This window comes from Pinus tabuliformis, chromosome 5_2, assembly GCF_031772625.1.
Source record: "Pinus tabuliformis cultivar Carrire ecotype Pingquan chromosome 5_2, CPIR1, whole genome shotgun sequence".
NCBI classification, from domain to species: Eukaryota; Viridiplantae; Streptophyta; class Pinopsida; order Pinales; family Pinaceae; genus Pinus; species Pinus tabuliformis.
In genome coordinates this window covers 651,323,216-651,389,697 of record NC_142306.1, presented here as the reverse complement: position 1 = coordinate 651,389,697, position 66,482 = coordinate 651,323,216, and the positions used below count along the sequence as shown (strand labels likewise).

General features: G+C 38.2%; 1 protein-coding gene across 5 annotated transcripts; it reads left to right on the top strand.

The window, feature by feature from the left end:
* The first annotated feature begins 11,433 nt into the window (after nucleotides 1-11,433).
* On the top strand, nucleotides 11,434-34,963 carry LOC149160739 (uncharacterized). Of its 5 annotated transcripts, none has more exons than XM_089436789.1 (5): nucleotides 11,434-11,654; nucleotides 33,098-33,215; nucleotides 34,039-34,374; nucleotides 34,486-34,555; nucleotides 34,656-34,963. In XM_089436789.1, exons 3-5 carry the CDS (start codon nucleotides 34,063-34,065, stop codon nucleotides 34,718-34,720), a joined length of 447 nt encoding a protein of 148 aa, XP_089292915.1. In that variant the 5' UTR covers nucleotides 11,434-11,654; nucleotides 33,098-33,215; nucleotides 34,039-34,062; the 3' UTR covers nucleotides 34,721-34,963. The 5 variants fall into 5 exon arrangements, with proteins under 5 accessions (XP_089292915.1, XP_089292913.1, XP_089292912.1 ...); XM_089436787.1 differs by having other exon boundaries at nucleotides 33,040-33,215; XM_089436786.1 differs by lacking the exon at nucleotides 33,098-33,215 and having other exon boundaries at nucleotides 34,058-34,374.
* Nucleotides 34,964-66,482: the final 31,519 nt, after the last annotated feature.

Here is a 66,482-nt window from a genome sequence, read left to right as displayed (position 1 = left end):
CTAAGAATAATGCGAAAAGCTATGCTGACGTACCTTCCAACAACCCAAAAGAAGAAAGATTATTTCATCAAAGGCTCATCCCAGATCTGTTGGGTTGTGTTATATTCTTTCCACGTAGTTAACAAGGGGTTTGAAGGGCACCCGTAACCCCACTTTATGGGGTCCGAGGCAATGTCCCAGAAAATTTTGGTTTTGGACCCTATGTTAGGCTGGGCGGACCCACCTATGGTTTTGTACATGATTTTCGCACATGTTTTTTTGGACGCGATGGTTTTTTGGTCCATGGTATTGGACACGATGGTTTTCGGTCCATGGTATTGGATGCTTCGGTATGTATAAATATGTATTGTAACATCGAAAGGAACATAATGAAAAATCAAGCTGGTAGTCCCGGTTTTGGGATCCAGGGGAAATCTCTGTGTATTAGTGTTTTATGTGTTATGATCTCGCATTGTTTATTTTTTGTGTTTTAGAATTCGTATGCAGGTCATTTCTGTACAGGTTTAAAACCTACAAGATCCAAAGAATGAAGAGAGAGTAACTCCAAGGAAGAATGTTGATTCAAATCATGGCTATTACAACAGGTACAAAACTGTCTTTTTTGGGCATTGTTTCCATTGTAAAAAATTTGGTCATCAAGCTAGACATTGCATGGCTCGTAAGAATGACACACCAAAACTGAAGGATCAAATAAACAAACCGTATGGCCCCAAAGGGCAAGGACAAATCAAGACCTTCCAGAAAAAGAAATAGAAGAACATGAAGTTGATCCTCTCATTGAAGAAGAAGAACCTGAAAAAGAAGAAAAATACCAAGGAAAAACCAAGGAAAAAGAACCATCTCAAACCCCTTCAAAGATGAAATTTCTCCAAAAATATCTCCCAGAAGAGCAGATTATTGGCAATATGGATGAAGGGATGCAAACCCAAAGGAGGATGACTAGTACACCAAAGAAGAATGATGTTGCTCTTCTATCCATGATAAAACCAGAAACATTTACTCAAGCAAGTAAGGATCCTCATTGGGTAAAAGCCATGGAAGAAGAAATGTCTGAAATTGAGAAGAATGAGACATGGGAGCTGGTACCTCGTCCAAAGGACAAAAACATAATAGGAACCAAGTGGGTATTCAAAAACAAAATGAATGAAGATGGAAAAATCATCATAAACAAGGCAAGGCTTGTTTGTAAAGGCTATTCACAAATTGAAGGAATTGACTTTGAAGAAAAATTTGCACCAGTAGCTCGTGTGGAAGCTATTAGGATGTTCTTGGCATTTGCTTGCTCAAAAGGATTCAAAATCTATCAAATGGATGTAAAATCAACATTTCTGAATGGGGAACTCAAGGAAGAAGTCTACATGGAGCAACCAAAAGGGTTTAATCTAACAGAAGGAAAAGACCTTGTTTGTAAGTTGAAAAATGCATTAGATGGGTTGAAACAAGCTCCTAGAGCTTGGTACGCAAGATTGGATCATTATCTACAACAACAAGGCTTCAAGAAGGGGGTGGCATGAAGTAATTTCTACATAAAGTCGGATGAGGATAAGTTACTAGTCACACTTGTTTATGTTGATGATCTGGTTTTTGCTAGTAATAATGATGAGATGAGCCATGAGTTTTCTCAAAATATGTCAAAAGAGTTCGAGATGGCAATGGTAGGAGAGTTATCTCACTTCCTTGGACTACACGTATCTCAAACCACGACAGGAATGTTTATATCTCAAGCCAAATATCTTAAAGACATGCTTAAAAGATATGGAATGGAAGACTGTGCACCCATGAGCACACCCATGACCACAAGTTGCAAATTGAGGAAAAATGATGACTCTCCTCTGGTGGATGCAACTCATTACAGGTCAATAATTGGAGCCCTTCTGTACTTAACTGCTACGAGACCTGACATTATGCAAGCAGTAGGAATGGTGGGAAGATTTCAATCAGGCCCTAAACAATCCCATTTGTTGGCTGTAAAAAGAACTCTCAAATACCTGAAAGGAACTCTTAATTTTGGTCTCTGGTACCCTAAGAGCTCAACTCTTGCTTTGACTGCATACACCGATGTTGATTGGGCCGGAAGTGTCGATGATCGGAAAAGTACTAGTGGAAATGCATTCTTCCTGGGAGACTGTTTAGTATCTTGGCTCAGCAAAAAATAGACATCCATATCACTATCTATAGCTGAAGCCAAGTATATAGCTGTTGCAGATTGTTGTACTCAAATACTATGGATGAAGGAAGCTCTAAAAGATGTCAACATAGGTACAAATCAACCAATTACCATCTATTGTGATAACACAAGTGCAATTAGCCTCAACAAAAATCCAGTGATGCACTCAAAGACCAAACATATACCAATCAAGTATCATTTCCTTCGTGAACAAGTAGTTGAACAAAACATCATCTTGGAATATATCAATACTAAGGAGCAGATAGCTGATATTTTCACAAAACCTCTTCCTTGAGAAGCATTTGAACATCTTTGTCAAAAGATGGGGGTTATCTCTTTAGCATCACTTAAGTTGATTCATAAAGATGTTGCAGGACAGGGGGAGCAGTTCGACAGGGGGAGTCCTTGTGCACTCCTTTGCCACTGATGTCAAAGGGGGAGAGAAGAAGAATATTGCCATCAATGACAAAGGGGGAGATTGTTGATCTAGATTGTCATTAATGTCAATATGAAGCCAAGGAGAAGCAGAGCAGACTTGTGAAGAACAGGAGCAAAGCCACTGGAAAGAGGATCGCATCAGCGAAGGTACATAAATAGAGTCATCGGAAGTCACAGAGAGATATGTCCAAGGGAAACCGATATCGGAAGTCATAGGAGCTATCAGAGCATAGCTATCAAAGCAGGGAAGAAGTTCATTAGGAGGAACAAAGGGGAACACGCATTAGGAGGAGAAGCCAGCGGAAGAGCAATTAACAAAGGAGCATCGCATGTAATATATGCCAAAGAAGAACTATTAGAATCCAAAGGAAAGACTGATCAGAGGAGCAAGAGAAGCATAGAGGAAGAGTCATTTGAAACCACGAGAAGCAAAGAGCGGAGAGTGTAACCGCGTTCAACAGTTAACCGACAGGTTTGTAATAGTGGCAGTGGTTATCGGGCAGACGCTAGGCGGTAAGTGGTATTTAGAGGAGAGAGCACGATTCCATTAATCGAGAGACATGTAGCACTCGGGTGGAGAGAGAAAACCACTTTTTCGGGTGGTTATTTCTCTTGCAAGTGGCTCACCCGAAATGCATGAAGGTCGTTGGATCTAGCATGGGTTGATCGACGACGAAGGTTCAACGGACGGTTTTGGGTTGATCGGGTTAAGTTGGGACCATTAGATCTGGAGAGAAGATCAACGATGGAGGATCGCTAAGGAATACCGCAAGAGTGTAAAGCCGTGTCATGATAAAATATGTGATTGCGATATATATATATATATATATATATATATATATATATATATATATATATATATCTATATGTATATGGACCCACGAGACCATTTCAATATGATGTAATATAATATCGCAAGCCTCTTTAAAAGCCTTGCCACATTAAAATGCCAATTACAATACATATGCGGACCCGCTGCAACGTTATAACATGCCCTATTGTAATATCACGTCTGTTGCAATATCACAAGCCTTGTTAAAGTTTTGCCACATTGAAATCCCGATTGTGATATAATTGTGGACCCGACTACACCATTATAGCATGGCTTCATCAAATGTCGCATCTGCGGTAATCGCAATGTACAAAGAATGTCAAACCGGTGATTGCGATAAGGGTGTGGACCCGATGGAGTTATTAACAACAATTTATAATCATATCGCATCTAGTAGGGGCAATCGGCAATTCACCATTGGCGATGTTATAGACATGACTTATAAAATACCTCCTGAAAGCTGCGATTGCGATTGAGATTGTGACGTGGCATGTGGGACCACCCATTATATATTTATAACTATGTTAATATATGATATTGTTACAGGAGGACAGAGGATGTTAAGGGGCATCGACAATGTTATATTGTGAATACAAAGAGTTGCGACTACGGAAGTTGCGATTGCGATTAAAGGAGTGATGTGATTGCCGTAAAGAATGTTGGGTCCATTATATGAATATTGAAAAATAAAAGGGGGGCCTCTCTGATATAGTTATTTCTTTAATATGCAATATTATTATAATATGGCCTCTCTTCCGCATTAATGTGTCCTATAAGAATTTGATGAATCCGAAGAGATAGAGGAAGCCGAAGAGTGAGCGCAGAGGAAGCCGAAAGATCAAGCGAGCGAAGAGGAAACGAGCGGAAGCCAAAGGTCAGGAGTATTAGGCATATAAAATAGAGAACAAGGGAAAGTTTGAGGTGCTGGCGAACTGTAAGAAAAAAAGGGAGCTGAAGTTCTGGCAGAAGTGGAAGGAACAGGAGGACAAAAGTAAGTCATAGGTCTAGCAAGGTTGGGAGAAGAGAATTACAACCAAATAGATCTAGAAAGTTACAGTAGAGGGTTGGAGCCCTTGAGGTTGGTGCCTCAGAACTGAAAGGATTGGTGTCCTGGGAGTTGGTTGATCCGGATTTAAGGAGGAACGCAATAGATTACAGAGATAACCATAAAAACATAGATGCAGCGGAAATAATACTTCATTTCATTAATGGAGAATACTGAAATATGCTTACAAATAGAAATAACCCAGCTAGGGCGATGGTAGCTTATCTCTGAGAAGAGATGTGTCGGCTACATGCCTCTGAACTGTTTCGAACTGTGTTTACAATGAGGCTCGAAGGCCTATTTATTATTGAGAAACAATGGAAAACCCTTCACATTCCTAACCCTAGAAGATGAAACGCCAAACTGTAGGCCCCGTTTTGGGGTGAGTTGGACAGCCAACTTCTCGGGGTCGCGAATTGGTCGTATTATCTCCGTTTGACGCGCATGATAGCCTGTTGGAAAGATCTCTCCGAGGACTACGACGGAAAAGGTGATTTTTATCAAAAAAATCACTGGCTGTGGATTTCCCAAAAAACGTCGTTTAGGGCCTCAAAACGGCTCCGGAAGTTTAGGACCCGAAAAACTGCTAAAAATAGTAAACTGCGCTATAATTAAGGAAAGTGAAAAACTGAAAGGGACAGTTGTGGGGGTCTAAATGGGATAGGTGGGTGGCCACCAACATCCACCTGGATCATTCCTCCCCCCTTAGGAAGCAATGGTCCCCATTGCGTTGAGTTCCTCCCTGAGATGAGGAAGCTTCTGTTGAGCTGGGTCTCTGGTGAGCTGTTCTGCAATCTCTAATGTGTCCAGAAATGGTGGGAAGCATGGTCGGCGACGGTCCACATTGAACACTCGGTGAAAGTGAAGGAATGGAGGAATGTTGTGCTTCAAAGCATTGTTGCCCGTAGCCTTGGTACTGGTGTAAGGACCATGTTAGAGTGGCCTGAGCTTCTGATGGGTTCTGGTAAGGCGTTCTTTCTGTCAATGCAACCAAACTTTGTTCCCCACCTGAAACTTGTGTGGTACCCCTGTGGGTGAGAAGAAGTTGTTCCTGTGTTCTGTTCTGACTGTATCCCTCTGTTGCTGCTGCTGCGTGGAGGAACCCTTCGTGGGGGTCATGGATGTAGCAACGATCTTCCCCTTACTTTGGGAGCGAACCAGACAGAAAATAAATTTCCTAGTCTGTGAGATGAGCTTGCTGCCTTTCTTAGCAGTGATCAAATAGGTAGCAGTAGGTGGGGTTACCTCCGATATCATGTATAATGAATTATCCAAAGAAATAATGATAGCGCGAGGCCTTGACTCATACACAACATGTCGCCTCCACAAGTATGGTTGTCCTAATAGTACATCACAAACATCCAGAGGTGTAACATCACATAATACCTCGTCTGTGAAGGGATTGATGCTGTAGGGAAGGCGACACTGCTGGTGAACTTTGAGATCTCGTCCTTCGTGAAGCCACCCGATACTGTACGGCTGCGGATGTGGTGTAATCGGTAGGCCCAACCGCTTCACGACCTCTGCTGAAATGAGGTTCTTTTGGCTGCCACTATCGACAATGAATTGCAGCGGCAAACCCTTCACCCACATCTGTGAGTGGAAAAGACGTTCCCCCTCCTCTGGCTCTTCGGGCTCATTCTTCTGGATCTTGGCAGTGGCAACAGTGGCACTAGGATCCGCATCAATGATCTGCTTCCCTTTGCCATTCCCCTTGTCGGGTTCTGGCTCAGAGTCGGAACATGCATCTGATTCGGAAGCCTTCAACTCGGCCACCAGCGACTGCTTGGTCCGACACTCACTTGTGTTATGAGTGGGACTCTTGTGGAACTCACACCACTTTCCTATGTCCTTCTTCGGCTTCGTGGTGGTGTTCTTTTCTTGCGGCTTCGAGGGGTTGTCTTGGGTCACCCCGCCTTGGCTTTGTCCTTTAGGCTTTGGATTTGCAGATCCAAAGTCTCGCTTCTTCTGTTTGAACTTTTTCTCGATTTTGACAGCATATCAGTATGCTGTGCCGAGTGAGGAGATGTTCAAGAACTCCATCTCTTCCTGGATGTATCTGTGTAGGCAGCCGCAGTATTTGAGTACCGAATGCAGCTCAAAATCTTTGATACCCAATTGTGTACGAAGGGTATGAAAAATGTTTGTGAACTCCGACACATCTTGGTCTCGTCCCTGCCGCAGTGTGGTCCATTTGATGTATTTGTCCTCATAGCTTTTGACAAGGTAGTACTGCTCCTTGATAGCATCCCGGAAGTCATTCCAAGTGGGGGCGGCTGAAAACAGTGAGCCTGTACTTTCATCCTTCTGCTTGCAGTATGTTTCCCACCAGTCCTTGACGTGGGGGGCTGCTTTGAGAAGAGCGAAAACAATCTCTTCCCGACTTGAAAATTCATGAACAGAAAAATACCCATCTAGCAGATTTAACCATTTATCTACGACATCTGTGTCTATTTGACCTCGAAGATGGGGATTTCAAAATTAACTTGTACCTTAAACGGTGTGGCGTTTACAGAGTAGCTGTTGGAAGCCGATGCGTCGCCTCTGGGTAGCCGCTGAAGGATCTGCGCAAAGCTATCCATCATCGCGTTCCTTTGCCACTCGAGGGCTTCTTCGAGCAAGATTTTGATAGGATCTCCTGCCCCCTCGTCTTTCTTCTCATCCGCCATGGAAGGCCATCGGGATTTGCGAGGCTGGTCTTGCAAAGGTTCGACCAGTTCAAGCCCTAACTCCTTATATCCCAACCTCGTTGGGGACATGCAAAGAAAAACAGAGAAAAAGCAGACCGCTTTGATACCACTGATCCGGATTTAAGGAGGAACGCAATAGATTACAGAGATAACCATAAAAACAGAGATGCAGCGGAAATAATACTTCATTTCATTAATGGAGAATACTGAAATATGCTTACAAATAGAAATAACCCAGCTAGGGCGATGGTAGCTTATCTCTGAGAAGAGATGTGTCGGCTACATGCCTCTGAACTGTTTCGAACTGTGTTTACAATGAGGCTCGAAGGCCTATTTATTATTGAGAAACAATGGAAAACCCTTCACATTCCTAACCCTAGAAGATGAAACGCCAAACTGTGGGCCCCGTTTTGGGGTGAGTTGGACAGCCAACTTCTCGGGGTCGCGAATTGGTCGTATTATCTCCGTTTGACGCGCATGATAGCCCGTTGGAAAGATCTCTCCGAGGACTACGACGGAAAAGACGATTTTTATCAAAAAATTCGTTGGCTGTGGATTTCCCAAAAAACGTCGTTTAGGGCCTCAAAACGGCTCCGGAAGTTTAGGACCCGAAAAAACTGCTAAAAATAGTAAACTGCGCTATAATTAAGGAAAGTGAAAAACTGAAAGAGACAGTTGTGGGGGTCTAAATGGGATAGGTGGGTGGCCACCAACATCCACCTAGATCATTGGTGCTCCTAAATTCAAGGTTGGTGCCTTGACAAGACAGAGTTGGTGCTCTAGAGGTTGGAGCCTCACAAAGAGTCCAAGTTGGTGCTTGGCAACAGATTGAAGCCATATATATATATATATATATATATATATATATATATATATATATATATATATATATATATTGCAAAGATTACATTAATAAAAGCATCTACTTTTGTGTTCCAATTATAAATGTTTTGAATGGTAAGAATAACAATTAAAAAGAAATACTGATTCACCCCCCCCAGTATTTCCAAGAAGAAGAAGAAGAAGAAGGACCAAGTGAGCCTATTTAACCTATAATCATTCCCGAAACGAAGAAGAAGCCAAATTGATTAAAAGCTACACTTGAAGATGTCGAAGGACATGGAGAGACTAAAGGATCTTTTAGAGAAAGCAAAAGACCGAAGAGATATTCAGGATATGCAACACACATGGCGAAATTAATAGAAGAAAAACCAAATACCTTTGAAGAAGCCTCTCATCAAGAAGAATGGAAGAAGGTGACGCAGGAAGAATATCAATCCATTATGAAGAATGGGGTTTGGGAAATTGTTCCTAGACCAAGTGAAAAATCGATTGTCACCTCCAAATAGATTTACAAAATCAAACATGTTGTTGATGGAAGCATAGATAAATATAAAGCTAGATTCGTCACAAGGGGTTTCTCATAAAAGGAAGGAATAAAATATGAAGAAACCTTTGCTCCTACTGCCATGTATACTACTATAAGATCTTAGGTTTCACTAGCTTCTACTATGGGATGGAATATCCATCAAATGGATGTAAAAACAACATTTTTAAATGGAACTTTTGATGAAGAAGTATACATTGAAAAACTAAAAGGCTTTGAAATAAATAACAGGGATACACATGTTTGCAAACTCAAGAAAGCTCTATATGGTTTGAAGCAAGCTCTAAGGGCTTGGTATGCTAGAATGGATGTATATCTCTTAAGGATTGGGTTCGTCAAAAGTTTTGTCAATGCAAACCTCTACATCAAGATAGTGAAGGATGAACCTATAATTATACTACTATATGTGGATGATTTGTTTATTACAGGTGTGGAGTGCAGAATTCTAGAATGCAAGAAAATGCTGGCAGCAGAATTTGAAATGAAATATTTGGGACTCATGCATTATTACTTGGGCTTGAAAGTCTAGTAGAAACTCGGCGAGATATATCTTGGTCAAGGGAAGTACATAATCAAGAAGTTGAGAAGCTTCAACTCTAGTCTCGTCGATCCTAATAGCTATCATAAGTTGGTGGGTTCTCTTATGTACTTGGTAAATACAAGTCCTGATATATGTTTTACTGTAAATGTTCTTAATCAATATCAATTGGAGCCTCGTCATGACCATTGGATAACTGCCAAGCATATCTTTAGATACCTACCTGACACAATTCATCATTGCCTAAAGTATGATGGAAAGGAAGTCAAGTTAACAAGTTTTACCGATTCTGATTGGGGTGGCAATGAGATTGATGGAAGAAGCACTGCCAGTGGCTGTTTTAGTTTGGGATACAATGATTTCATGGATGAGTAGAAAACAAGATCATGTTGCATTAAGCAGTGCTAAAGCGGAATACATTGTTGCATGTGAAGTAGGAAAAGAAGTTGTTTGGTTAAGAAAACTATTGTCAGATTTGTTTGGAAAGCTTCTAGATCCTACCGTGATAAATTGTGACAATCAAAGCAACATCAAGATGTTTGAAGACCTCATATTTCTTGCAAGTATGAAGCATATCAACAACAAGTGCCACTACATTAGGATTTTGGTACAATATGGGGTCGTGAAGCTATAATATATTTCAACAGATGAACATGTAGCTGACATGTTGATGAAATTTCTTTCGAATAAGAAGTTTGAATATATTATAAGCATGATTGAATTAGTTGATGTTACAAATTTAGGTAATAGGGAGAGATGAAGCATCTTATGGCAAGAAGCTTTGGAATACATTTGACCGACCTATGTGTTGATGTATAGACCATGAAGTAGGGAGGGCGGCATTAGTCATGGAGCTCTGACCTTGGATACACACCTAGATCCCTGGGTTGGTGATAGAGCTTAAAAGCATGATGGTACCTAGAGTGGCTAAATCTTGAGTTCACCTTAGTCCCACCCGATTAGAGTACCCTGGTCAGGTATCTAATCTGTAGCACTATGTGTGTTAGAACTCTTCGTAGTTCATATCATTTTGAGATCTTCCATGTACCTTTATATGTATGTAATTATGAATACCTCCCTAGTTAAGAGGGAGTGTTGAAGAATGTAACTAGTATCGGTCTTCATAATTGTACTTGTCAAAATAAATTTTATTATTAAAGAAAATGACTTATTAAAGCATGGGTTTCATGCTTGGGTCAATGTTTTCTAGGTTAAAGCCTCCATTGAAGGCTTCTAGGTTTTGTCTTGAGTCAATAAAGTCATTGTCATTTTTATTAGACCCTTCTTGGGCTTTTGTATCATGTAAAAAGAATTGTTTTTGAGTAAAAAAGGTTATTTGTCACCTCCACACTAAGTCAGCTTTGTCCCCATGATGTCGACCTACATTAGGGCAATTCGACTCAACAGAAAAGCTATATATAGAGAGGCAGTTCGACTTATTTGGAGCACTCACTCAACAAGTTCAATCAATAAGGAAGAGAAGCAGAAAAGAGAGCGAAGTGGCTGGAGAAGGACAAAAGAAGTTGGGAAGACCTAAAACGAGTTCTTGGACTATTTATCTTTCACAAGTGCAAAGTTTCTGGAAAGTTGATGGGGTCAAAATTCTGAATCTACTGCTGGTTTGAAATTCTATAGTTGGGGGGCTGAAAATCTGTTGTTGGGGGTTGAAATTCTGGATTCTAGCTGCTATTGGGAAGTTGTCACTTGGAGACTTTAACATGGATCATCTGTTGGAAGGAAGGGTTGACTTTAACTTGGTTGAGTGCCTACAACTTGTGTCTCTTGTTCTTGTGGTCTTCATATACATATAACTCGGTAATTGCTTGATGAAAGATAAACTAATAAAGAAGTAAAAGAAGCCAACATAATTGCCTTGCTCCTCCATTAATAACTCTTGAGTCAAATTGACCCCTAAATTAACTTGAATTTCTGTTAAGTGATTATTTTCTCGTTTAATATGATAGAAGTCAAAATCTTCAAATTTATCCACAAAAAATTATATATAATAGAAATCAAAATCTTTTAATTAATCTAAACAACTTTATCAAAATCAATATAATCACAAAAATCTAAAATCAAACATAAAAAAACTCGCCAATTTAATTTTCTTAAAAATAATCCACAATGTCTCAAAGCCAAAATCGTATAAATAAATTTGCCAATTTAATTTTCTTAAAAATGATCTACAATGTCTCACGTTTCAAAGTCAAAAGCGTATGCTACGCTGGCATAAGAATGCACCGTTTCTAATTAAAATAAAAAAAAAACAAAACCATAAGAGAATCTAACACCAACTTTACCAATCAACCAAGCACCGTTGAGACCTGATAACGAGGTGTCATATTCAAACCATATCTGCCTGTCAATATACAATCATATTTATTGTTTAGGGTGGGAAGCTATTTTGTTGTTAGCACGGGAGGATATGGAGCCTCAGAACTGAAATTATATATCGAACGAGCACCCATTTATACTGTCCGCTAAATTATTGATCTCAGCAATGGTCGTCTGCAAATCGCGGGCAAATCCTTAGCATAGCCCCATGATAAAACCTCGGGTAAGCCCTAATTCTTTCTACGTCAGTAATTTGTTTATTTTTTGGTTACTGTCTTTCCTTTGCTGCGAATCTATTGGCGGATGCGTTGAGGATGAATAATTCCCGCAAAGAAAATTGGTGGTATGGATAATGGCAAGTTTTTGCTTTCTTTTGGGTGAAATTTCATGTCAAACAGTTTGTTTAGGGCCGATAAAATGTTCCATTGATTTGCCTGATTAAGTTAAAAATCTAAAATGTTCCATTGATTTGCTGGATTAAGTTAAACATCCATTTGGGTATGCACTTTAACACATGGTATGTGTTTTGTTTGTTTGTTTAATGTCCTCTCAAACTTTTCGTTCATCGGATCATAAAATGGTCTACCAAATCTTGGAACCCGTGTACAGATAATTTCTGCGATGGGCTTCAATACCTGACAGGCTTTCAGTTGTGAAGAGTTCATGGATTGTTTCATATTGGGTTAAGGTTTTGTTTTTGAATTGGTAAAACTTAGTGTCCAATTGCATGCTTTACGCGTATTAGGTACCCTTAGAGGTTTTTGATTTTGTGCCAGAAAAGATCAGGGCTTAAACAGAAATATATGCCTAGTAGACAAATGCGTTAGCGACTTGGCCACACAGGTGCGCATCAGGCTCTAACCATTTACAATTTTGATCCATTGCAGTCCCAGTGACCCGGGGTAATCTCCAAATCGCCCTCTCCCAAAATAGCAATAATGCCACTTGAAAGAGTGGGGAATCCTATTAGTTCTTCTTTTTCTGTCCGAAAGAGAGGGTGGGTCCTAACTTACGTGAATACTTTCTAGTGTGCTGTGGAGGATAAACAGTAACTGTCTATACCCCTCTTATTCTGCTCTAGCAGTACTGGCAACCAAGTCAGTTTTCGAAGTGACATACAGACATTTCAAGACTCACCTCCAGCCGCATCCACTGAGAGAATGCAAGCCTAATTTACATGTATGTCGACTAAGGGTGCTTTTACCTTGTCTATCTATATGTGTATTTGCAATTTTGCATACAGAAGAATGGTGTTTCAAAGGCGTTTTGCCGAACTGCAAAGTTTTCTATCTTGCAATTGTTCAGGGATCCATCCTCCCAGGCTGAATGGAGGGACACCAGCCTACCGTTAGGTGTCTAGCTGTTGTTAAATGAACATAAAAATATTTAAAAAAAGCAAAACAGAATGCTGTCACAAAAACTAAACTTGAAAACAGTGTACAGACTATGAATGCTAGCGAACAACAACAAGAAAACTTGCATTCATGGGTCTCCCGCATATAAATAAAATTGATGCAAGCACAGAAATGCAATATACCCACAGTATATGAGAATCGTTTTTGGTATAAAATCCCCACCGCCAAACAAATGCTTTGTTTGTTTGTTAACAAAGGAGAACACCAGTGTTCTGTGTGCCCTGTTTATAGTACATCCTACTACTCTTATTCCGATTGGCAGTTTCAAAGCAGTTCAATATTTGTCTGGTTGGTTGGAGTGTCAAAACTGTTCTGGACCACTGTATGGTATAATATAATTATTTATGAATTTCGCCTCTCTTTTTGGATGCTCTCCTTGGCTGTTATTATTGTTGCTTGAAAGGCAGGTGCCCCACGAGCTTGTCATGTTTGCGTGGAGACTGTTATGTCTGTTGCTGTTGTATCTTCTTTTCCTACTGGTGTGTTTCTGCTTGTGTGGGTTCTAATCTGTATGATCCAGTGGCAAAAGATATGTGCTATCAGCAGTATCCTAGGTTCAATATATGCTCACTAGTTAGCTGTTATTATAAAGTACCATAGACCATTTTGCTGTTCTCTGCTCAACTCTAAATCACACATAATCACCACCTACACCTTGTGATGATTGGAGTTCTTGTTTATTTCTCTTTGGCTTGACATGTTTATTTGAGAAAGTCATATTTACCTTTCAAGCTATTTTCTTTACCTGAAAGCATGGTTAGCTGTAACTTTTAATATTCTTATTCTTCATATTGTTCCTTGGAAGAGTGTTCAGCTTTATAATTTAAAGGTTGATTTATAATTAGTTTTAACATTTTTCTGTAAAATCTCTTATCATGGCTTTTCTTTTCCAAGGATGTTGATTGGTTGAAAAATGGTTGTCTAATCCTGCAAAACAGTCAGGTTCAGTCTTGTATTTCTTGGTAATTTTGCTAGCCCACATATTTAATGTCTATCATGACAAAGCCAAATTATTCTGAATGGAACAGCAAACAATTTCCATTCTGATGGGCATTTGTGTTCAAATTATGGATCAAAATAAGTATAAAACTGGAAGGCATGATTTCTCATCAAAAATTCAAAATTGTATGGTTTTATTTCATTAAATTTCCTTGAACCCAACAACCACACAATTTACTGCTTAGCAGGTTATTACAGATCTGTTGCATAAAATGCACGATTGGGATCTGATTAAAACTTAAACAATGGCAGCAAAATAAACAACCAATCTCAATCACAAAAACACACAATTTTATTGTCCAATCAAACCAATTCTTCATTCAAATAACTTCAGAACCTATTTGGGTTCCCTTACTGGGAAAATGGCCCTTTGAGGAAATTACATATTCAATAATACTGTAGATCTGATCCCATTGATCAAACCCTAGATCTGTCCTTCGATCTATCTCCTTGCTGATTTGGATCTCCAATGCTTCTTGCATCCTCAGGCTTGACACATTTGAATGGAAGTTCTTCTCCACCCAATCAGTAAGATGTCCTCTCAATGTCTTGTGCTTACTCAATGTGTCTTCTCCCATAGTCCAGCCAATCTTTTATAACCTTGAGTTGTTGACTGATTCCACGAGTCTAATCTTGTTAATTTTAGGTATGTTCTATGCTAGAGCAATTTATTTCAATTTTCACAGTTATCTCAATATCTTTTCCAGCTTAGCAGTCACATCAGCATTAAAGTAAACTGCAGATAGAACATAAATATAAATTGCAGAAGACAAGCCAAGACAAGAGGACACAAGATGTGGTGCTAGCCAGGGACAAACCCCAATGTGGGGAAATCCTTGATCAATTCTTCTTATATGTTCGTCAATAGTTCAGCAGAGAGAGAGAGAGATAGTATGTTTACAACAGAAGTCAACACTTTGACTTATCTAGATAAGAGCATAGATCATCTCTAAGAAGATGATACATGAGATCAGTTGAAGACATGCTGCTTCAACTAATTCTCCAAGGTGACTCACCTATCGTTGTGCTGCATTTTGTCATAATGCTGCACCTCACCGCATTGCACCATGCTGCACCCATCATCACTATGCTGCATCTCATCATGCTTCATTAATCATGACTGTACCCATCATTGTAATGCATTACATGCAATTGCTGCACCATGTTGCCATCCTAGCCTATGTGTTGGCTGCACCTTGCTTGCTTGTTGTCCCTAGCATGCTCGCTGTAACATTGCATGCTCGCTGTAACATTGCATGCTTGGTGTATTTGCTGCTAAGTACCATACAATTGTCCCAATGTTAGTTAGATGTCCCTTGCGTGCTGCTATCCTTCAGAGATAGATGCTCTGGCTGTTTCGGCAGTTCTTGGTATTCCCGGCACTTTCGGCTATTCCCGACAGTTCCGACAGGTCCGGTTGATCCTGGCAGTCTTGGCAGTTTCGGCTTTTCCGGCAGTTTTAGCATTTTCGGCTTTTCTGTCTTTTCTGACAGTTTCGGCTTTTTCGTCTTTTCCGACAGTTCCGACATTTCCGGCAGTTTTGGCTTTTTCTGGCTTTTCTGGCAGTTCCGACTTTTTCGACTTTTCAGCTAGTTTCGGTTTTTCCAGCTTTTCTGGCAGTTTCGGCTTTTTCGGCAATTCTGGCTTTTCCAGCTTTTCCGGCAGTTCTGGCTTTCCAGCTTTTCGGGTAGTTTCGGCAATTCCGACTTTTCCGGCAATTTCGGCTTTTCCGGCTTTTTGAGCAACGTAGAGCTTATTCTCCCATGATTGCATTTAGATCTAAGGCATGTTATCTAGGGCAGCGTATACCCTAAGGCACTCCCTCTAGCTCTCATCTTCATCAAACCCAAAATAGGATGAAGTGAGATCACAAGAGTGAGTGTGTGTGTGTCAAATGACTTCAAGTCCTCTTCTATTTATACTAAAACGTAAAGGTTGAATAGACATGACTGTTGGGCTTCTGAGCCTACATAAGTTGCTCGCCGACTTGACAATTTGTCCATAATCAAAATAAATTCATATCTTCATAAATACTTATCAGAATCGGATGATCTTTAGATCAATCCTACACCTCTCGATGAGAGGGATCCAAGAAAAATATCAGCTGCCATAAATAAGATGACCCACATGGAGTTTGGCCCTAGTTGCCAATTTTAACACTCCCTCTCAACTAGGGAGAACTCCATCCGCTGATCCATATGTCCGACTGTACTATCTCTGCCATTAGTGCCCTGCACTGCTCTGCTCTGCTCTGATCTGCTGAGCTCTGCTTTGTTTTGCTGAACCATGAAGAAGAAGAATTGATTGAGAATGTCTCATACCATTCTCTACTGACCCGAAGTCAGTTTCATCTGAAGAGAGTGTGTCACATCACTCTTACTGACCCGAAGTTAGTTTTATTGATCCCAGATCAATATCACAAGAGAGTGTCTCAAACCACTCATACTGATCCCAGATCAGTTTCATTGATCCCAGATCAATGGAGGTCATCCTAGCATAGGGAGTATGGTAGATACAACGATGCGTCCATCGATAGAACTACTATGGTCCTTATCCTCATTTCCCTGCTCATTGATCAGATGAGAGGTACTTCCCATGAGTCTCAGACTGCATGGATAGGATGCCTCGGCAGGAGAGCAAATCATCCTGTCCACAGGAGAACGAATCATCCTGTCAGTGGATGCCACGGAGAACGAATTATCATGGCCCACAGGAGAATGAATCATCCAGTTCCACCGTCGCCGCGGAGAATGAATCATCCTGGCCCATGGGAGAACGAATCATCTTGTTCCACAGTTGCCACGGAGAAGAATCATCCTAGCCCACAGGAGAACGAATCATCCTGTTCCACAGTCACCACGGAGAACGAATCATCTTGGCCCACAGGAGAACGAATAATCTTGTTCCACAGTCGCCATAGAGAATGAATCATCCCGGCCCACAGGAGAACGAATCATCCTGTTCCGCAGTGCACCACTAGGGGAGGGTGAGTCGCCTTATGGTCGTATGTTGCTCCAGTAAGTACCCATAGTTTTTAAAACTGGAACCGGTGACCAGACCGATCCACCTAATGAACCGGTTTACCTACTGGAACCGGTCTAACTGGGACTGGTTTGGTCTAAACGAACCGGTTTTAGAAAAATACATTAAATAATTAATTTTTAATGAAACAAAACTATTTTTATGATTTAAAACCATGATTCCAAGACAATAGAGACAAAATATGCAAAGTTTGCTCATTTATATACCATGTAAAGGTGAATATATCAAAATGGCACCGAGTGCAATACATATCATCGACAAAATAGCAAAATACATAAGCAATGAGGCTCTAAATGGCCTATAAAGTCCAAAAACAATGTTGCAAGCTATGAGGCCATTGGCCTAGTATAAGTCTACAGTGTACACATGATCAATCATCAAGTTCATCACCACTACTAGCCACAAGATCATCATCAAGAGCTACATGGACATCATCTGGTTCAAAGTTTGAGGATGCCTCAGCCTGATCTGCAACCTCAGTATCAATGCCACCAATAACAATAGAAGTGGACCTAATGGAAGCACGAGTTTGTTGACCTACATGACTAGTGCCTTCCATTGGTTCTTTGGCTTTCCTTGATGCCGCTATTGATGCTGGTTCTAATGCCACCACATAATCTGCTTCATCCCTTGCTAAAGCCATGTCGATATCAAAATCAGCCTCAAACACAGGTTCTTCAATCTCCTCCACCCATTTTGATGTTGGATCAATATCGTCCAACACAATGGGATCTAGATCAGGAGTTTTGCTCATCATTTGGAGCTCCGATTGCATTTATTGTTTACCCCCAAACCATGAAATTCTGAAAACCATTAAGTCTGCTGAATTTTGAGTGAAATCCAAAATTCTAGTTTCTCCATATGAAATCCAATGAGGTCGAAACCAGTCTCAAACATCCTGAGTCATTTCATGGTAATGTTAAAAATTTAAGTAAAAGGATGAAAATGAAAATGAAAATTAAAGGAAATGTCACTTTTACATTAGGGTTGAAATGTGTCAGGAAAATGAGAGGGTAGGCATGTTTTTCTTGGAGGGACTATTTTTGGAGGAAAGCAACCCCAAATTTCCCTCAAAACAGCTTCAAAACACACAAAAATGCATTTTGTGGGGGTTATACTTGCCCTAGCAATAAATCGGTCGGTTTAGGACAAAACCGGTGGGTTTGACCACAAACCGGCCGGTTCCGTCCTAAACCGGCTGGTTAGCACCGGTTTAGGGCAAAAATTGGCGAAATGGGCTAATGAATTAGGTTTTTTGGCCGATTTCGACCGGTGGGCTTGCTAACCGGCCGGTTAGACCGGTAACTGGTTAGCAAGACCGGTTTTTAAAACTATGTAAGTACCCCAAGCCCCCTAGAGCTCCCAGAGCTCAATGCATGCAACATGCAGGACCCTTATAAGAAGGTCTCTCAACGACTCCAAGTTGTTCGAGAAAGTTACAGATTTGACCTTTCCCCGGGGCTTTGACAAAAAATGTTTGCAACTTGTACATCAGTCTCAATGTGATGGAGCCTCCTCGCTCATCAACTTACCATATCCCAGATAAGGCAGTATCTGATGTCTATCTGCTGGAGCAATCATCGAATACAGGATTCCTCAATAATCAAATCCCTCCTCTGGTTGTCACAGAGAATCACAGTGGTATTCATCATGTGTACAAACAGCTCACTTAATAGCTTCTTCAACCATGCAGCTTCACATGAGATCATACTTGTAGCTGTGTATGTAGTCTCGGCGGTGCTTATAGGAACCGATTTCTGCTTCCTGCTCATCCATGATATAGAAGAAGAATCCAAAGAGAACCAGCACTGAGAAGTGTTCTAGTGATCCTCCACACTTCCTGCCCACTCAGCATTCGAATAATCATGCAGTTTCATATTTCGGGCAATGTATCTCAATCCATGAGAGATTGTGCGCCGAAGATATCTCAGAAGATTCTTGGCGCCAATCCAATGAGGCTCAACTAAATATGAGCTCACCATGCTAATTGCAAAACATATGTTCGGACGGAAGTTCACTAAGAACATCAACGCGGATGAGTTTATGAAACTCAGAAGCAATTCCCAAATCTGGTCTGACATCACTACCATATAACTTTTGAAAGTTAATATCCTCGAGGTAGTCACAGGCTTGCAGTTTATCATTCCACATTCGGAATCCAACTCCCTCTTACTTCTGCAAATGAGAGGGTCTGCACCTGTCAGAAATAGGTCGCCCTCACAAGGTGCCGATGTGAGAGGTCTATCATCCACAACCTTTGGGTAATGGTTTGGATTGGTTTCATTCCTAGTGAATCTTAGCTTCATCTGACAGCTATCAATCCTCTCATACTATGCATGGGGAGTTTGCTTCAAGCCATAGAGGGCTTTCTTCCACCTGTATACATGAGATTCCCGATCATGAATCTCAAACTCCTCGGGTTGTTCCAAACCTGTGGACCTGCTACATGAGGGGAATGGTCTCCTTGTAAGATTGTTCTTTGGTACATCTTAGACATGTACTTTCATGCTCTTTTTGAATTCAGGCATCCCTGTCACCATCTGACTCACAGACCTTCAGTGCTATGTGTCAATGGACATGGTCCCCAGTGGACTTCCTGCAACTTGATACAACCTTGAACTCAAAAACATCTTTGAAAATTCTATTTTCAAACACGTACCTTTCCATCGATGAGTGCCACCCTGAAACCTTTGACTTCCATTGTTGAAATGGACACCAGGTTCTTCTTGCGATCAGGTACATAAAAGAGATTCTGTAAATGAATTGAGTTACCCTCATTCAATTGAGGGATAACATTCCCTACACCCCTTCCGGGATAGGTGGCATCGGCTCCAAGTATAATCCCACGATTGTTTCCATCTCTACCAAATTAGAGAGTGCACCCATCTATCCGATGAAGTGCCTTGAAGCACTACAATCAATAAGCCAGATTCCCAAAGAATCTGAAGGAGAGGGCCAATACAAGATAACGCTTCCTTATCTTATCAGAAACAACAATTGATTCTTCATACTTGGGGTTCCTTGCTTTCTTTGAAGAGTCGACCATTTCCTTGATGACTTGCCTCACTTGTCATTCCTTTGATCATTGAAGATGTCCCTGAAATGATTGTTATCTTCATCAAGAGATGTGTCTCTGCCATTCGGATACTCCTTTGCATAATGGTCGAACTTATTGCAACCAAGGCATCCGCCTTTCCTTCCACCCTTAGATCCGATCTTCCCAATGAAGTGATCTTTAGGTAGGCCATTAAAAACTTCCGCTGCGCCATTCTGATAATATTCTCTGCTTCGACTTCACCATCGGTGAATTTGAAGAGGGATGAGGAATCCACTGATCCTTTTGTCCTTTCCCAACTGTCTTCGGTGATTGCTCTTTCACTCTTGCTTGGGCATTGTCTTCACCTCAGCTCTGATACCATGTTAATTTTAGGTATGTTCTATGCTAGAGCAATTTATTTCAATTTTCACAGTTAGCTCAATATCTTTTCCAGATTAGCAATCACATCAGCATTAAAGTAAACTGCAGATAGAACATAAATATAAATTGCAGAAGACAAGCCAAGACAACAAGACACAAGATGTGGCGCTAGCTAGGGACAAACCCCAATGTGGGGAAATCCTTGATCAATTCTTCTTATATGTTCTTCAATAGTTCAGCAGAGAGAGAGAGATAGTACATTTACAACAGAAGTCAACACTTTGACTTATCTAGATAAGAGCATAGATCATCTCTAAGAAGATGATACATGAGATCAGTTGAAGACATGCTGCTTCAACTAATTCTCCAAGGTGACTCCTTCACCTATCGTTGTGCTCCATTTTGTCATCATGCTGCACCTCACCGCGCTGCACCATGCTGCACCCATCATCACTATGCTGCATCTCATCACGCTTCATTAATCATGACTGTACCCATCATTGTACTGCATTATATGCAATTGTTGCACCATGTTGCCATCCTGACCCATGTGTTGGCTGCACCTTGCTTGCTTGTTGTCCCTTGCTTGCTTGTTGTCCCAAGCATGCTTGTTGTCCTTAGCATGCTTGGTGTATTTGCTGCTAAGTACCATACATTTGTCCTAATGTTAGTTAGCTGTCCCTTGCATGCTGCTCTCCTTCAGAGACAGATGCTCCGGCTGTTTCGGCAGTTCCCGGCAGTTCTGGCAGTTCCGGCTATTCCCGGCAGTTCCGGCAGTTCTGGTTGTTCATGGCAGTTCCAATAGTCCCGGCAGTTCCAGTAGTTTCGACTTTTCTGACAGTTCCGACAGTTCTGGCATTTCCTGCTTTTCGGCTTTTCCGGCAGTTCCAGCTTTTCCGACATTTCTAGCTTTTCTGACAGTTTCGGCTTTTCTGGCTTTTCCGGCAGTTCTGGCTTTTTTGGCAGTTCCGGTTTTTTCGACTTTTCCGACTTTTTCGACTTTTTTGGCTGTTCCGACAATTCCGACTTTTCTGGCAATTCCGGCTTTTCCGGCCTTTTCAGCAACGTAGAGCTTATTCTCCCATGACTGCATTTAGATGTAGGGCATGTTATCTAGGGCAGCGTATACCCTAGGGCACTCCCTCTAGCTCTCATCTTCATCAAACCAAAAACATGATGAAGTGAGATCACAAGAGTGAGTGTGTGTGTGTCAAATGACTTCAAGTCCTCTTCTATTTATACTAAAATGTATAGGTTGAATAGACATGACTGTTGGGCTTCTGAGCCTACATAAGTTGCTGGCCGACTTGATAATTTGTCCATAATCAAAATAAATTCATATCTTCATAAATACTTATCGGAATTGGATGATCTTTAGATCAATTCTACACCTTTCGATGAGAGGGATCCAAGAAAAATATCAACTGCCATAAATAAGATGACCCACACGGAGTTTGGCCCTAGTTGCTAATTTTAACAAATCTCCAAAGTGATTGATGGTTGAGATTGGGTCTCAACATGAATTGAGATCGACAGTTGAAGTTCATCTAATTCACTAATGCAAAAAGCTTTGCATTTCATTAGATTAACTCACTTTTGTCCAATGTTCCACCAAGGTTCCGCGACGAGGGGGCGAGGGAGCGAGGGGGCACGGGAGCGGCCTATGCAAAAGCTCCCTACCATTTTTTAGGAAACGTGGGGGAGCGTCAAGGTCTTAAAAATTTATAAATATAAAATATAATTTATTAATTGAGTCCACTATGACAATTTGGTTTGAATTGAAAAGCTGCAAAGCATGATCATTGATATGAATATCATTTGACATTATCCAAATTTATAATATCATATAAAATAATAAATTTAAAATTCTAATTCAGCTTGGTCAAATTCTAATTTAGATTTTGGTCAGATAGAGGGAGAGCTTCAGCTTGATAAGGTAGCCACTGAATTCTGTGAAAAGGTAAATGAACAGATCAGGAACACTGCATTGGCAGTAGAAGGGACAACTACAATGGGTTGTCCAGCTGTATTGGATCCAACAACTAGAAAGTTCGTTATATTATATATAATATAGACAATACACCATATGCTGAAAGAAGAGTTTTAGTTCCAGGAGAGATGAGAAGATCACATGAAAGAGTTTCTGACAGTTTACTATCAAATGACATTGACTGCAGGATGACCATCTGCGAACCAACTTGGGCGACCAACAATGGCATGGATAATTTGTCTACCTTATTAGAGCAATGCCATGTAGTTCAAACTTCAAACTAGTAGTGTATTTTAGAGGTGAAAATAATTTTCAGACCTGAGAATTCAAGCTGAGCAACTGTACTCTGTGTAAATTTTGTAACTGTATAAATTCATATATAACGACAGTTCCTGAGATTTCTTGCTGCCCATAGTATCTTGTCGTGCTTGCAGTAAACGCATGTTAGTCTATAGTCCACCCAATTATTTCCCACATGACATAGGTGCTGCTTCCATAATTTGTATGTCAAATGTCATGCAAATTAAAAACACAAACTGAATGTCTCATATTCTTTGCCTGTCACTCCAGTTATCTCCCCACTGTAATCCAGCCATCACTTGAGAAAAAAAGGAGAAGTTTTAAAAGGGAAAATTCATGTACATGCTATATGGTCCAGCAAATTTCCATGATACCGACCCTCTAAAATAACGCTTGTTGAAACCAAAAGACAGCACAAGACGTTATCCCCATACAGAACATGAGTAGCTTTGTACCACTTTAGGTCTATTAAATCATAAACTATAAGCAAGGCCATTTTTTTGGGAGCGTGAGGAAACGTCCCCTCAGGGAAGGGAAACGTTTCCCTGGCACGTCCCCCTGAGTTTCCTCCATTTTGGGAGCGTGGGGAAACGTCCCCTACTCGTCCCCAAGTCTCCGGAGCGAGGGGGAGCGAGGAAACTAGACCCCTAGGGGGGGGGGGGGGGCGAGTCCCCGTGGAACACTGCTTTTGTCTCATTAAAGAAATGATTTTAATCACTAAAGTAATTCATAAGGTTAAGGGTGTATTAGGCAACTTAGGTCAGTGTAAAAGTACTTGCTTGAGCTACAAACCTCAACACTCCTTAGCGAGAGTGGTACTTCTTGAATAGCCACTTAGAACTAGTTGTTGCTTCAGTCTTGGCACAATGTCTTTCCTCAGAGGCATTTTCTCCTTGAATGTGGTCCTAGGAGCCTTAACATGCTCCTTAGCATCCCTCAATGTTTGAATAGGGTTGCCCATCGACTTGTATAAGTTGCTTTCTCTAACGTTGATGGCCATTGCTATGTCTAGGCTAGACTCCTTTGGATGAATTAGCACCTACCCATTTTTGAACATGACTACATATGCTTCATCCTCCATGATTGATGCTGAGAGCAAGTTCTTATTTAGTCTTGGTATGAATAGCACATCCTTGGCTTCCAACATCCCTCCTGAGTCCAGTTGAAACTTGATATTTTTTAAACCCCTTCATTATTGCATACTTGGCATTGTTACCAAGCTCCACATGTAAATCCGAGTCTTTCCTACTCTTGTGTCGCTGTCGTATGGCATGATGCACCACTATCCATGTCCCAAACACTCCTTGTGATGGTGTTGGTAAATAGACAGGAGACAAAGAAGTCCTTCTCGAACTTTGCTGCAAACTCATCAAGCTAAACCTCTATTGATGTTGTTGTCTGCTGCGATTTCCCCTTCCCCTTCTTGTTCTCCGGACATTGTGATGCATAGTGCCCACTCTTGTGGCAACTGAAGCACGTGATCTTACTCAAGACCTTTTTCCTTGGTTGAGAGGTTGCCCCTTTACTGTTAGCTTTAGAACCCTTTCGTTTGTCATTCTTGGCCATACTAGCCAAGGCTAGGTTTTCCTCTTTATCTTCCTGCTTGCTGGTCTCAAACTCCTTTTGAATCTCTTCCTAGATGTAGTCATCCCAAAGCCTCTCCCAATTGGAAAGGTGCTCCCAGGTGCAGATTCCTTTGAAAATGGTTCTTATGAATTGGAAAAGCATTAAGTGCCACATTCACGAGCTCTACATCCTCCAATTTCTCCTCAATGGGTGCAAGCCAAGTGAGGAATTAAGTGATCCTTTACGGCATCCATGATGACACATTGAGCTCTATTGTCTTTATTTTTGTGGTTTTCCAACTGTGCTAGATCTGTTGGCAATAGGATCTCCTTATTCACACTCTCCCAAGGGTCATTTTCCTTCAACAAGGTAACCCTTCCCTTCCTCGAGATCATTTTCTCAAGATCATTTTCTTTTTCATGTTGGTGCTCTGGAATAGGTACACTAGAGCTTTGAACATCTCCTTGGCTGTCTTCTTTTCTGCCAAGTGAGGAATTAAGTGATCCTTTATGGCATCCATGATGACACGCTGAACTCTATTGTCTTTATTTTTGTGGTTTGCCAACTATGCTAGATCTGTGTGAAATAGGATCTCCTTATTCACAATCTCCCAAGGGTCATTTTCCTGCAACAACAAGGTAACCCTTTGCTTCCAGGGTAGAGAATTTTATACTTCATCCAACCAATCCTAGAATTTGAGACTGGTCATTGCCATCTTTGATCTGATCAGCTGTCGTGTGCTTATTCCTTCAAGCACCTATAAGAATAAATTGCTGGGTTATAAATTTGTGAAAATCTCCCTCATGGATTTGTGTCTTGGTCCTTTGAAACATCCATGAAATTACTTTGTTGCCAATCCCCTGACTGGTACGGTCTCCTTCTCTCCATTTGAAGGTTATCTCCACCAATTTTGCTGGTTGCATTGCTGTTCTGCCACTCTATGACCTCGTATGGTATGTATGGCCTCTCTATGTGTTCTTGGGTTTTTGTGAGATCATGACTTGTATAGTTTGGCTGCTCCTTGTGTTGGTTGCTCTACCCGACCCTCGTGGCCTTTGCTTTACAGCTGGCCTTATTGACTGTTCTCTTCACTGCGGCCTAGCCTCACTGCTGGCTGCACTAGCTCTATTGGCCACTATGGGCTCTGCTACTTGCTTTATGGCTCTTGCTCCCTTGTCAACCCACTCATTGCACGTACCTTATTTGCGCATGTGCATTTGCCTGTGTATCCTTGTTAGTCACGTCAACCCTCTGTGATGGCTCCCTCCACATCCCTGTGTACTATGGCTCAACTATTTGCTTGATGTTACCATTCACAGCTGCTCACTGACACCCCTTGTGCACTAACCAAATTGCCAGCAGTTGGAACTCCTGTTGCGTGACTCCCTTGGTAGCTCTCTGTGGCAGCTTAAGCTTCTGATGATGGCTCCTCTAAGTTGGCTCGACCTAAGTCATGACTGCTTTTTTTCTATTGGTGGCGTTGCTGTATTCAGCTGTGGCTGCTTCTGTTCATAGGTGTTGCTGGTGGTATGTACCACTTCACTGGTGGCTGCCCTGACACACTGTTAGTTGGCTATCAACAATACTCTGTTGCCACACTTGGCCCCTGACGGTTGATGGCTGACAACCCTTTTTTAATTTATACATATATATTTTTTACTTTTTCTGTTGCTTTAATCACTGATTGCACTTGCATCTTTAATCATTAAGTTCTTTTTCTTTTTCTGCAGCGTACAACTTGCACTGAACTGGATTTTTTTACTTTGTCGTGCGACTAACTCACCTGCCCGTGGTGTCATATGACATACGACCGTTCTACATGTAAATTCTCTGCCTGCAAAAAAATTTCCCTACCCTTCCTATGGTCGCTAGTTGAAACCTTGCCTGTCAATGCCTATATGAATTTGGCACTCAGTGATTCTGTGATCTGTTCCTCAGAGTTGATGTTCTGATCCCATGGCCCTTTGAGGAAATTGCATATACAATAATACCCTAGATTTGATGTAGTTGTTCAAACCTTGATTTGTCCTTCGATCTATCACTTGGCTGATATGGATCTCCCTTGCTGCTTCTTGCACCTTCCTCAAATTCTGCATACTTGAATGAAAGCCCTTCTCCACTGAATCACTGAGATGTTCTCTCAATGTCTTTTGCCCACTCAATGTGTGTGCTCCCTTAGCCTAGCCTTTCTTTTATAACCTTGAGATGTTGACCGAATCCACAACCCTAATCTCCAAAGTGATTGATGGTTGAGATTAGATTTTAATATCACTTGAGGTTGATGGTTGAGATTCATCCAATTCATTAATGTAAAAAACTTTGCATTTAATTAGATTAACTCACTTTTGTCTTAGAAAAGAAATTGCTTTAATCACTAAAGTAATTGCTGAGGTTAAGGGTGTATTTGGTGATTTGCACATGAATAGACACTTAAACCTGTGTAGAAGTACCTACTACCCAAGCTACAAACATCAACATTGCAATGTTTGGATTCAAGCAGGCCTGAAATTGGAGCTTTTAATTAGAATGAATTGGCATTTAGAGAAGGTATATTTTAGCCTCTAGGCAGTTTGCTCGAGCCTGATTTTAGAAATATGATTCATACCTTACACTGGAATGGAATATCCTCCCATTAACTCTATTATGGTATTCTCTCACCTTCAGTTAACAGCACACTGCTAAAAAACTGATGCAAGAAACTATTTGTAGGGAATCATGTGCTTCACCCTAAAAGGAATATATAATTTAACAAATCCTGACTTTTTGTGACTGCAAATTCCACAGTGAAGCTTTTTGAAACCCAAACTGCTGGATTCTGGAATATGTGATTTGACTATAGTGACAACATTCTTACCTGTTAAATTTATAAGAGATTCTATACTTTCTTCTTGTAACCTAAGTTTTTATTATTATTATTATTTCTTTATTTTTTTTTATCTATGTAACAAAGCACCCCACCCTCCAGCCCGTAAGCAAGATTAAGATATCATTCAGGGCTCAAGGTCATTTAACAACGACACTGGAAACCATTAAACTTTATACTCGATATGAGTTCATGCCACTTGCTGGAATTGAAGCTGGGTAGGGTGGATAACAATCATTCCTCCCAACCACCCAAGATAAACCGATTGACATTCTTGTAACCTAAGTTGAATGAAATGAGTGCGCTTTCTGAGATGGGGACTGCGTGGAGACTGACCTCCTTAAATCTTACAAATAGTGTGGGATGGCAAATTAAAAAAATCTAAAACAACAAATTATCTGCAAAAATGGAAACGATAAACACAGCCAACAAATTATGAAAAATAAATAAAAATTTCATTCCAAAATTATTCTTATAGATAAGGCTATAGACTATCTATTATGCCATAATAGAAACTGAGCTATACAAAATTCACCTGGCTCTAAAAATACTGAAGACATAAAACTTATGGTTATAAGTTATAACGATAAGGAGTTTCCTGCAACTCACAGTTAAATTCTCCTGAAATTACCTGAAAAATCCTTCTACTCTCAACTGCCTGCCTTATTGTGAAGGATGCTATAGTGAGGGGCTGATTTATGCCAAAATATCTGCAGACCGCGGTGGTAGGTATTACAGGTTGTGGCACACGGAGTGTATAAATGAAGGAAAGAGGTTATAAATTGCAAGAAAATACTAACTTGTAGAGTTTCTTTGTATCTTCCCTTTCATAAAAAAAATTGCAATTTTTTCTTGTTATAGTCTTTCTTTTTATTTGACAGTGTGTTCCCCCCTTGAATTTGTAGAGGTTGTGTGGGTCTCCCATGACTCCAACAATCAGGGGGTTGGAAATGCACCTTCCAGGCTGGAAACACCCAAAATGTTTCCAAATAGGAAACAACCAAGGAATGGATCAGAAACGTTTCCAAGTGTTTCTGGGGCATTTGTTTTCTAAAACGTTTCTGGTACTGAAACATAGGAGAGGGCCAAATGTTTCCTGCAGCTTAGTTCTAACTGGGCATATAATTAGCAAGCAAAGCTTCTCTATTGTTGTCTTAGCTGTACAGTGTATTCTATGAAACAGTTAGTGGCCCCTTAGTCATTTTTCATCAAAGGATAAGATCTCCTCATTGCAGGGGCATACTTATTTTGAGGATGAAGCAACCCTCAAACAAAAGGTGCTGATTAGGGTATTTTGGAACTTGAATGGTTTGTTTTTGTTTTCTTAGATTATTTACAACTCCATTGGTTTTTGGCTTTTATTTTTAAAGCATGTTAGCAAAATAATTTTTATATGATGTTAAAACTGATGCTTAAAGAGCTTTCCTGGCAGCATATTAGTATTTGCGCTTAAGTTATAGCAACAGTAAGGAAAGTGAAAATAGTATAAGATAAAGGATAAAAGTATGTTATTTCTTGCAGCAGATTAATTTAATTCGAGCAATACAGATGGAAAGGAAAGTATTTGAACGCACATAATTGAGAGTGTGTATTAGGTTATAAATTAAAGGCAAAATAATAGAACTTAAAAAAACAAAATATGCCGCACTCTTAATACTCGTTCATTTTGAGTTTGGTATTAGTCAAAGCTTTTGAGAAGTGGCTTTGAATTAGATGTCTTTGATCCTTAAAATGGAAATCCTTGTAATGACCTAGAATGAGTGCATGGACCTGCTTTCATTTCATAAAGTTTGTTTCTGAGAAGTCACGGTTTCCTGTGTTTTTGACCTATTCAGGAGATTTGCAAAAGCAATATGATATCAGTCAAGACTCAAACCATAAATGCCCATTGGAATAATTTCATTTTGTGGAAATTATGTAGTATTACGACCTTAGTCTATCAATTCTCTTCCTTCACCCTTCACCACTGTGCTTACCAACCATCATTGTCTTTCATCTCTTGTGAACCCTTGTTTGTATTTCTGATTTGTCTTCATTGGTATTTAGGGTTTCTTCAATCTCCTTATAGATTTACTCTTCAATCTTCTGGTAGTTTCTTCGTATATGATCGTTAAATTTGCCTCTTGTAAGTACACATTGTTAACATCGAGCTCACCAACTATCATTGTCTTTCATCTTTTGTGAACTCTTGTTTTCATTTTTGATTTGTCTTCATTGGTATTTAGGGTTTCTTCAACCTTCTTATAGATTTACTCTTCAATCTTTTGGAAGTCTCGTCATATATGATTGTTAATTTTGCCTTTTGTAAAATATACAATCTTAACATCTTGAGGGTCTTGATTTTGCTTACACATCCTTTCTATTCTTAATTTTTCTGTGAACCTAGCACTCGAATATTCATTGGCCTAGCAGATTGTAGATCTACTGAATGAAAGCACAACTAGATTCTCAACTTAACTAGTGGAAGCAAACTTTCACATAACCAATCTCAATCACAGTGACACAAATATATTTTGGGGTCACATATGGTCTAAGTTGCATTGTAACGGATACAGGAATGGATACGGATACGGGGTTTGAAACAAACACGATAAATTTTCAAAATATCAGGATACGATACGGCAAGGAAACGACATGCATATATGTGTGTATATATATATTTATTACCATTCATCTTTTAGAATCTAGAATCTATATTTAAAAATGCATAGTCATCGTCATGAATTCAACATAAACAAATCATCATCATCAATTCAGCATAAACATTGTCATCATCATTAATGATTATTACAACATTCAACATATTATCATCATCATTAATAATGTAATCAGAAATGCTACAGCCTTTGTGCTTTCGGGTCCAACTCCTTCAAAAAACATTTCATGCATGGCAGATGATATCTATCTTCCCATTGATTTGGAATTTATCCAGGATAAAGAATTAAAGGTATCACAAACTCATGTGCATGGATGTGCCTATGTTACTTTATGCAACGGATCGATAAGATTGCGAAATACATAGACATTGAAGCAGTTAGAGAAAACACAACAGTAAAACATGTAAATACAACAAGTTTAATAAGGAGTTCACCCAATGCTCCTGGGCTACATCTCCTGGTCCAGCCTTTAGTGGTGGCCTCTCTATTATGTTTTCAAAGCAGAGTTTTTACAACAGTGAGCTCAATTTGAGTCTCACTTAACAGATATAAATCAGTAGGACTGGACTTAGATTCCCCAAATTTCTAGAGTACACAGACTCTCATAACTGAAACTCGACCTCTATTGGTCACAACAGTAATGAGCCCAATCTGAGACTCATACATGACAGGCTATATACAAAGGAGTTTGCTTGAACCTCTCAAGCCTTCTCTGGAGTACACAGACTCTCTGACTCTCTCTGGCTCTGTTTGGCTCGATGCTGCCTTCAAGTCAACTCGGCTTCTTCTCTTTGTTTTCTGCTCTTGGCTTTCTGCCTTGACTAACTCTTACTTTGTTTCTGTCAGTTGATGGCTTTAAAGCCAATCTGCTTTCTGACTGTTCGTTTCCGCTTCCCGGCGCTTTGGTTCTCCTGCCTCTGTCTGTTTGAATTCCTCTATTCTGCTTCATCATCATTGTGTAACGCTTCACAGGGAGGTGGCCACCTTTTTCATAACGAACTGAGTGTCAGTTCTCTTGGAAATGTTTGAACGGTCGTTATTTCTGTTTGCTCCAAGATTGCCCGCGAAATATGAATCTCCGCCAACGCATCGTCCATATCGGACTTCAAATCTTATATAATTTTGCCTGTTTACCCCACCGAATCCGGTCATCCATCGGATCGCGTCTCCACCATCGATCTGGGGCCTCCAGATCCAATGGTCATCGCTCATATCGGGCGGATAAGTAACATGACGTTTACTCGTCCGATGTGAGCGGTTTTCTCTCTCTTCCTTCGGACGCGTGGCAATCAATGTGTGGCATCGGGCGGGACTCGGTTGAAACCGCTTACCGCTTCGAGCCCTTCTGATATCCTGCCGGTTTTGTGGAATCTCGCTCCATCGAAACCGAATTAATTACTTTTCCGCATTTCATAACCTTTTTGGGTTTGGGCGCTCGGGGCTTATAACTTTTTGAGGGGTTTTCCCTGCGATATGCGATTAGCGACTTGGCGATTTGTCGCTAATCGCATATTAGAAACTGCCCCCGTTTCTCGAATTAACCTCTAGTTTTGCCAATTTGCGCCAACGTGCGTTACCATGGGCCAACGGTCTGCGCGCTTGACCGAGGGTCCTCGTTGCTCCGCGCTAATCACAAATTGCCATTGTCACGAGGATATCTCTGATAAGCTTGACCTTTATAAGACTTTGAAACTTTGGCATGATTTTAAGAGTTCATGAAAACTTAGAGAGTGTTCTAGGATCCAATTCAGATCACCCATGGGATTATTGGGATATTCCATCAAAACCTATTTGAACATTTCAATCTTCTCAATGTCAGCGTTGTCTCATGACTATATGCAGGGACAAGATTGGCTAGAGAAGATTTGTTATATTGGAGGGATTTATGAAATCAAGAGCAAAATCAATGACAATTAACAAACCCTTAACCAAAATGAAAATTAATTGCTCAAATAAATCTCTTTACAAAGACATCCATCAAACCCTTTTATTTGCATTTTTGAACATCTATCTTTTTCTTAGTAAGAATCCTTGATAAATATATGGAGTGTCATTGTTTCTAAAGATTTAGAAAAGACTTTATGAGAATCTGTTTATAGTGAGTTTATTTGCAAATCTGATTTCTTCATTTTGATTATTTATTTATGGCTATACAAATTTTCAAGCTTTTTAACATTTTAAGGGTGGATTCTGATCACAATTTTCGTGGATCCGTTTTCGGAAACGGATCCAAAAAAATTTAAATCCCTTGGAAATGTATCCAATTCCAAATCTAAAGTTTCCGATTTTTTGAAACGACACAAAAACGTTTTTACAGCGTTTCGGACAAGAATCGTATCTGTTTATGTATCGAAAACGGGGATCCGCGTTTCCAGAAAATTCTTCAGGAGTTTCCGGTAACTTAGCATATGGTAAACTGTTAAAATTGGCAACTAGGATCAAACTCCATGTGGGTCACCTTATTCATGGCTGATAATATATTTCCTAGACTTCTCTAGTCGAGAGGTGTAGGATTGATCTAAAGATCATCCGATTCTGACAAGTATTTATGGAGATATGAATTTATTTTGATTATTGACAAATTATCAAAGTTAGCCAGCAACTTATGTAGGCTCAGACGCCCAACAGACACATCTATCCACCTTCAACGTTTGGATATAAACACTGGATGACTCCTCCTCATTTGGTCACTCACTTCTTATCATATCTCTCTCTCTCTCCTGCACAGAAAAAGAGCCTCTTCTCTCCTGCACAAAAAGGCTCTCTCTCACACGTGTGAAAAGAAGGACGCAGATTTCTTGTACTGGGGCACGGTGAAGTTTTGGACTGATGCGCGGCGAAGTCTGGGACTGATGCACGACGAAGTCTTGGACTGGTGCACGACGAACTCTTGGATTGATGCGCGGCAAAGTCTTGCACTGGTGCACGGTGAAGTCTTGGACTGATACGCAATGAAGTCTTGCACTGATACGCAATGAAGTCTTGGACCGATACGCAGTGAAGTCTTGGACTGGTGCACGGTGAACGACTCATCGGTGGAGACTTGACGAGTTCAATCTAGGGTTTGCTGCTGCTGATATAAATCAGATCTTTGTACTATTTCTCTCTGCTGAATTATTGAAGATAAAAGAAGATTTGATCAAAGGGTTTCCCCATATTGGGATTTATCCTTGGCTAGCCGCCACATCTTGTGTCTCTTGTCTTGGCTTGTTTTCTGTTGATCATTTAAATGTTCTATATGCACTTTACTTAATGTACATGTGATTGCTAATCTGTGGATAATAATAAGAAAGATAAGTAAACTGCTTTAAGCATAGAACATACCATAACTTAACATAAACTTGCTGTGATTGGATAGAGGCGGTCGAGCTTGAAAATTGATTGAGTGGTAAGAACTTGCTGCTATTGCTTTACAGATTTCCGCCAGATAGATTCAAACTGGCTTCTCGAGAAGATTTTGTTAAGCTTATATGAAGCTTTGCTTTCGTCCCGATATTCCAAACTGGTTTCTGGCTTTCCTTTGAGAAGATTTTGGTAAGCTTGCATGAAGCTTTGCTTTCAGTATCTTTTAAGTAAGAATCATCCACTAGATTGAAGCTTTCTTATAATGTAGATGAACATAGCATACGCTCTGATGCCGAGGTACATCATGTGAAAACGTGGTGAGCCAGGGATTCAAGTGCATGATAATCCACTAACCCAAAGTTGTAGCGTAGAAGGCCCTTAATTCTGATGGCCTTTGTTAAGTCCTTAATTCTGCAATATGTTTGAACGATTCTTAGGTTTTTTAGGTAGCTGTAGTACATAAATATACCTCTTCAGAGTTCATATATTGTGCATCTTGTGTAGAGAAATGAAGTGTGTTTGATAGAGAGTGGTCTGCGAGTTTTGTTAGTAAGCAGTTTTCAAGAGTTGAATTCACTTATCTCACACAGTTTTACAGAGAATATAGATTGGCATAAATCTGTTTGGCACAGTTACACTTGTCATTGGCTTAGAATTTTTCTTTGCTGCTAGTATAAGGGAGTTGCTGTGCTGAAGTAGATATGATTGGTTCTGTCATCTAACAGATGGTAAATTCTTTATCATTAGCTGCAATTCTAATTGGTATCTGTCTCACTGTTTATTTTTTGGCTTCTTTTGGAAATTCTTTCTTAAATTTAATGGCAATTTGAGAAAAATCTGCAAAGTGGATTCTAGGCCTCCTGATTGATCTCCTTCCCATGCTAACAAGGAATACATATTTCCAGCGGTGTGGGATTAGGTAAATAGATAATTACAACAAGCATGTGAGTTGAAAGTATAAAGTAGACCTGCTACAAAAATTGTCTAATTTTACATATATGCTGATTGACAGGTTAATTTGTTGTAATCAGAATTTATGGCCAGGATAGCTACAGCAGCTGTTAAACTTCAAGATATTGCCAAGACTGGCAATGTGGCTGAAACTATTGTAAAAGTAAAGAAAACTGCTAAGCTTGTTGAAAACATAGTTGCTACCTCAAGTATTAACATGAAGATGCAGAGTGGAGAGGAACACAATAGGTTGCCTTTAAAGGAAGTAGTTGCAGATTGTGCAAAGCGCTGGTTTCAAGATAGTTTGAAGGAAGCTAAAGCTGGTGATACAGGAATGCAAGTTCTTGTTGGGCAAATGTATTGCAGTGGCTATGGTGTTCACCGAGACGTGCAAAGGGTATTATTGTTGATGATTAATAGTGATATGTATCATTAAGCATGATCCTTGAAGTATTTTGCTCAGTTCTATTAGGATAGTAAGTTTTTTTCCCTGTTGCTGTATGACCAGGGAAAAGCATGGTTTCAGAGAGCTGCAAAGTCTCGTTCACGGGTCATGAATTTAGTAGCAAAACGACCAGGTGCGCCTCTAGTTCATTGACAGTAGCTTTTTTTTTCAATGTTTTATGCTTCTGATTAGTTTGTGTATGTGGTTGTAATTTAGTGGACGGTGTTTTGCAGGCTACAATGCGAGTGAGTCAGATTCAGATGATCAGAAGGATCTCCAAAGTACAAAGAATAAATGAAATATAATATAAATAAGCTTATATTGATTTGCATGCAATTAAAACTTATACAATGGACTCTTTTTTTAAGAAATAAATCAGAAGATCTTGTTTTCACCGCATTCATGGAAGCAAATTGCCATTTGCCATTATTTGTTATTTTCCTGGGAATCCTGGTTCACAGAGTTATATAGTTATAATTTGTACCTTTAAACAAAACAGAGAACATTTTTGCTTTCTCAAAAACACCATATTTGGAGCAAATGTTGTTGTGTCTGTCGCAAAGGTTATGTCTATTACATATTGTGTTAAATTTATCAGTTACTGCATGCATAACTGATGGCTTTATAGTTATTCATGTAGTTTCCATTGGGTGCCATTAATGCCAGCATAGAGTAACTCTGAACAAAAGTTGATAACATAAAATCACGCAAAGTACAAGCTGCAGATTTCTTGGACTAGTCTTGAAGAAGCATTGCAGACAATGAAGGGGGTGAGCATGGGATATTTCATACATACGGCTTGGTACAAGAGCATCACTAAAAGGCCCTGGAATTCTTTCTAGAACCTGGTGGTTCTTATCAAAATTAAATGTACAAACAAACTCTCTAGCGTCATAGGAGTTTTAATGGTATTCAATCCTTTCATTTGGTTAAAATTTATTATGATAACGAATGTTGTGAGACTTGTTGATAATGCGTCATAACTTGGCTAAAATTTACTATGAGAACAAATTTTGTGAGACTTGTTGATAATGCGTCAGGGCTCGAAACTTGGCTAGCTTGGGAGTTGACAAAACAAAGCAACGCATGAAAACATGGACTCGGCAAAACTTTGCAAAAAGAAAATTTCAAAACACATGAAATTTTGTGCAGGGAAATAATAATGATAGTGTTGGACTAGTTTTGCGGAGTTTTGCCTAGTTTCAGCTGAGTATCCAATGAGGAAGCGAGATTTGTCTCCAGTCCATTAGCTTCGCTAATGCCCGACAATTCTTCCAGCAAGAAAGCAAGATTTTGGCCAAGCCATTAGGCCCCCCACCCCGCAATTTTTTTTCCAGGGTGTTAGGTTGATAGATGCTTGTGTCTTCAGGGTGTTACAAGGATGCAATGCAAATTGACGCTGGATTGATGGCTTTGTGTTGTTATGCTCAAACCCTCTCGCTCTATCTTGTGTGCGTTTGAAAAGAAATGTGTTATGATCGAAATCCTCTTCCTCTCATCTTCTTTGTGTGTTATATGGCATGCATCGTGTTATAAACCGTTGGCAAAGTAAAATCCTAATAATCTGTGAATTTAGCTGTAGCTGTTGGGGCTTGGTTCTTTTTTGTTACAGATTACCTCTGATTTTCTAACATCAAATAGAAGCTTTCAGCCAAGGTGTCCTTTTTTGGTGGCTTGACCTTTATAGGGATTTACAAGGTCTTTTTGGAATGTTATATGGATTGAGATGAAGTTATGCACATGTGCTTATCATTTTGCCTCGACTTTAAAGTTCATCCCTCCCCTTTAATAAAAGCAGTCATTTAATAAGCGGATAAACTTAGGTGTTTTGGTGATTCCATTTTAGATATGTTTTTTTTTTTCAAAATTTTGGTGGCAAAATTCCCATCAATGTGGAACTGTAACTTTTTGTAAAATTTCTCTCAGATTTTGAGAAGAATTTTGGTTGGAATGGAGTTGACTTTGTCAACTTGTCAACTTATTCCATAGGTAAATGGAGGTGAATGGTTCACTTTAACATGAGGTTAAGGTTAGGTTAAGTTGGATATTAGGCACTGCTGCACTATGTATCAATGCCACTTTTTCTCAAGGAAAACCTCATGGGATGTTGGTGTCTCTGCATTTGTGGATGACATATGTAGTAAACTAGTGACTAGTGTATCTATTAGAGGGGATTTGAGTTGGGTGTCTTCTAACTTAGAATTGGTCAAATTTCTGTATTCAAGCTTCTATGATCCATAATGAATTAAACAAAGTCTTTCAGTAGAAATCACATGAGAGAATTTTTTGGCCGACACGTTTCGAACCAACAAGTGTGATTCATTAGCAGGACTAGATGAAGAGACAGACCATGGCAAAGGCTTAAATAGAGAGCAATGTAGAGACATAATTTCAAGTAACGACAACTACTTGAAATTATGTCTCTACATTGTTCTTTATTTAAGTCTTTGTCATGGTTTGCTTCTTCCTTTGGTCCTGATGATGAACCACACTTGTTGGTTTGAAACACATCAGCCAAAAAATTCTCTCATGTGATTTCTACTGAAAGACTTTGTTTAATTGGTCAAATTGTCAATCATTAGTGACAACCAATTGAACTAACCTCTATCCATCAATACCTGGGACTTGCACTTGGGCTCTTTGCCGGCCATGTATTATTATAGCCCTAAATGAACTAATGCATCCATAAATAGTAAATGGATTGAAATTGTTGGTAGGCATCAATTCATAGTAAACATCAAAATACTTCTTAATTTAAAAAAAAAATCATATTAAAATTAACTAAATTGCAACTTTATTTTAAAGTTATTATTATTGTTATTATTATTATCCTTGCACCATCGGTTTTTTATTGACTTGCTATTAATTTTTTTTGACTAAAAAGATTTAAAATCTATCCAAAGTTTTAACATTATGAAATTAAATTTATTATTTAAATAAAATTTATTTCTATTTATCTCAAATATGATTGGTTAAAATGTTTCCCATCTTATTGTGTAATGATGGCAATAATTGACTTTTGTATACTCTATTATTAATTACTATGTACTATATCACTAATTATTATGTACAATAAATATAAATAATTTGAAAAATAACTTTATATATTAATTATTATTTGCCATAAACAAAAATGATTTGTAATTAAATTCAAAGATTTTTTTTTTCATTGGTGTAAAGTATTGAATAGACAATTTTTTTGGATTTTATTTTTTAATTTACAAAAAAATAATTTAAAAAATATAAATTTGAAAAAAATGTAAAAATAACTTGGACAATTTGTACAACTCCCATTATATCAATCTAAACTCTAATAACATGACGTGTATTATAATATGAGCACTATATAAAAAAATTGTCATTATTCAATATTAAATAAATAATTATTAACTTGTTATCAATTTTTCTTTTAATGTCAATTATATATATATATAACTTTTATCTACCAAAAAAAAGTTTAAGTATATTAAAAAAATTAATAAAAAAAGTTAAACAAATATTCATATAACTCATTTTACAATTTTATTATTGTTTGGAGTACATACAACACATCATGACTTTAAAATATTTTATTAAAGTAAGCGGCAAGGACGCTAGCTATGCAGCGTTATTAATTATAAAATGAATTAATATACAAGTTAAACATATATACATTTGAAAAACATAGAATTTGTGGAGATTTACCTCTACTTTACTATGGAAATTCTTAATATGCAACAAGACTTTGTTCCAACCATGACTTATCAATACGACGTGCAAAAAACCATAACTTATTTCATATGACATTTGTTAGATGATTTTTTTAATTAATCAATTTAATTGAAAAGGTAAAAATGACATAATTGTTTTGGGAATAATCCCAACTTCTGATTTGTGTAACTATTAATGTTTTAGAATATTCCATTGCGATTAAATCCCTATCATCCAACTAATACTTGTATTAAATTAAAATTTTGGAAGCCTTATTCCAAAGTAGACATGCTTATACTATAAAGAGGAGATATGGAGTTTGAACTCGGGTGATCTACATGATATAAGTGTTTAGGCATATTACTAAACAATGACCCTTGAACCATTGTTGTAGTAGTGGATTGAAGAAGTTGGAACTTCCACTTGAATATAGAATTGTTGCATCATCAACATAACACCTTTTGGGGGTTTTGGAACCCGTCTTTTTTTTTGAAAGAATAGTGAATATATCACTTGATATGTTTTTTATTATGATTGTCTTGCATTTTTTGGTGTCATCTATTTTTGCATTTTTTTCTCGTTTTTTTTTTTTCAATTTTTTTGTTTGGATTACTTAAACGTGTTGGTGTAATTCTCTCTCTTTATTTTCTTTTGCATCTTTTGGATGGTTTGTTTTCCATGAGCCAATTAACTTTTATTTCCCTTTTCTTCTTGAGCTTCATCTTTGTTGTTATATGTTCTAGGACTCTTTTTCATGTTCAACTCACTTTGTTTTTGTTTTCAAGTCCTTAATTTTTATCATGTTCATTTGTAGAAGTTTTTGTTGACCCCTGATCATAGAGATTGGGTGAACAGTTGTAATTAGTGTAAATAAATAATAGAAGAAATGGAGAGTCATTGGGAGATGAACTGAACAGTTACTCCCTCTTATATATAATAATGAACAACCTGAATGAATAAATCAATTACATTTGAGGAGTTACTTCCTGGTTTGACATGGTATTAGAGCCAGCTGCATTTTTTGGCATCCCTTTCTGCCATTGTAACTCCCTTCTGCCATTTTTTTCAGAAATTTGTCCTGCATCCTTTGCAGACTGACATCTCTATCAAATCCCTCAGAAATTTCATGCATTAATGAATGCAATGGTGTGTTAAACATTGGATTTCATGCATTATTGAGTATATGCAGTGAATTTGTTGTGGAAACGCTACAAGGAGGTGTGATTTCCTTCTATGGCCATAAGTTTCTTGGTGTGGTAGCGCTACCCTAACTGGTATTCCGCAGACACAACTTCAAGCTGTGGTGAGCCTCCTCCAGGCTGCATGAAAGGCGAATTATATGTGGTATACGCTGTGTTTTTTTTTTTTACCAGTCCGCTGTGTATAAGAGAATATACGCTATGTGGTATACTTTGTTTGGCAAACCTCCCCTCCACCTGCATACCATATATATCACTGTTTTGTAATATGATGTGTTTATTTTTACATTGCTTTTGAATCTGTTGTGGTATATGCCTCCACAAACTGTGATTTGGATCAATATTCAAAACCACGCCCATTATAATACCGCTCTCTGTCTAGTCAAAACGCTGCTCCCTCTAATACTTGCCATAATACGCTCGATTCATAATACTTGCCTCCTAACGCCATACGATACACCTGTTGGCTTATAAAACTTCACATACTCTTGCTGCTTATAAAACTTCACATCTCTCTGCTCGCGCTCGTCGTCCAATCCTTCTGCCAGAGGAAGCCTGTCAGTGACCTGGGCTATGATTGTCAGCTTCACCATTATTCCCTACGAAACCCTGAATTGAGCTCCGGCTTCGTTGGTGATTCGAATCTGAAACCACGCACTTGAATATTTGGTTCCTCCAGACTGACACCTTGAACGACCAGATTCACCGATTCTTCGCCATTAATGATTCAAAATATGTACAATGGTCAAGCTGGGATACCACATATTTTTTAACCCTACCTCACATAATACCTCTATTTTCGTATATCAAAATCAGATTTTTTTTACCATTAGGAGTAAAATTTTGTAGTAGAGGTAATTTTTTTTTTTTTCAACAGTACACAGATTTTGCAGTGCATTCATTAATATCTATTGTGGGAGTGGTTCTCAATGGGAAGGAGAATTATTTTGAATGGTCGCGGAAAATCAAACACTCTCATTTTTAATGAGCTGTGGAAAGGAATGTGTGTTGGAGATAGAGACAAAGAGCCAAAACAGCCTACCTCAGACAAGGAATTTGTCATTTGGGAAAATAAGAACAGCAAGGCCTATGCATTGATTGTAGCATCAGTAAATGAAGAAGTGAGTCGCCATATTTCGCCATTTTCAAATGCTTTCGAAGCCTTACAAAAATTGAAGGAACTCTATGACTCACACTCTACACTTGAAGTTGTTCAACTCATGATTAAACTCTTCACCCTTGAATTACAAAATAATGATCCTCTTGCTCTTGCATTAGAAGTAAAATCTATAATGCATGATATCAAAGTCACTAATGTTGAACAGGATATTCTTCGGATAGCTTTTCTCAAGGCACTTTATCCCACTTACTCAAATTATCTTGAGTCATTGCAAGCAAATGGAGACCTCAAAGATATTACCTTTGACTCCCTTGTGAAAAAAATTGCTGAAAGAGAGAAAGATTTTGGGAAGAAGACAACTCCCGAGTCTTTTGAAGAGGCTGTGTGCCTTGCTCATAGAGAAAAGAATCTTGCTCAAGATTCTTCTAGAGGAAGAGGTGGTCGAAGAGGAAGAGGAAGAAATTTTAGAGGTAAGTGGAGCAGACACTCTCAAGGAGAAAAGTCAGATTTACATTGCATAAGCTGCAAAAGAGATGGATCACATGATGCATCCACATGCAAGTTGCCTTGAGATAGAATTGAACAGGAAAGAAACCAACCCAAAGGTAAAACTAATGACAAAGATAAAGGTAAAGCACTTGAATCCGCTCACTATGTTGTGGCACACTGTAATATTGGAGTAAATGAAAGCTTATTTAATGCTTCACTTGTTTCTTGGAAAAATGATTGGTTGCTTGATTTAGGAGCTTGCCACATGACTTTTAGAAGAGATTTTTTTGAAGAATTTACTAACAATGTTGATGGAGCAGTGTACTTTGCAGACAAATCAAAACTCAAGCAATCAGTGCTTGGCACAATCAGGCTTAAATTGCCTGGTATTCTAGACTTTCTTCTGCATCATGTTCTATATCTCCCACAGATGAAGAGAAACTCGCTGTCCTTGGTCCACATATGCTAGCACGGACACTCCATTCATATGTTTGATGGCAAGCCTGAGGTGAGAAAAACATCAGACCACTCACTTGTCATGGCGGGGATAGAAGAAGAAAGGCTTCTCAAGCTGCAAAGTACCTCTGCTCATGTACATAATTTCTCATACAATTCTCATCATGAAGAAGGTACATTTCCATCAAGTTTATTATGGCATGCTAGATTTGGACACTTGAACTATGACAACCTCCACTTGTTGAAGAAAAATGGTGTTACTGGTTTGCCTACAATTCCTACGAAACTTAAGCAATGTGATGCTTGCATACTAGGAAGGCATAGCAAACAGTGTTTTCATGATTCACATTCAAGAGCACATAGAAAACTTGAACTCATTCATTCAGATTTATGTGGTCCAATGCTTGTTCCTTCTGCAAATGGAAATAAATATATGATGACATTTATTGATGACTACACCAGAATGTGTTGGGTTTATTTATTGAAGAACAAATCTGATGCTTTTCAAACATTCAAGAACTTTCATACATGGATTGAAAATGATGCACAATATCATATTGGCTCTATTCGCACTGATAATGGAAAAGAATACACTTCAAATGAATTTGAAAACTATCTTCGCCAACATGGGATCAAACATCAAACGACTGTGCCTTATAATCTCCAACAGAACGGAGCAACTGAAAGAATGAATAGGACAATCTTAAATATGGTATGCTCCATGATGTTTTTCAAAAATATAAAATTGATGTTTTGGGCTGATGCAATTCTATGTGCTGTATATGTAAAGAATAGATGTCCATCTAATGCTATTAGAAACAAGACTCTTTATGAAATGTGGTATGGGCATATTCTTTCGGTAAAGCATTTCAGGGTCTTTGGTTCCACATGTTATGCCTTGATACCAAAGGTACATAGAAACAAACTTGGTGCAAGAAGTTGTAAGTGTATCTTCCTGGGGTATTCAAACACCTCCAAAGCATACCGTCTCTGTGATGAAGTCAATAAAAAGTTTGTTGTATCTAGAGATGTAATCTTTCTTGAATCATCCAAAACTGACAATGTTGTTGAGTGGAAACTTGATTGCTTGGATAGATTCGCAAATGAAAAATAATTTCAAGAATTTGATAATCAGATTCCACATCTTGAAGGGCGGATTCCTATACTAGATCAACCTGTGGAATCTTCTTTTGAAGCACTCTCTCCCCTGCACGAAACTCCAACAACGAATGATACTTTGAGTGATGTGATTCACAGAATTGGGAGACTCAATCTTGATTCAGTCCCAACTCAATCAACGGAGTAGCCTGGACCATTTGAGAAAGGTCCTCCAAAGTGGCTGACAAAGACACTTGAAAGTGTTCATCCTGATGAGGTTGGAAAGACAGGAACTAGAAATTCAAACCAACAAAATGGAGGTGATGTAGATGACTCTGATTTACCTATTGATATGGATGTTTCTTATGATTGTGACTTGAATTTGTCTACATATTTTGAACCAACTTCCTTCAAAGAAGTTGCTTCTCATGATTAATGGAAAGAAGCGATGTAAAAGGAGTATGATGCCCTGATAAAGAATGGCACTTGGAAGCTGGCTGATCCTCCATTGTGAACCAAACCAATTGGCTGCAAGTGGGTCTATAAGAACAAGTATAAAGTTGATGGCTCACTTGATAAGCACAAAGCCAGGCTTGTGGCAAAAGATTTTGCACAGAAGGAAGGGGTCGATTATGAGGAAACTTTTGCCCCCACAGCAAAATGGGCTACCATCCGGACACTCTCTGCCCTAGTAGCTCAGAACGGTTGGAAAGTTCATCAAATGGATGTAAAAATTGCTTTCTTGAATGGAGATCTAAAAGAGAATGTTTTTATGTCCCAACTTGAAGGATTTGTTGTAAAAGGACATGAACATAAAGTATGAAAACTTGTGAAATCCTTGTATGGCCTCAAACAAGCACCGTGAGCCTGGTATGAAAAACTAACTGAGCATCTTCTGAAACTCAATTTCAAACATTATGATCTTGATGATACAACTTTGTTTGTCAAGAAGGTTGGCAAAACAATTGTATATCTTGTGGTATATGTAGATGATCTTTTGATGACAGGGAACAATGAGAGCTACATTGCATCCATAAAGAAGGAATTGAGGAAAGGTTTTGAAATGACTGATTTGGGCTATGTTTATTACTATCTTGGTATTGAAGTAACTCAACATCCGAAGTCCATATTCCTTTCTCAAAAGAAGTACATTGGAGATCTGTTGAACAGGTTTGGCATGATTGAATGCAATCCTCTGACTACTCCAATGGAACAAAACTTAAAGCTCACATCCATTGAAGGAAAAGAATTTGAGGATGCAACAAAGTATAAACAACTTGTAGGAAGTCTCAACTACCTAACTACTACCAGACCAGACATTTCGTTTGCTGTTGGAATCCTCTCCAGGTTTATGCAAAAGCCTTGTGAGGGACATTGGTCTGCTGCAAAAAGAGTTCTAAAGTACTTGAAGGGAACTCAAGACTTTGGAATCAAGTATACATAGGTGGGCGACTTCAGCGTGATTGGATACTCTGATTCAGACTTAGTTGGAGATAAAGAAACTGAGGTATCTATTTCAGGTTATGCTATGAGTCTTGGATCAGGAGCTGTCTCCTAGAGATCACACAAACAATTAGTTCTAGCAGATTCCACAACAGAGGCAGAATATGTGGCAGCAGCTGAGGCAACAAAAGAAATTGTGTGGCTCAGGAAAATTCTTGAAGATTTGCAGGTAAAACAAGTACAATCGACTCCACTCATGATTGATAATACCTCAGCAATAAAGTTGGCCAAGAACCCAAAGTTCCATGATCGAACGAAGCACATCAATACAAAATATCATCTGATTCGACATCATGTTGAGGCCAAAACAATCCATCTTCGTCATTGTTCCACTAATGAACAGATTGCAGACATCTTCACGAAAGTGCTTGGAAGAGAAAAGCTTGAAAGATTTAGAACGATGCTTGGACTCACCAACATCCCTTCAGATTAAGGGGGGGAATGTTGACACCTAATCATAGGGATTGGGTGAACAATTGTAATTAGTGTAAATAAATAATAGAAGAAATGGAGAGTCATCGGGAGATGAACTAAACAGTCACTCCCTCTTGTATATAATAATGAACAACCTGAATGAATAAATCAATTACATTTGAGGAGTTACCTCCTGGTCTGATAGTTTTCATGTAAATTTTGCTCTCTCTTTTGGATTGATTAGAGTTACCTCTTTGGATATAATGATCTTTTATGTTTTTCTCCTCTTATTTAAATTGATCTCTATTTATTTTATTTTATGGATTTTCCTTTTTTCTTCTCCAACCTATGTAGGAGTTGTATTTTTTGAAGCACATGAAGTAAAATCTACATAGTGTAGTGGACCTAAAGTTTTGTAGGAAATAGTTTATTCTTACTTCAATTATTCAATTATTTGTTTATTTTTATTTCTTTAATTAAATGGAACAGATAACATTTACATTATGCAAGAGTTGCAAATTTGAAATTGAGTACAAAGGTTCAATCCCTACCTTCAAGTGAGTTTCCCATGACACAAAAATTGTAGTAATTTTCCAACTAAATTTTTTCCAAAAAATTTAAATATCCAAACATACACTATTTTTATTTTGATTTAGTTTGACTCTTTGTTTTTCTTAGTGAAAATCTTTTTCCTTTTCCCAACTTGTATCCAACCCGCATTTTCTGCAAATTTCGATGAGTCATTCTTCGGCAAGTGTATGTTATTCTTGAAACTTCCTCATTCGCTTGATCTAGCCAAGAAGTTGTATTTTCAACATTATTCCTTGTGGTTTTTGGAGGGGATCTATTTTCCACGAGGGCTCGCTGCTTTTCCATGCTGTGTCCGGAGAATCCTTACTGGTGTCTAAAGGACCTACATTGGCATGCATTTTTTCCTACTCCAATTATTTTTCTGTAGATGCGGTTTCTTTGTCATGTCTGCTTCCTTCTAGTCTTCTAGTTCTTTCTTATCTTGAAGCTCTTCCTCTTTGTATATAGTGATCACCTCAAGTTCCTTCCCACCATTTGAACCTTTGAATTTTTTTCCGGCCTTTGCTATTCTGTGAATGATTAGAGCATTTTTTGATTACATGCCTTGTTTCATAACATGCTCTACATAGAAGTGAAATATTTTCATAGTTGAGCTTTTGGGCGCAAACATAGATTGGAGCTATTAGATTAATCTCCACGGGAAAACCCTTCTTGAAGCCCATCTCCACACAAATTCGGGTCTAAGTGGTCTTATAACGTTTTTCAATTTCAAGACAATGATTATAAAACTTTTCCAATGCATTCCAAATAGAGGATATAGATGGAAGATTCCAAAAATGCAAGGGAAGGTTCAAAAGCCTTACCCATATATGGGTCGTGGAGATTGATGTCGTTAACAAATCAAAAGGGGGAGTCCAAGGCTACATGAAGAGACCAACACTACCCCAAAAGCATAGCCCAGATTCACAGATGGTCTTCTTGTCCTCTATTTTATCAAAAACCACAACAAAAAAACCCTGAGCCATAAGGTAAATGTTTAGTTCATTTGTTAAAAGGGGCTTGAATGTCTCAGAGATCCCTCTGTGCAGATCAATGAATCGCAACTAGTATCCATTAAACTTGCAAATTAAGCGATGCTCTGAAAAATAATTTTCACAACAAAAAACTTCTTCATCCACAGGAACATTGAGGAAAGAAATTTCTTGAACCACTAGAAGACCATAACCAGATTTTAGCATGGAACTGAACAAAACTGAAGAAAAGCTAGCTTGAATGGCAACCATGCCTGCAAAATAAACTGTCTTTTTCGTCGAATTACAAAGATTCACCATTGAACGAACTGTAAAAGAGATCTGCAGAATATTCACACAAGCAAAGCAAAGATTGGTCAGCTAGGAAGAAACCTTAGCCGCCACAAGGGTTTCCAAAGCTCCTTCCATCCTTAACCCTTTTTCTATTCTTACTTCAATTTTGACTCCAAAACATTTAACCAAATTTTGAATAGAAAGGACCCTTAAACCATTTAAATACTTAGTGCTTGCCATTTCCATGTGGAAGTGGCCTCTTAATCTTCCACATATCTAATTATTTTGAATATGTTAATGTCATTCCTTGTACATGCCACTTGGTATGATCCCATCTCTCTTTTATGCCTTTCAATTGTTGATGTTGCAAGGCCTTGTATTTCTAGGGGGATTTCTTCATCACTTGTGTAATCCTTGATTTATCCCCTTTAATTATCCCATGTTTCTTTCCGGTCCAAACTTTTATCTAATAGAGCTTTGATATCCTTGGGTTTGCCATGGGACTTGTTCATCTTAAAGACCATAAAGCCTTGAACCTAGGGTTTGTTTAAAAGTGCCTCATGACATTTGAGAAAAGCTTTTATCTGACCCATTAATATTATTGCACAACATATAATTTTACCAACTTCTGTGAAAATAATTGATACTACACAACATATAATTAAACTTGTTAAAACAATTACTTGTGACATATGATTATGAATGGAAAAAAATGCAACTAAGCATATTGTGCAACTAGCAAACAATAATTACTTAGATCTTTGAGATTTTAGACTTAAAAGGACCATAAAATTCAAGTGAAGTCTCAATTGGAATCGATTAAAAGATTTAGAAAAAATCTGAAAAACTGATTTAAGCTTACCCCTTGACATGTATCAGAGCTTGTGCTGGTTTAACTCTCACGGGAAGGGCCAGAAAGATGTGAGAACCGTGAGAGCTAATGTTTTGTAAATAGATTAGTTTAGTATTTTACTTCTGCGTTTATGTGTGTAGATGTAGAGTTTCTATGTGTTTGTTGCGTAGATATGCAATTCAAGAAAAATTGTTGGTTGTGATTGCGAGATATGAATTAATTATCCTGTAACGAATGTGTGCTAGGACCGTGTTAGGGCAGAAAATCATCAGAAACTAGAGGAAGAGGTCTTTTAGTTTTTAAAAATTTCTATCAGAATATCGGTTTCTATTTCATTTCGTTCTTGAGGTTGTCGTGCCCTAACTTTGCGTCAAGGGCAAGTCACGGAGTGCAGGTGCAGAATCCAGCATCATTCTGGACGACAGTTGATGGGAGAACAAGATCTTTTCTTTCGCAGAATGGTTGAATCTTCGTCTCGTGTCATATTCGATCCCTGAGGGTAAGTGGCGGTGCAAATCTCCAGATCTCCCTTATGAATGGGCTGAGCTCGTCACTTTTCTTTTTTTTTAATGAAAGGCCAACGGATCGGACCTGAGGTGAAATCGACCTGCGCAGCGTGAAACCATTGATCTGGATCTGATAATTTAGGAATCGTCTACTGAGGCCGAGGAACTGCTCCACGGTCAAAAGTGGTCGGGCAAAATAATTTCAAAAAATCTTGTAAAGGCAGTTTTTGAATCGTGTTTTTGATGGTGGAAATGCATTCAGCACCATCAAAAACGTCTAGGACATCTAAATTTTTGAAGTTTAACAACTATAACTTGGATTTACAAAAATCCTTGCCGGATTTTCTCTAAATATAACCAGAATTTCCATAACTTTCCGGGCAATTCCTCGGGCTAGTTAGACGATAATTTATAGGTTCCACAATGAAAATTTATAGAATATGTTTGAGTTTTTTTTGGATAAAGATGAGTGTTTATTGACTATGTTCGAGAATTATATTGGATTTGTGAAATAACTTGGATTTTTTGATTTTAAAGGTTAAAATTTATTAGGGGAATTTTAAGGTTTCAAATTGGCTTTCTAAAAATAAAAATAAAATAATAGTTAAAATAATAAAATAAGCGTTCTGAATTTTAAAAAAAGAAGAAAGAAAACATTTTTTTTTAATTGTATTTCAGCCTATAGGATTAGTCAAATATCAAGTGTAAGGACCCATTGGATGTAAAATGGTACAAAATTACATTCTGCATCAAATGAGTATCCACTCAACATACTTTTAAGTACACTCACATAAATAAATTAAAAATACATGAAAACAACGTGTTCCTTGACATCATCATTTTGAAGCTTATTGGTTATTTTAAAGTTAAATGGTTTTTTTTTTAAAGTTTTGAGGTCCATTTTCAACCTCAAAATTCCCTAATTTTGAAAACCTCCATTAGACTTCAAAACACTTTCAAATATACTTAAATAGCGTTGAAATTAAATCCAAAGAAGAAAGTTGGCTTAGATTAGTTACCTAAATGTATTTATGTCAAATAGAGCTAAAAATGCATTTTGAAGTCCATGAGCAAGCCTTGAGAACTTGTAACTTCATAGGCTCCCAAAATTTTAGCACATTTGTTAACCAAAAGTCTATCAACGAACACTTCAAATATGAAGAGGGTAAATATAACAGAAGAATTTTAATATTGCCTACCTTGAATGAGCGCAAATGTACTTTACAAGTGTGTTCCCAAAATTGTCACTTCACTAATAACAAGGAGACCATGTGATTATGGTCTACTATGCCTGCAATGCCGATTAGATTCACCAATAAAGCACTTGGTGGTAGGGAGTTTAGGTTCATTAACTCCACTTTTGTTCACCATCATAAAAGAAGAGCTTTGAAAGTGCAAACACTTCAATGGTTGGGTTTGAAAAGGAAAGGTTTACATCTAAACACTAATAATAGATAATAGTTAAAGGGAATAAAAAAGATTACAATAAACATTGAAACTTTAAATTTTAAAAACAAAAACCTTTGAAAGTGCAAACATTTCAATGGTTGGGTGTGAAAAGAAAAGGTTTACATTTAAGCACTAATAATAAGTAAAGAAAACCAAGAAGGATTACAATATATTGAAATTTTAAATTTAGAAAATAATAAGGTTCCAAGATTTTGGGTAACATTTGGTTTCAACCATGGCAAAAGTACCTTGTATGGATATGGAAAAATCCCATAACATGCCTACTCTAGGATATGGAGTCAAAGTTCTGAAACTTAAATGCTTTAAGGCTGGAGAAACTTCTATCACTAAAATGCCTTAAAATCCTTAAAACTTTGGGACACAAACAAACTAAGCTTAAGAGTGAATGGATACAAAATTAAATACCTACCTACTGTACACCATTGCATCACTACAAAAAAATCTTGTGTTCTAACGTAATCAAGTACGAAGCATATTAACACAATAGAATTCCATGGTTGGTTTGGTTGTAAGACAAAACATTGGCATTGTGAATTGTGAAGTATAACAAGACTACTATTCACCTTGCACTCATGAATAATTGATTGGGGATAAAACCTCATCAAAGTTTGCACAAAACTTTTTCCATCTGAATATGCACAGAATTATAATAAAACCCCAGACATTGACTATTGTCAATTTGAGAAACCAATGCAAAATTTAAAAGTGACAGAATATCTTTCACCAAGACATCTTGATGTTTTTGCTACTTGTGAAGGATTGCTTACATCTTTCTCTAATTGTTGTTAATATGCATGCATTGTTGAGTGATCACTAGAAGGTAGTATTATGACTTATCAATTACCATAGATGTTCATTCCAATACACATTTTATAGGATGTAGAAAGACTAGCTAATTGTTTTTCATGGGAAGTTTTGGGAATTCCTCCATTGCACATAGAATTTTAGGAATCAATGATGGATTTGAAGCAAGAGAACAAGGTTCATAATGGTTTTTCTCAGAGGAATTGACATTTATATCTAGATCTTGCAAATGAGATTTAACATCATACTCTTCCTTGACATGCATGTATAATGCTCCCTTTAGTGCATCATTTTTCCTAGCCTTTGGGGATGTAATGTCATACACTAGTCACTTACCATATTTTACAATGCATTCCTTCAAAGAAACTTATCCAGTGGATTCCATTTATCATTTAACCATTTAGAGTGGTTTGGAACCCCTTCATGGTCACTTTCAACCTCCATGTATTAATTATTAGATTATCGTTTTGGTTCCTTTCCCCATGAGATCCCAATACTTCCACTACACCACTTGAGTGGTCAACTGGAGTAATTATCACAATAAGAATTCTTCTGGTAATCATGATACACCCATAAAGTCAAAATAAGAGACTATTATTTGTGCATGAAAGAGCCACAGATAGAAGGGAGATGAAAGGTTCGAGACACCTCCATACTCAATAATGGTCTTGTGCCACCCATACCACAACTAAGGAATTCACACTTGGAATCTTGATACTTAATCCATTTATGATATATTGGGTCACCCCACTCACTATTGTCCCATGTTTATGCAATTTTTCTAGTTTATTACCCTACCTCTTATTCCCTCTCTGCCATTGGCCCAATGTTGCATGAAGCAGGGACGAAGCAAGGATGTTTTTTGGAAGTGAAGCAGTAGAAGCATGATTTTCCAAAAATCTTCAAAAGCGAAGTATATATATATATATATTGCATTTATATCAAAAAAACTTCTAGATCTAGTGTTGTATGAATTAGGGATGAAGTGGGGATGGTTTTTGGAAGTGAAGCATTATAAGCATGATTTTCCAAAAATCCTCGGAAGAGAAGTGCCCACACACACACATATAATTTTGCATTTATGTTAAAAAAACATCTAGAATACCAAATTAGTTGTAGAATATATGAGAAGATGCATATTTGTACATAAATCAAGATATATATAACATTCATAGTACATCGATGATTAATTATTTGAGCATCAACCATCTAGATTCTAGCACTTACAAATAAACATCAGTTTTTTGTGCATATCACAAATCGTAGAAAGTAGAAAGTATCAAAATTTTCAGCATATAACAGAAAGCATATAAAACATTCGAATAACTTATCTAGCTATTTAGAAAATGTCAACATAATTAAATAATATTGTTTACAAAATAAGTCACTTTTCCACCACTGAACTAGGAAGACCGAAATGTTCAAATTCACAACACTTAAAAAGTCTAAGACTCTAATCTATCATCCATATGCTATGACAAAAAAAGTAGTGAACTATTAATCTATACTAATCTCTCCTCCTTACATCACCATGACCATTGTACGCCTCCATGTGGTGGTAGTGAAGAAGATGGTGGTCGTGAAATTGAAGATGAAGCCCCTGTTCTTGCTATTGAAGACACGAACATGGGCGACCATGACGTTGGATGGGGGTGGAATCTCAACACGATCATTATCATCCTAGATAAGAGCATCTTCAAATTTCTCTAAATACAACACTCCATCCTCCAAATTGTCCTCCTCTGGATTTTTGTCCCAAAGCTTAAAGTATTTTTTTTTCCTTGTCACAATAATGGGACAACAATTGCAAGTTGTAATGAACATAAACCAAGCTCTTTTCCTGATTTACATTTAAATTGATTCTTTTGACATTGTGGATAAAACTATCATGTGATCCAATACCTCTTTGCAGAAGAAGTTTTCACCACCTGTGATAACACTCGTATTTCCAAATATCGTATATATGGAGTAGCACCGTCATGCATGTTCCACTACTTGAGAGAAGACAAATTCCCTCGATCTCTAACTGCATGATTGGTCCCAAGTGCACTAGTGGCAAAGATATAGTGGCTAAACTGTTTCCATATGGTGTCACACTCCTCCTCATTAGGGACTAATTTATGTAATGCTTTCTTACAACCAACCAAAACCTCTGGATCTTGGTGTAGTTTTCTCTTGGTCTCCCCACTAGGTGCTGGTGTTGAAAGCCATGATACATAGTATTTAGGTGTAAGAACATAGTCTAAGGCATGCAATGGAATGTTTAGTATTTCCCATCATTTTTCGACCTCTACATGAATATAATTGTACAATTTGATATCTCTTGGATGTAAAGCCCATAAAAGCGATAATGCCCTAATTTATCATTCTTACATAATTGAACAGTTAAATTTACAAGACAAGTAGATATTCTTTGAAATTTGACAAATCATCAATAAATACTTGTCAATTTTATTTGGAGTGTTCCTAAAGTCGAACTTCTGTCTGACGATGTTTCTAGTGGATGCTGTTCCCGCTTTCGTTATCAAAATGACCAAAACCTCCTACCCAAACTGGGCACGACCTCGGTACCCAGTTTCAAAGTACTTCACAAATGAGGTACTCTGCCTTCATGCCCAAAAACTCAAGAATAATTGAGGCTTCTCTCAATTTGTAGCTTTCTCAGTGATTTCCTCTTTCTTGCACTACATGCACTTCGTTCCCTCAGTCCAATTTTTTTTCCTGTCTCAATAGTACTCCCTTCCTTTTATTTCCACAGTCCACTATTTTTCTTCCTCCTTGTTACGTGGAGCCTTGCATGCTATAGATTTGATCAAATATTTTTATCCATATTTGATTTCTGATTCTGCCTTTTATAATTTTTAATTGAGCCGGTTCATCCTTTTAGAGGATAGATTTTATATATGTAGTTTTTTATAATTTTTATTAATATTAACTTCAAATATTAAATTAAATTAATTTAATCTATAATTTTAATTAAATTATTTTATTATTTTATTTATTTAAACAATTGTAACAAATTTATATTTTCCTTTTATTAAGGATTTATCATTTGTATATGTAAGGGTGGCATACCTACTAAATAACCAACTTAATATATTTTCATTATATTTTGATAAGTTAGAATTTACTTTGATGATTGATTTATTAACTTAAGTTTAGATATTTTTCCATATTAGTTGGTATGTATACTATTGCAATACATGCAGGTCATGCATATGTAGCTACCATATGGATGTCCCGTATGTATGCTAATGTTCTCATTCTGTTTGTACTTGTAGGAGGGCCTTTACATTGGATCAAAAATGTCTTTAATCTACCCCAACATGCTATGCATATGCTCACACACCTTTGCAATTATTGGCCAATATGAATATGAAAACTTGATCATGTAATAATTTGACTTGGTGATTTGCAAAGCATATTTAACCTGTGACTAGAAGTAACTTTCCAGAACTATGTCCTACATTCGCACCATCTCTATCAATTCTCATCTCATCCCATGAATCACACGTCAACATAGCACTTAAAAACTTCTCTCACCTTCAATAGGCACCTAAAGGTGAGGTAATAACTTTCATATCTAGTTCTTGAAAGCTTAAGTGGATGCAACTTGGAGTAAGTGCGATAAAATTTGTTGACCATGTATGCCTCGTGATATATTTAATGAGTTGCTTCCCTCTCTTCTATAGCTGGTTAATCCATCCACATTCTTTACGCTTCACAATATCATACATCAAAAGTATCAATGTGTGCACCAATCACTTGAACCAAAATATGTGTCGATGAGTTTGCGCAATGAATTTTCCCTCTCCCTTACAATTTGCTACATTATCAATGATCACTTGAATCACATTATTAAGACCAACATCATTAATTATTTTCAATAGGATATCTACAATGTTTTGAGAAGATGCAGTGATGGAGGAGGAGTCATGACTTGTCAGAAACACTACACTACTGGAACAAAACCAAGAACATTGATCAAATGTTGGTTTCTAACATTTTTCCTACCATATAATATGATACGCCACAGTCCGCCCACTTATCTATAAATTGTGTCAAAGTTTTATGAATCTTTGCTTTTTCTTTATCTATTAACAAAGTTCTAGCTTTCTCATAATTTGGGCTATTATATCCTTTTGGGGCTTCATTTATGGTATTAACAAAATTATGCTAGTAGGTAGAGTGAAGCACATTGAATGCTATATTGCAAGCACAAATAAACCTAACCACTTTTGCATGCACACAATCCCTCCCACCAATATTAAGGAAATATGCTATTGTTCTTTTAGACTTAGAGGTTCTAGAAGTACCAAGAGGAGATTAAGTGTGGACACCAAATCTAGAAGTTGCACTTACATCAAACTGAAGTTTTTTTTCTTACTTTGTCTTTTTTGTGAAACCTCCTCTATTTTGATGTATTTTTTCCTTTGTTCCATTGATACCTATCCCTATGGCATCCTTGTTTTCACAATTGTCCATTACCCCACATAGATGCCTCCTCACACATGTATATGAACCACTATAATATTTTACACGATGACAATCATGAGGGCATGTAAATTTGAAGGTTCCACCACCTCTCCCCCCCTCAAGTTTTGTCACAAATTTCCACAACAATGTTAATGTAGTTTTCCCCTCTTGAATTTCAATGCCCTCTTCATCCCCTTCCCCTTAAAATCCTTCCTCCTCATCATGCATTGAGTCACTATGATTGTGACCACTATCCTCTTCTTCCATTTCTTCCCTTCAATGCCCACCCCATCAACACCACGAAAATAAAAAATAGAATGATAATCCAAAATAAAACCATTTTATATGCACAACTTGCAGTACAATGAGGAAGAAGAAATAATAGGAAAGTGTCAGAGAGGAGGAGAAAAACACAAACAAGAATGACAAGAAAATGAGGAGTTGGGGTTTGCGCTTACCTCTTTAGCCTTGATAATCAGAGGTAGATGGAAACCATTCTTCACCCCTCCAAACTCCTTCGCCTTCACTCCTCGAAGATCTCCTTCTCTCTCTCCTCCAACCTCTCACAAATTTAATCTCAAAATCTTGCAATCTCCTCTCCTCTCCAAGGTCTCTTCTCCTTTGTTCTACAAGCTCAAGATAAAGACACAAGAATGAGGAAAAGAGAGGGGAAGAGGCCTTTTAAACTTATCCCCCTTTGCCTAAAATCACCCTTAACTCACCTCACACCCCACTTAAACCACAATTGAGTAAAATAGAAGAATAGAAAAGCCCCCCTTGTGGAACCTTGTGTCATCCATCTATAACTATGTGAGAAGCATTCCAAAATCGTGCTAGAAATACGATTTGGCTTTCATTATGAAATACAGTTCACATAGCTTTCATTATGATGAAGATATCCTATGGACCATCACTAATGTTAATGTTCCTTGAGATGATTTATATCATTGACTATATTACATTCCAAGGAGAATCCTTGTTAGATCAAAGAAGTACATTATGGAGGCCAAAGGTTTTATTCCCCATGGACAATTCATTTAATTCAAACACCCAATTTCTACCAATGGAGTGTTTGAGGTGAATATCACCAACATTTCCAACCATTGTAGACATTTATTTTAAGCTCCAAATAAAGCCCTAGACATTGAATTATTACATTTCTAATGTCCTATTGGTAGGTTGGATAGAATCATTCATTATAGTTTTACTCTTTCATTGTACCCTTGGTCACAACACACACACACACAGTGTTTGAGGTGAATAACACCAACATTTCCAACCATTGTAGACATTTATTTTAAGCTCCAAATAAAGCCCTAGACATTGAATTATTACATTTCTAATTTCCTATTGGTAGGCTGGATAGAATCATTCATTATAGTTTTACTCTTTCACTGTACCCTTGGTCACAACACCAACACACACACACACACACACACACACACACACACACACACACACACACACACACACACACACACACACACCAAGGATACATATTTTTAGGATCATCTTATTTGTGTACATGGGTTCTATTGCAAAAGGATATTGCCCCCTCGAAAAGGATTTATATTCATTATTATTTATTTCTCAAGGTGTGGATATACTTCTATATCTCTTTCTATACTGATTTGATGACTTGGAGCATACTATTTGATATTATTGTTCTTTCACTGGCACAAAGTAGGAGAATTTTTTGGTAGGTTGGATAGAATCATTCATTATAGTTTTACTCTTTCATTGTACCCTTGGTCACAACACCAACACACACACACACACACACACACACACACACACACACACACACACACACACACACACCAAGGAGACATATTTTTAGGATCATCTTATTTGTGTACACACACACACCAAGGAGACATATTTTTAGGATCATCTTATTTGTGTACATGGGTTCTATTGTAAAAGGATATTGCCCCCTCGAAAAGGATTTATATTCATTATTATTTATTTCTCAAGGTGTGTATATACTTCTATATCTCTTTCTATACTGATTTGATGACTTGGAGCATACTAATTGATATTATTGTTCTTTCACTGGCACGAAGTAGGAGAATTTTTGGGCACAATGTAGGATACTTCTTTCTAAAGCATACCATACTAGGGTTCTCTCCTTCAATCGAGACATCACAATTTTTACTATAAATTTTTTGATGAGACATTTTAGAGAATGGAGTTTTGTGAACATTGTGGAAAAAGAGAAAAATATATTTGGTTCAGACTTTGGTTTGTTACACATTCCAAGATATAACTTATGAAGGCTAGGGCTTATGACTAGTCTTGAAATCAATTTTAAAATAGTAGTTCTCAAATTTTTGTTATAACCTTTTCTTTGTGAATTTTTAGACAACAAGATTTTAGGAATTCTACAAAGAACTAGCAATGTACACTTGGTCAACATTTTAGGCTTTGTTTCATTATACCTTCTAAGATATATCTTATGTAAAGGTTTGTGACTAGTCCTCAAATTAGCTTCAAATGAGCCATTTTAGAAATTTCAGTATAAATTTTATTCTATAAGGTTTTAGACTATTAAAGTTTTAGAAGAATTAGGAGACATATTGAAATACTTGTGGTAAAAATTTCAGCTTTTATTTCAACACCATTTTGGAGATACAAGTAGTGTAAGTTATGGTTTTTATTATCCCTAGAAAAGAGTTTTAAATTGGAGTTTGAGGGAATTTAAACAATCATATATTATTTTATAAAGATCCAAATTGAGTGTTGCATTGGAATGAATACAATCCATAGTATCTCAAGTAAAAATTTTAGAGGCATATATAAAAAATTGGATACATAACATTTAATACAAGTTCTCTCTATAATAAAATACACCAATTAGCTAGTTTTTGGAAGAATACCATAACTTTGTTTTGGTACACCAATTTTTTTTTTTCCAGACCTATTGCATTGTAGTGAAGACATATAAATTACTACAAGAGAAAGTGTAGGCTTGGAAAGAGGAAATATTAGCCAAAAGTGTAGAAATTAATGCATAGATTCAAAATACTGATGAAATTTAATAAATCACAAAATTTATAGCTACTCTACTAACCCGTGGAAGTTAATTCACCATCTAAAACACAAATCATAGAAATGCGAAAGGAAACATCACACATGCACCAAGATTTATCTAGGGAAAACAACTGCTGCAAACCCCTTACTATCTATATTGCCTTAATCAGAGAATAGAAATGAAATACATATGCTTGCTTAAGATTGAGCACACCCTGCAAGTGTATAGTCTATCCCTCTGTGTGACTAGCTGACTCAAGATAACACCTGCCAAATTTTCAAGCCCTCCAAGCTCCATTTTCCTTGCACTGTTCCTATAGGGAATTGGCCCCTATTATTTAGAAATTTCCCACTATTGAATTGCATAATTCCCTTAGGTCCTTCTTCTAACTACAAGTACCATATGCATACATTGGAATATGCTACAACTGATAGTACATTGCCTTGGAATCTCCATCTCAACTAGGTAAATCGAATTCTATGCATGCAACAATTATTTTGGGCTGATTGACCAGTTAATTGGTTGATCACTGAGTCTAGTTGAAGTTCCATTTCCACAACTTGAACTCCACTAGTTCTTCTGACAATTAGAACTATTTAAACTGACAATAACTCAAATTAACTAAAATAGATTGCTACAAATTAGCAATCAAGCATACTGAACTGAACTAAAGTTTCCCCAACTCAAATAGCAATTGTGTTAACTAAGTGACCAGTGCCATGTCACCTCAGTTAACTATCTCCAAGATTTCTACTGAAATAGAAATTCGAATTTTCTCTAGTTTGACCAAGGCAAAGTCAAACTAAGATTTTATAGATGCATTTTCAACACTCCCTCTCAGCGAGAAAAGGATTATCAGCCAACCCTATCTCGCACCCGTTGAACTCGAACTTCCCTCTTGACAAGGCCTTTGTCAAAATATCAACATCTTGTTCCTCTATCGGAATGTACTTCAACAACATAATCCACCTCTGCACACAATCCCGTAGATTTTGATACTAGATATCAATATGCTTGGATCGATGGTGAAAAATAGGATTTTCAGAGAGTTTTATACAACTCTAATTAGCACAGTAAGTCACAGTTGGATCCATCATCTGACCAAACATGCCAACACATATCTTTCTCATCTAGATCACCTCCCATGTTGCTTGACTTGCAACCATGTATTCTACTTCTTTCGAGCTGAGTGCCACATAGATTTACTTCCTGCTATACCAAGAAACCGTTGTGCATCGAACACTGAAAATTCCACCTGATGTACTCTTCCAGTCTAATGGACTTCATGCCCAATATCCATATGTTAAGCCATTCAATTTCACTCCCTCTGTCCGTCTGTACCATAGTCCAAATTGGGTAGTGCCTCTGAGGTACCATAGAACATGCTTAGCTTCCCTCCAAAATATTTTGGTTGGCCTAACCATAGCTTGGCTCAGCTAGTTAACTACAAAGCACATGTTTGGTTGTGTGTTCACAAGATACATGAGTGAACCCACCAACTGTTGGTAAATAGTCACATCCACTTCCTCATCTGAAGTGACTTCCTCTTTCCTCCAGTTGGTCATTAGAGGAGTATCCATGGGTTTGCACCTGTCCATGCAGAACCTCTGAAGTATATCGTTGGAATGCTTTCCCTGAGAGACAAATAGTTCCCCATCACCCTGCGATACTTCCAATATGAGGAAGTAGTGCATGCAGCCCATGTCCTTCATCTCAAACTCTCTTGCAAGGTCCTCCTTTCAAGATCTGATCAGTTTCTCATCTCTAGTCAAAATCAAATCATCAACATATAAAACAATAATAAACAATTTACCTTATACCAAAATATGATAGAGGTTTGCATCTGATTCACTTTTGGTGAAGCCTAAATCGGTGAGATAGCTATCGATCCTAGTGTACCAAGCACGAGGTGATTTCTTGAGACCATACAACGCTCGCTTGAGTCTACACACATGAGACTCCCGATCAAAAGTCTCAAAGCCTTCTAGTTGCTCGATATACACCTCCTAAATAACTCCATTGAGGAATGCTATTTTCATATCCATCTGGTAGATCTTCCATCCCATTTGTGTAGCCAGAGCAAGGATTGCTATGATGGATGAGTACCTTACTACAGGAGAAAAGGTCTCCTTATGTTCAATCCCGTCAACCTGAGAGTACCTCTTGGCCACAAATATGGACTTGTAATTTTCTATGCTTCTGTCTTGTACCTAATTCACCTTGAAGATCCATCTTGAATCCACAAATGATTTGTTTGCTAGTCTTGGGACCACTTCCCAAACAATATTATTTATAATGTATTTGTACTCCTCCACCATTGCATCAACCCATACTGGTTTCTCTACTGCTTCCTCAAAAGAGGATGGCTTAGTCTCTACTAGCTTAGTCATTAGAGCCATGTAGCCAGTGTACCGATCTGTGACCTTATTTTCCTGTGCTGATTTAAAGGAGCACCCACATTCTCCCTCACATCCTACACAAGTCTCTCAACTTCCCTAGTTCTTTTGCTGCCTTCTCTGGATGGTTTTACTTGAGTGGTTGTCTTCACTCTCTACTCCTCAACTTGTGGCTGCTCCAAAACATCCTAAGGCTCCTCCTTTGGAGCTAAAAGCTCATCCTATGGTGGGATTTGAATCTCCCCCTTAAGAGAGCACCACATGGATTTGTATTCATCATATTTTACATCCCTTCGCACAACTATCATTCCGAGGGATGGAAAATACACACGATAGTTGTGGAGAGTTTCAGTGTAACCCAAAAATACCCACAACTCTGATGTTAGCTCTAGCTTCTTCCTTGATTCTTTGGTGACATGGTAGTAGACAGAGGCTCAAAATATCATGAATTGTGACACATCCAACTTCCTCCCTAAGAAAGCCTCCTCTGGTGTGATCAGGCCAAGAATGTAATGAGGACTCCTGTTTTTCAAATATACCATTGTGTTGCATGCTTCAATCCAAAAGTGCAGAGGTATACTTTAGTCATGAAACATTGCCCGTGCTACTCCCACAATGCCACGATTCTTCCTCTCAGCCACCCCATTCTGCTGTGGGTTGTGGGGTGCTGTCAGATCTTATTGAATGCCTTCTTTTGCATAGAAATTTTTAAACTCATTCAACATGTACTCACCTCCATTATCACTCCTGAGAGCCTTCACTTTCTTTCTCGTTTCTTTCTCCACCAGTGCCTTGAACTCTAAGAACTTGGAGAAAGTCTCATCCTTCTTCTGCATGAAGAAGATCCAACACTTCCGCGAGAAGTCATCAATAAATATGACAAAATACTTGTGCCTGGAGGTGGAGGATGTCAAGAAAGGTCCACAAACATTAGAGTGAATCCTTTCAAGGATTGCATGTATTCTACTCTCCCGATCATGGAAAGTGGATTTTGTGTACTTCCCCAAGGTACACCCTTTGTATGTATATTGCTTCTCTAGTGCTTCTCTGGGGAGGCCTATGGCTATCTGCTGCATGATATTCAAAGTTCCTTGATGCAAATGGCCAAGTCTTCTATGCCAAATTTCACCAACATCACGACTCTGCACCTTCTCTGCCTTTGTGCTAAATGCAACACAATCCTCCACATATAGCTTGTAGAGGTTCTTCACACAAAACCTAATCTGCTTCACCTTTCTCGTGGCTGTGTCTTAGGAATGCCTTCCCTTTGCTGACTCATCACATCATAACCATGGTCTTCCAAAACTGCAATGAAGACAAGATTCTTCTTTATACCTAGAAAAAACATCACATCCTTGAGTTTGAGAGGGGAGCCCGACTTCCTCTGAACATGACTGTACCAATCCAAATTGCGCTATACCTTTCATCATCTTCCAACTCGATGTGTATATGGAGATCCTTCTCCAAATCATTGAAAAAATATTTATTCCCCATCATATGGAATGAGGCACCACTGTCCAGGTACCACATGCTTCCGATCATTGTGCTTTCCATGCATGCAATTAGATTAAAATCAAGCTCTAACTATGAAGCCAGAGTTTCACTCACTACTCCTCCTGAGGTCTTCTTTCTTATGTTCTTGTGTGGACACTTCATGGAATAGTGCCGAAATTCATGATAGTGAAAGCACTTGATTTTGGACAAGTATTTCTTCTTGCCCCCTTGATTATATTTTTCTTTGGATTGGGATTTATTCCCTTTCCCTTCCTTTTCCTTTCCATCTAAGGCATAATTTTCCTCATCCCCGCCCTTGGATGAAGTCCCATCTTCGGTATTCTGCCTTATTTCCTCCTGTACCAAATCGAACCATAGGAGTTCCCAATTTGGTAGTTTCTCCCTCCCATTTACCGAATCTTGGTCGCTGTGCCAGCTCTTGAGAAGACCTAGAAGGGATAAGATCACCAAATAATCCTTTGCTATAGTAACACCAACTTGACCAATTTCATCATCACATTTTGTGAACCTACTAAGGTACTATGGAGTGGTCTCGTTCCTCTGCATCTTGATATTTCAATTTTTTTTCTTAGAGTGCCATATTCCTGTGGTCACTACTATTTTGGAACAAATCTGTCAATGCTTTCCACATTGCATACAAAGTCTCTTTCCCATGGATATTTGAGACAATATGGTATCATACTCCCTCTAATATGATTCTCCTCACCTTGTCTACCCATTTTGCTAGATCCTTAACATCAGATGCTGCTGGTTTCGAAATATCTTTATCAATTAATTCCTCCATCCCATTGTCCTCCAGTACTACCTCCATGTGGTCCTTCCATGCAACATAATTTGAGCTTCCCTCAAGGGCATATTCAAGCCTTAGTCCATTTAAACCCATCTTCTTAGTCCTGAAGAAAACCTGCAACACAGATCTTGAAATTCAGACCTCTTGCAATGATAACTTTGAAATCTCTGCTCTACTGTGATTCCAACTCCGATACCATGTAGAAATTAATGTGTAGATTCATAATTTCTCATGAAATTTACTAAATCACAAGACTTGAATCTACTCTATTGATTTGTGGAAGTTAATTCACCATCTAGAACACAAATCATATACATGCAAAAGGAAACATCACACATGCACACATATTTATCTAGGGGAAAACAACTACCCAAAACCCCTTACCATCTATATTGCAGCGATAAGAGAATAGAGATGAAATACATATGCTTGCTCAATCTTGAGCACACCCTACAAGTGTATAGTCTATCCCTCTGTCTGACTGACTGACTCTGGCCAACACTTAGCCAATTTTCAAGCCCTCCAAACTCCTATTTCCTTGCGCCATTTCTCTACGAAATTGGACCCTCTTATTTATGAATTCCTCACTATTGAATTTAGAAATTCCCTTAGGTCCTTCCTTTGATTGCATGCATCACCTGTACATATTGGGATATGCTATAACTGATAATACATTGCCTTGGAATATCCATCTCAACTGGGTAACTTGAATTCTCTACATGCAACAATGATTTTGGACTGATTGATCGGTTAACTGGTTGATCACTAAGTGTGGTTGAAGTTCCACTTCCACAACTTGACCTCCACTAGTTCTTCTAACAATTAGAACTATTTAAACTCACAATAACTCAAATCAAGTGAAATAGATTGCTAAAAATTAGCAATCAAACATACTGAACTGAACTCAAGCTTCCCCAACTCGAATTAACTGAGTTAACTGAGTGACAAGTGCCATGCCACCTCAGTTAACTACCTTGAAGATTTATGCTGAAATAGAAATTAAAATATTCTCTTGTTTGACGAAGACAAAATCAAACTAAGATTTTCTTGTTGCATTTTCAATAAAAAGGATAGTGCTAAAATTAGGGTTTTAAAGGTATATAACTTAAGATTGACATAACTTTTGATTGGAAGATCAATTTTTGGGTGAATGAAAATTGTTTTAAAGAAGAGTATTATTATAATTTTCTCATATGGAAAAGGGTTCTACAAGATATACTATTCATAAGAACTCAAACATGAAATTCAAAGAAAGTGAAGACCCAGAATACATGTTCTAAAGAACCAAGTTGGTGAAATGAGTCATGTTATGCTAAAATAAGTGGATTTAACATGTTCTTGGGAAGTCCATAAAGAGAAAATGGAATTTATCATACCCCCTACTATCCCTAGCCCATACTAAGGGTATAAGGAGGCAATTACTGTGATGGCCCGAAATCCAAGAACCTGTTATGGAAATGGGGTCTAAATTTTTCGATCTTTTTCAACTTCCTCAAAACTTAAAACATATGATATCTTTGTGTTTGTCTTGTCAAGATGTTTTCAATGATATACAATTTTCCTCAATATGAATATCAAATCATACGATATGGCCAATCAAATTCTAGCCTATCAGGTCTCGCTTGACTTGCCATGTGGTGCCCATGCGGATACCCTAGTCACATGCCATGTCACCCCCACATGGCAGCTTAACCATTCATAATCAATGTCATGAAAGTTTCAACAACCATAAGAGCGCACACACACAGACAGATATATATATATATATATATATATATATATATATATATATATATATATATATATGTATATAACTTATACGCCATGTGTGCACTATTTTTCCACCTCATCCGAGCGATAAGATCCTAATGGGATTGCACCACACACCATAATAAATCACTGGGGATGAGGCACCAAGGTGATGTCAGTGACTTTTATTGCTGGGGTGACGTCACCCTCCACGTGGCTCCACTTTAAGTGTTCCACATGTCACTTTTCTACAGGCCACATGGCCCCATAAAAACCCCAAATCTGATTGACATGTGTCTTACTCCCAGGTTGCCACATCAAACTATAGCCATGTCACCTACCATGTTGGTCATGGGTCCCACTAGTCCTTCGCTATTGGGTAAAGTTGAATTTCATGTTATAAAAATTATACGGGTCCTCTTCCTCGATACATCAAATGCTTATTCATCTACCCTACTGTGCCATGTCATCCCGATGCTTAAACCTTGGTATTTCTGTCCCTGCCTCCCTTTAAAACCTCCAAGGAAATTTTCTTCTGGGTCCATCCAACCGTGGGAAGCACATACACCAATTCAATGACCAAGATCAGATGGGAGGTCCCCATGATGCTATATTGTCTCGACAATCATATCTCGATGGGATTTTCCTAGCCTCCATTCGAATTCTCTAGGGTAATTCCTCCGAGATGGAAAAATTCCCGTTGCTTGATGGATTTTTTACCTATCCATTAATGAGACCTCCTCAACACTTAGTGTTGGAAATACTGGGAGGGGGGGTGAATCAATATTTCTTTTCAATTGTTACTTTTACCAGTTAGATCACTTATATTTAGAACAAAAAATGAACAATAGGAATAAATTCTTTTATTAATATAATCTTTACAATGAATTAAGTACAATGTATATAGGGCTCCAACCCTAGATAAAGACACTGATCTACAAACTCCCAGGCTCCAACCTGTTGCCAAGCACCAACTTAGACTTCCAAGGCTCCAACCTTGTCAATTATGAGGCACTATCCTCAAGGGCTCCAACCCTATATCTCGTACAGGCTCTGACCTGGTTTCTTGAGGACTCCGATCCTCTATGGCTCCATCCCTATCTTATCCAAGGCACAAACCTTGAGTTTGGGAGCACCAAATCCAAAGACACCAATCTTATATTTTCCAATAACCAACTTGGACTTTCCAAGGCACCAACCTTGTCAATTATGAGGCACCAACCCCAAGGGTTCCAACCCTACAACTTCACTTTGTCAAGGTATGTTTGGTTGTACTTCACGACTCCCCAAGTCTTCTTCAATGAGCCCTGTCTATCTTCAAAAATGCTTCCCCCAAATCACTTCATTAATAACAACCTTGTCTTCTCAGAAGGTGTCACCACTGTTCTTCATATTACCCAAGCAAAGATCTCCAAAGTCACCTCATGATGGATTCAATGCATCATGGTCTCCAAGGGTGTCTCAAGATCAACTTCTACAAGTGTCTTTAGATGTCTTCAATAATGCCTCAAAGGTGTCTTCAATAAATTGCTCAAGTTCTGCACTAGGTCTTCCAAACAACTCCAAGATAACTTCAACAAATTTCTTCAAGTTACTTCTGCTCCAAGGATCTTCAAGCTGCTCAAAGGTGTCTACAACATTGCTCCAAAATGTATTTAATGGTTCTACAAGGAGACTTCAAGAATGCTGCTCAAGATGAAACAAGATATAGGCTCCAAAGATGTCTTCACAAGACACCCTTCAATAGTACTTCAAGATGTTTTCCAAGATTAACTCCAATAGTGCTTTTCAAGGTTGCCCTTAATAGACAAAGATGCTTTGGTCTATATTAGCTTATAGAGTGAGGTATTTACTTCAAAGGTCTATAAATGATGCCCATTAGCTGTTATGCCTCTATCCTCCAAACAGGTCTAAATAATGTGTTATAAGCTTACCAATCCAATAAATCTGAATCAACAAATTCAAGGTGAGTGATGATTGTTCAAAGCAATGTGACTATCCACCAACTGCTCTCTAAAGTTTGTTGCAAAATGCTTCAAGTCTGCTTCTAAATGCCTTTTATCATGCTCCAAAACATTACTTCAAGGCCCTTCAATATCTTCTCCAAGTCCGCTATATGGATGACAAGTCTGTAACTTGGTGCCAAAAATTCGAGCTCCAAAAGACTGAAATTCTATGGTGTAAGAGCTGCAGTAGGACACTATTCAGCCTTCCGAGCTTCTACAAGATTATGGAGACCATGATCTGAGCTGTCCATAGTCCTAAACAAAAAATCCGAGTTGTAAGGTAAATGAGAATAGGTTCGAAGTAATTCTATCTGCTATTCCTTTACACAACGAGCTTATCGCAACAATATTCCTCCTCGGCCTCCTTAAATTTTCCCAAACAGTAGCCTACTAAGTCCTCTCGGCCTCCTTGATGTTATGTATATTTTCTCTGAAATGATCACCAAAAAATTGATAAGAATGAAGTGTTTAACATCATATTTATACACCAATTCGCTCACCAAACCGAATAGACATGTCTCTTAAGGGCAGGCTGACATGGGAGAGAAGCTCAGGTCGGCTTACTGACCAGAATTACATCATTAACTTGTAAAATCAATAACTTTGAAACCTCTTGGAGTTTCGGGATGAGTAATAGCTCGTTGGAAAGGAAAAATT

What these genes read in the sequence shown, in the direction of transcription:
- LOC149160739 (XM_089436786.1), top strand. Translation starts at nt 34,063, where the DNA reads ATGGCCAGGATAGCTACAGCAGCTGTTAAACTTCAAGATATTGCCAAG. An exon ending in TTCACCGAGACGTGCAAAGG is followed by an intron (nt 34,375 to 34,485) that starts GTATTATTGTTG and finishes CTGTATGACCAG; the next exon opens with GGAAAAGCATGGTTTCAGAG. An exon ending in TTTAGTAGCAAAACGACCAG is followed by an intron (nt 34,556 to 34,655) that starts GTGCGCCTCTAG and finishes GGTGTTTTGCAG; the next exon opens with GCTACAATGCGAGTGAGTCA.